This window comes from Nuphar pumila, chromosome 8 (assembly GCF_984573655.1).
Source record: "Nuphar pumila chromosome 8, dmNupPumi1.hap1.1, whole genome shotgun sequence".
Taxonomy (NCBI): domain Eukaryota; kingdom Viridiplantae; phylum Streptophyta; class Magnoliopsida; order Nymphaeales; family Nymphaeaceae; genus Nuphar; species Nuphar pumila.
In genome coordinates this window covers 102,021,594-102,093,682 of record NC_143256.1, presented here as the reverse complement: position 1 = coordinate 102,093,682, position 72,089 = coordinate 102,021,594, and the positions used below count along the sequence as shown (strand labels likewise).

Genomic DNA, 72,089 nt, shown 5'->3' with positions numbered 1-72,089 from the left:
GTGGGATGGATCAAGTACGTAATTCTGCAACATAGACATGTGGAAGATGTTGTGTATCTGTGAATACTAGAAAGGTAATATGACTTTGTATGCTGTCTCATCAATACGTTTCTATACCAAGAATGGCAAGACACATTTGAGACTTAACTTTCATTTCTTTTTTAATCGAAAAACACTTTTGGTAGGAGATACCCTAACAAAGATGGAATCTCCCACTTCAAAAGTGAGTTTCCTATGTCACTTGCCCGCTGAGCTATTCTGTCTACTCTAAGTGACATGCAGTCTATCTCTGATCATTTGCACCTACTGTGTGTAGTGTTGCAGCACCATCAATGACTCCAATGTTCTCTCACCAACCTCATCCCAGTAAACTGGGGATCGGCAAGGTCGTTCATAAAGGGCTTCATAAGGTGTCATCCCGATACTCACATGATATCTATTGTTGTAAGCAAACTTTGCCAATGCTACGTGTATCTCAATCACCCTTCTAGTCAAGAACGCAAGCTCGCAACATATCCTCAAGCATTTGAATTATTCTTTTTGACTGCTCATCCGTTTAGGGAAGAAAGGTTGTACTGAATTTTAGTTTTGTGCCCAATGATTTTTGTAGCTGCCCCCAAAATCGTGATGTGAAGCAAGGATCATGATCTGATATAATCGAAATGGGTACCCTGTGCAACCTTATAATCTCCTTAATATATAATTCTATGAGACTTTTCAGGGGTTGATTAACTCAAATAGTTAGAAAATATGCCAATTTGGTGAGTGTGTTGACAATCACCCAAATCATATCATGTTGTTGTCGGGTCATGGGCAATCCTTATACGAAATCTATCATAATGTCTTCCCATTTCTACTGTAGAATATCCATTTGTTGCATTATACCCCTGGCCTTTGATACTCAATTTTACTCAAAAACTTATAGAAATCTTTTTTTTTAAATCACAACGAAATTGCTTATAAAAAAATTGGTTAAATATATGAGGTGAGTTACAGGAGATTAATAGAAGCTTCCATACCATTAGGCAAAATAATTAAAGCACTGTCTGGAATTATTACATGCCATGTAAAATCATGCATAATAAAAAGACTAAAATTGAATCAGAATTCCATAGGACATCAACAAAATGATATGGTCTCATAGCGCCATCCACAGCGATGCCTGCAAATTCTTCATGATTTTCATTCGCTATCTGAAATATAAATTTTTTAGAAGGGGTCAAACTACACCTAGTTTGAGTAAGGAACATAATATCAATATGAGTGTGCATAGTTTCACGTGTACAAGTATACGTGCAAAAGCATCTGAACTTTGGTGTATGAAATACCAAAACTCATATAAGTCAAATGAAATCCACTCAATGCACACAACTTATTGTCTAGCAAATAAAAACATCACTTAGAGCTATGCACCATATAATTGAATCATAATCATATTACCACAATCACAATATCAAACCCAACACGTATCTCCAAAAACATAAAAGGAAAAATTTAGGTTTCGCTTGTTAACTTGCTTTGTGGGTACGCACAGGCTTTGATATTATAGCAGACCAAGATCACATAAGGGTTTGTTATGCTTTCATTAAATAACCCGAGTGACTAGCCATACGAATACCTAGAGGGGATGGTTCGTGACTGAGAGAGTAATTCTCAATGGCAAAACTAGAATATGATGCATCCCAAGACTTCTGCAGATGCTATTGATCTACCACCTAGGACATATTGATAGTCCTGCCCCCCAAACTCCATGGACTAGGAACCGGGTGAGACGCCTAGCTTTCACAAGAACAAAAATGTTCCATGGTGCTTGTACCATCTACCCTCTCCAAGGTAGACCACGGGTCTGATAACATACACCATCTTTCACGTATATCGAGAACCCAGAAAAATCGATAACATATATTGTCTTCCAGGTATACCTAGAATCCTGTAACTTATGTTATATGTGCATGTATTAATTTATTTATTTCTTGGTGCTAGTAATAACACCTCAAGGGATTATTATAACCTCAAACCCACACTCGGGGTGATCTAAGTGTATACATATCAAACCTAGTGCACATAGGACTCTATGACATTTTTTTTCCATAGAATCATAGGCTTATATACAAGCCGAGCACTTGTGCATTCAATATTTAATTTTATAAGTTTAGGTGTATGTATTGTACCCTATTAGTCATTTTCAACCACATGCCCAATTTCAAGTAAAACACATAGGTATGTGCATCACAATGCAATCATGGCATGTCATACAAAATTTCATAAGTGTTCATAGTGGAACCACAAACTCAGTTTTTAGTTTTTGCATAATCATGACATGAAAATTTCATAATTATGTAATTATCAAGAATATGCATTTAAAAACATGCGATTCATACATTGAGCATGGTCATGACATTCATATGAGAATCATATAGTAAATTTACATATAAAGAAAATAGCATTCTTGATATCTCATTCTTTCGCAAAGCTCAGTAATAGCATAACATTCTTTTCATGTGCATGCGATAGAGACTGCATTTTTGTGAAAACATACATATGCACACTCATTCCAATAACATAATGGTTAGAACAATAAAATAAACATTCCTTTATCATTTTACAAGGTTTCCAAATGGAACAACCATCTTGGATCAGTATACAATGATACATTTTTCAAGATTGGGACATGCAACACCCCAATGCTAAGTGATGATCATTAATTATTAACAGAACTTTGTTGCAGCATACCCGATACACATATACAAATTATATACCTATATATATAGGTCAGCTGGACTGCGGCAGACCATTACCAGTCATATTGCAAATCCATTTGGGGTTTAGACTTTCAAGGTTCCGACATATGGCAGTGTGCATAACCTATTTATTTACATACAATTTTTTTGAAAAGCAAGCTAGGCTATGGCAGCCAGTGCCAGACTTCCTGCCGCTACAACCACGAAATCGGTGTACCAATAGGGTGGTTCACCTTGCTGGTTGTCTGGGTACAAGACAAGGAGAGCTGGGCTCGGGTTAACCCCATCAACTGCTGCCCCTTCTTTAAAACAACAAACCATATCTGCTGTGACCAACAGGGTACGATAGTAGCTACTCGACAATATAGGCAGCCGACTAGGTGTTGATAGGCCCAGCTAGTCTGCTATATATATGTGTATTTTTTTTTTCAGCTAAGGTTAGGTAGACCCCTACCAGTATACCATTGGGTTTTGAAACTACATGTCTCACACCAAGTGATGTGCACTAGCTGCTCCCATCGGCCACATGATGTTAGGCCTTATTTGGGGACAAACTAACCCCCAGCCGACCATGCCTAGCAAGGTGTTGGGCACCCAGCTGTGCATGATGGTCGTTCAAAAAAAAAAGACCCACCTAACAAGGGCAGCAAATTGAGGTGTTGCAGACCCTGGTTTGCTGAGTCCCAAAGGAGCGGAAGGCTGCAGCAGTGCCAGTAGGGTGTGGCGCACCCTACCGCGTCAGCTGCGCCTAGACCGAGGTTGGTAAACCCTGGTCAAGTTGGGTCAGACCGACCAGATTAGCATGGTCTGTCTGGTGAGGCCACAAGAAAGTTCTCAAGCTAATACAAAAATTTCCAATTTTGGTCATCATGCCAATGATATAATAAAATAATAGGCAAGGAAAATAATATACGTATTTGCTAGGACTAAAAAAGGTTGTAACCAAAGTCTTGCATGACAAAAAAAATCCAAGCTAAGATAGGAAGATGACTTTATGCAAATACTAGAAAATTAAAACAATAGGAAATAACTTTATTGGGTGAGAATATCATACTTTTGTGGTTATCCACCAAACTAAACAAAAAGCAAACTTAATAACAAATCTCCTGGCAGTCACTGTATTCTTTTAACAAATAGATACATTACCGAATCATGTATGGTTACATGTAACAAAGCAAACATAAAAAATATGCAGATCTACTATCATATACATTTTTTTTCTATCTATCTTCAAGTTAAGTAGCAAGATAAGATTGTCTTCTTTTCATAACAGTAAACCAAGGAAATGCACTTTACGTAACAGACTATATGCATAAATTTTCCTGAATCTAAATACAAAAGAACACTAGTAGAATCACGCCCGATTCAATGAACGTACAAGCTGCCTTTAATCAGATTCCAATTCTTGACAAAAAATCACTCATATCTAACGTCATTCATAATTAGGTTTTCAGAATCTAATTGTAAGAAAATAAAACAAACTAATGCATGCTTATATACGATTAATCCATGGAACAAAATATAAACATGGCCCCTATACGATACACTATTTTTTTTATATTTGCTTCAACTCAACATAACAGAAAATAAATGAGCGTAAAGTCCTAGAATATATATATTGTTCTAACTCACTACTGGTATGATATAAATTTTCATGATCTAATACAAGTATCCATTCTCTGTCAGAAATCTATCTAAAACAAGCATGCACGATTCATGAATGAACATAATAGCATGCATCAATGTATGTATGATACACTAATATCTATACGTATGTTTCCTTTATTTATTTGTTTAATATTACCCGCATATTTGCATGAACCAGCCACATGTGTTACACTATTGATCTCGCCATTTAAGGCGGATTGACACACATAATGATATGTGTTCCAATATAGTCGTATGTGCTGGTCATTATTCACAAACCAAGATCTAATTGAATCCTTGTCAGCCATGGCTAAAATGCATGGTTGAATATATGTATTTTCATACATATGTTCAGATGATGTACAACATATGTGTACTCCATGGCACCATATACACACATAGAGACACTATGCCCTTAGCTCTATTGACAAACCGAATTTCCAAACAAGACTGGGGGTATGGATGGATCGATTGACTGTCATCCTCCTCTTAGCTGCCTATTGTCCAGCACCTCCAAAAGTGTGCGGAGGAAAGGGAAGAATGAAAAGGAAAAGAAGAGAGATGAGAGATATAAGAGGGTTGTTCTTCACATGAACTCTAAAAGGGTCTAAGGCAAGGGGGCGTCTGTTTTGGAGAGAGAAAAGGAAAGATTGAAAAAAAATTAAAAACCAAGTGAGAAGAAAGAAATTACCAAGGAAAGGTTAGGATTTCTTTCCAAGTTCTCTCTCTCCAAAACGTGTGGGAGAGAGATAAGATTCTTTGGTTTATTTTTAACTTTTTATTTCCTATATAGCTTTCCAAAATGCTGCACTTATATCTAAGGTAGGTTTGAGTGGGTGGGTGTGGTCCTTCCCTTGAGGACCACCCAAGAAAAAAATGGAAATAGAGGGGCATCACCCCCTTTCCATTCCAGTATTTTCACACACTCAAGGTAACTCCTTGAATCTTTACTTTCTGTATTTCTTTATTTCCCTCTTCTTATTGTTGATTACCTTTCTATATTTTTTATTCTCTAACTCTCTTATTTTATTTTTCAAACACGTCATAGAGAGAGGGGGTTGGCCCTCCCCTCTTAGGTAGTTGGGTCCCACTAGGGGCATGTCACCCTATTCTCTTTAATATTAAAATATATATATATTTTAAATCTCATCTTGTTTCCTATTAAATTTTGGATCATGTTTGGATCCCTTTCTACTTGGATCAACTAAGAATCCAACTCCAATACCCAACTAGATTTCGAATCTTCAGAGATCCAAATCCAATTACCATATGCTACATCCACATTATTTTAATTGGATCAAAAAACAAATTGGATTAAATTCCCATTTACCTTAAGAATCAAATTCCTCTTGGTTTCTCTATGCCTAACCGGTGTCCTCTATGTTTTAAACATGAGGAATCTAATTCCCACCTGTTCTTCTGTAGCTCGGTTTCTCAAAAAATTTAGAAATATATTCGCTTAGTGTTTCAGAAAAAAAGTTGTGTATTCTTATTTTATTACGAAACTCAAATGGTGGATGTCGATCCAGTTTCATACCCCTTAGCTTAAATCTTGTTAGGATATGGTATTCTATATAGTTTATTGGAAGATTTGGTGATTACGTAATACTTTGTATCATTAAGGAGAACTCACTGAGAGGGGAATCAGTGCTAATTTAGTTTAAGCAGCTTGTTCATAGAATTTGCTGCATTGACTTGACGACAGACTTTCAAAAGCCGCTACAACTTTTAATGAGAAATGGTCGTATTGTGGATCAGTTTTGGATGGGTGACATTAGTTTTATAATCAGATTTGCTTTATGTTCATTTAGAGAATATGATTTAGTCATTTATGTTACCTATGTTCAAGACAAGTTTCTTTTTGTTGGGGGTATAAAAAGGCTTTAGAAACTCTAGGCTTATTGAAGAAGACTGCTGCAACGCTTTCTCAAAAATTCAGTCGTGTTGTCTTGTGTTGATGATATCTGATAATGCATGAAATGTATATCATATTATCATAAATTTGTCCATTTATATGAACTTGTATAGCTTAAGTACCTGTGTTTATGTTGTTTTAGGTGCGAAGGAACTTTGGTTCGAATTTCATCAGAATTTGAGTTAGAACAAGAAAATTGAGTATTTTCTTAGAAATCAGATCTGTATCGATGCGAAGTGGATCTAGACCCAATCCAAAACCATATAAAATAGAGTCAAATCCGACCCACATTCCACCTAAACTCAGCTCCAAAGATCCATATTAGAAAAATATCCAAAAAGCCTCTTTGAAAGTGACATAGGTATTTTTTAGGAATTTTAGAAAATTATAGGTGGTTTTTAGAAATAGGCTTAAGTAGGCCTTCTTTAGAAATTTTTTTATAATATTTTTTTATAAATAGGGGATGTCCAACACTATTTCATTGTCTTTGCATAGGGTTTCATGCCACTCTCTCCAAACCCTTGTTTCCCTCTTCTTTCTATATTTCTTATTCTCCCCCCTTTATTTTTTCTTGCTTGCGAATTCTAGATTTATTCTTTTTCATCATATTTTTGTGTATTCTTTTCATTTTTTGGATTTATTTTTGCTATAGGTACCCACAGGCTAGAAACTTTACCTTCGAATTTGGTGCAAACCACCATCTACCTTCACGATCGGCAGTCGAGAACTCTCCTTTTACAACCGACCAATCTCTTTTCTTCCAACACTATTCTTCCCCTTTGTTAACTCGGTTTCCAAGCGTGCTACAACAAAAATGCAACTCCAACAGCAAAAAGATGTTTGTGGTGTGAGATCTGAGGTATAAGTTTGCTCTTTTTCTACCCCCAAACTCATCGGGAAGCCCTTGAGGTGTTCCTTCCTCCCCCTCCACTTTTTTATATTTATTTTTACTATTTTTAGAAAAAAAATAAAGAAAATAAATCTTGGCCATTTTTCTTTTTCGTTTCATTTTTGGGTTTTTGATATGTCATGTTATTTGTTATCTAGAGTCAATTTACAAGGTCGGATCATTTTTTTGCCAGAGTTTTTGTCAAGTCTTGAGTTGTCCGGGTCGAGAAACTTAACCGAAAAGGCTCATCGGGTAAGTTTGGAATTGTAAAAACTGTATGCATTAGTTTGTTTAATAGTTTGTTTTTATATTTTCATTGATTAGATTAGTTTTAGGTTACTTTTATATTAGATTAGATTTTATTTTATTTTATTTCAGATTTATGGTTTGTATAAAATAAAAATAGATTAAATTAGATTTTATCAATTTTTAGTTTTTTCAAGCATAGTTTTCTCTTTTAATAAAAATTGTTTGGTATAGATTAGTTTTCTTTTATTATTTGTATGATTTTTAGTCCAGATTAGGATCGAATTTAGTTTAGATTAATTTAGGTTAGATTTTAATATTCAATATTTGCTTAGATTTAATTATTTATATTTCTTTACATTAGTCGATTAGGGTTTTTATGGTCTTTTTAATTCTTTTTAATTCTTTTTAATTCTTTTTAATTCTTGATAATTAGATCTAGTTTTTTTTTGACTATTTTTATTAATAGGTTAGTTCCTTTATTGACTAAATCATGTTCTTGTTATTTTTCATAAGTTAATTCATTTTAATTAATTTTAATTACTTATAACAATTATTTCATTAATAATTAGATAACCATTAATTAAATAGATAGAATAATTGTTTCTTTTTTTTATTTAGCCAAATAGATTAGAGTTAATTATTTTCTTTATCAATTAGTTAATTGTTGATATTTAATTTCAAACTTGAATTTTCAGTAGTTAGATTAGAAATTAGTTGTTTATTTAGTAATTATCATTTTAATTAGATTATTAATTTTTAGCCGAATCAGATAGACAACAATTTTGTTTTTAATTCATAGTTCAATTTCATGTTAGTTCTTGTTTTTATTTGGATTAGATTAGTATTGTATTTAACTTAATGTCATTAGATTAGTTTAATTAAACATTAGTTTAGATTAAAAATAAGTTTAGCTGAATTATTCCTTCTAGTCGATTATCATTTTTTTTCTGTTGAATAGTTTAGATAATATTATTTTTTTCCTTTTCATGCAATCGTGATTAGTTGTAGATTAAGGTTAGTTTTTAATTCAGTTAGATAGCTTTAGTTTTGTTTAATTCATGTCAATTTTAGTTTTAATCTCAATCTGGTAGTTAAAATAGATTTAGATTAGTTAAATTTATTAATTACTGATTTCTTGTCTTTAGTCTTAATTCATTAATTAAGATAGTTATTCTAGATATTTTAAAGTAGTTTAATTTCTATTATTCCAGACTAGTTCATAAGCTAGATTGAATTTGTTAATGTCCAACATGTTTTATTATTTGTATATTAGAATAGTTACTTAAATAATTAAGTAACCGATTCTTGTTTTTTATTTTTAATTCATTAATAAATAGTAGATTAGATCTTTTATTTAGTTAATTATGGTTTCAAACTTGTTATAGTTAGTTTTAAACTTCCGTACAACATTTAGTTAGTTGTTAGATCCTTATTTTGTTATTTAGCTATTCTTGTTTTTTAGTTAGTTATAAATTTTGGAATTCTTAAATTCGGTTAGTTATTGCTTTCTAGTTTTCTAGATTAGTTAGAGTTTGTTAATTAGTTTAGATTAATTTATTGATTTTTTGTCGGTTCATGTTAGATTAGTTGTTTTAGTTATTGATAATTAATTGCATTAGTTAATCTCTATTAGTTTAGTTTATTTCTTTATTAGCCGATAGTGTAGCTTTTAGAATAGTTGATATTTCTTCTTAGTGAATAATTGCCCTTTTAATTTTTAGTTTAGTATAATTTGTTAATTCATTAATTCTTTATTGTTCTTTTTAATTTAACCCTTTTAATTGTTAGTTAATTTAGTTCCTTAATTGATATTTCTTTGCTTAACTATTTAGAATAGGGTAGTATAGTTTTCTTTATTTTATTTTACAACTCCCTATTTGAGCCATGAATAAGGAGGAGGGTGGGCTGAGGTGGATGTAAAAGAATATAGTCATAAACCTCCCTGGATTTTGTTAAAAGGCCTGAGCTTAGTTTAAAATTTTTATTATTTTTGTCATTTTTTATTTTCAAATAGCATTGTAATTAAAAGATAGTGTAATTATTCTTTTCTTTTTCAGTTATTAATAAAGTAAGATTTCAGTAAATTGTTTTGCCTAAGTTCCATTCCCTAAGGCAATGATCCGACTTTCTACTCTGCAATGAGTGCAAGAATTGGTTTTAAAATTATCATTTGGTGTGCAATTCTTGTTTTAAAAATATTATTTTTAAATTGTATCAATATCCAACAACTCGAGGTGGTGTAGGTGGGATTCTACTACTTGTTTTGGTCACAACTCACTTTCTCCAGCCCTTTCCTCATATCTATTTTATATTGCTAGGGTGAGAGCCCCTTGCTGGCTATGGGTTTTGTTCGTTTTATGTTGTGCTCATGTAACAATTTATTTTACAAGGACAAGTCAACAGATTGTCTACCCTATATTGGCTGATTGTTTATAATTTTCTTATTTAATCAATAGAATTTTAAGGTAACCCTTAGCATCCTTTATAAAACCCATAAAACTAACATCTCAAGCATAAATTACAAAGTCCAACAACTTGTACCTAGTTGTATCATCTACCTTGAAAGGTCAGATGTTATATAAATGATTGTGGTGAAGATCAATAGCATTGGTTTGCTAACATAGTTTTATATCCTCTTTCGTGATCATTAGGTCATGCACAACATTAATTGTTCGTGAAAGTTCTTCATTGTCTGCACATCGAATATTTACATCCTTATTTGGTTCGGGCAACCGTATGACCTTTGCCTGCATATTAAGAACATCAATATCACATGTTGTTTGGGATAGTTGGATGTTTGCCAAATGAATAAGCTTAATAGATGGTGCTTTTGATAGATGCACATTCTCCACAAGATTCATATCATTTCCTTCATCTACTTCTTCTTGTACATCACTTCTAACTGTATATTGTTCAAATTCAAAAGCAATTGCTCATTGTTTAACTTTGTGAACATCCAAGTACACACCACCAATAAATAATATTGATTCTATATCATCACTGTCCAAAACATCTATCCATATTTGTTTTCTATGCACGTTTGGAGAATAACTATACTCGAGGTTCAATAACTCTTCTAGCATGTCTAGTTTTATAAGACATCAAAGCTATAAATTCTTTAAAGCTACTATTTTTGGAAACCAATATAAATATCTAATTAGGGTAATAGGTGTTACGGTAGTGTACTTTAACCTTTTTAGAGGTCATCATTAAATGCATACAACAATCACACAATATATCATTCATCTAATAAAAATATCATGTGACAAAAATGTCATCCATATATCTTTCATATATTCAATTAACAAATCGATCTACAACAACCACTCTGAAAACCACTACCTACAAAAACTCTAACTTCTACTAAATGTTTGTGCACAGTCAACTCACATTAATTGAATGCTAGTGCATAGTCAACTCTAACCTCATTGCGCTAAGACAAAACCACCAAACATCAAATAAAGTACAAGAAAATAAATAAAAGTCATCACCAATATAATAAATATATTTATCTATTTAAAAATCCCTAAACATAGAAACCCTAAATAAAAAATCTTGTTTCAAATATTAAATAAAGCATAGACAAACATACATAAATCTTCCACAACAACAACCAAATACAAATATTAAAAGGTCGTATTAAGTATATATCTATAAAAAAATAAGTTAACAATGTAAGAATAGCTTTTAGAATAGTTGATATTTCTTCTTAGTGAATAATTGCCCTTTTAATTTTTAGTTTAGTATAATTTGTTAATTCATTAATTTTTTATTGTTCTTTTTAATTTAACCCTTTTAATTGTTAGTTAATTTAGTTCCTTAATTGATATTTCTTTGCTTAACTATTTAGAATAGGGTAGTATAGTTTTCTTTATTTTATTTTACAACTCCCTATTTGAGCCATGAATAAGGAGGAGGGTGGGCTGAGGTGGATGTAAAAGAATATAGTCATAAACCTCCCTGGATTTTGTTAAAAGGCCTGAGCTTAGTTTAAAATTTTTATTATTTTTGTCATTTTTTATTTTCAAATAGCATTGTAATTAAAAGATAGTGTAATTATTCTTTTCTTTTTCAGTTATTAATAAAGTAAGATTTCAGTAAATTGTTTTGCCTAAGTTCCATTCCCTAAGGCAATGATCCGACTTTCTACTCTGCAATGAGTGCAAGAATTGGTTTTAAAATTATCATTTGGTGTGCAATTCTTGTTTTAAAAATATTATTTTTAAATTGTATCAATATCCAACAACTCGAGGTGGTGTAGGTGGGATTCTACTACTTGTTTTGGTCACAACTCACTTTCTCCAGCCCTTTCCTCATATCTATTTTATATTGCTAGGGTGAGAGCCCCTTGCTGGCTATGGGTTTTGTTCTCTTTATGTTGTGCTCATGTAACAATTTATTTTACAAGGACAAGTCAACAGATTGTCTACCCTATATTGGCTGATTGTTTATAATTTTCTTATTTAATCAATAGAATTTTAAGGTAACCCTTAGTATCCTTTATAAAACCCATAAAAATAACATCTCAAGCATAAATTACAAAGTCCAACAACTTGTACCTAGTTGTATCATCTACCTTGAAAGGTCAGATGTTATATAAATGATTGTGGTGAAGATCAATAGCATTGGTTTGCTAACATAGTTTTATATCCTCTTTCGTGATCATTAGGTCATGCACAACATTAATTGTTCGTGAAAGTTCTTCATTGTCTGCACATCGAATATTTACATCCTTATTTGGTTCGGGTAACCGTATGACCTTTGCTTGCATATTAAGAACATCAATATCACATGTTGTTTGGGATAGTTGGATGTTTGCCAAATGAATAAGCTTAATAGACGGTGCTTTTGATAGATGCACATTCTCCACAAGATTCATATCATTTCCTTCATCTACTTCTTCTTGTACATCACTTCTAACTGTATATTGTTCAAATTCAAAAGCAATTGCTCATTGTTTAACTTTGTGAACATCCAAGTACACACCACCAATAAATAATATTGATTCTATATCATCACTGTCCAAAACATCTATCCATATTTGTTTTCTATCCACGTTTGAAGAATAACTATACTCGAGGTTCAATAACTCTTCTAGCATGTCTAGTTTTATAAGACATCAAAGCTATAAATTCTTTAAAGCTACTATTTTTGGAAACCAATATAAATATCTAATTAGGGTAATAGGTGTTACGGTAGTGTACTTTAACCTTTTTAGAGGTCATCATTAAATGCATACACCAATCACACAATATATCATTCATCTAATAAAAATATCATGTGACAAAAATGTCATCCATATATCTTTCATATATTCAATTAACAAATCGATCTACAACAACCACTCTGAAAACCACTGCCTACAAAAACTCTAACTTCTACTAAATGTTTGTGCACAGTCAACTCACATTAATTGAATGCTAGTGCATAGTCAACTCTAACCTCATTGCGCTAAGACAAAACCACCAAACATCAAATAAAGTACAAGAAAATAAATAAAAGTCATCACCAATATAATAAATATATTTATCTATTTAAAAATCCCTAAACATAGAAACCCTAAATAAAAAATCTTGTTTCAAATATTAAATAAAGCATAGACAAACATACATAAATCATCCACAACAACAACCAAATACAAATATTAAAAGGTCGTATTAAGTATATATCTATAAAAAAATAAGTTAACAATGTAAGAAACAATATATATTTATATATATATATATATATATATATATATATATATATATATATATATATATATATATATATGGAACTCACTTTAATATCTAATCAGAAGACGGAAAAGTTGACCGAAAGGATGTTGCAACCTCGTTAGAATGCTGCAAGATGATTTCATAGGAATAACCACAAAAAGGAGAGGAAAAAGGGTTAGGGTTTTATAGGGAAAAGGGTCCGGATTCTAGCGAGAAACAAATCAAAAAATGACAAAAAAAGACTGCAATAACTTTATATATGTATCGGCAAGCAAGTGAAGGTATAGACATTCACAACAGGTATTTGTGAATGTCATGATATATTTACGGATGTACATGAGGAGTATTTTGTTAAAGGTGGTTCGTAGGTTTTCTTTGCGCAGGTCATACTATATTTGTGAAGGTCATAATGTATTAGCAGATCTCAAATTAGAGTGAAAACATTTGAGACATTCACAATGGGTGACTGTGAATTTTAGCACACATTTGTGGACCTCCTTGAAAAGTATTTACTTAAGGAAGGTTCATAGGATATCTTCATGAAAATTATACTATATTTGTGAAGCTTCTCTAGCTTTCAATTCAAAGAAGAATGCATGACATACATGAAAATTTTGAGATAGCCACAAATACATGAGGCGAACCTACTGAGTTAGAACCTTTCAATTAGAGAAGGTTCACATAGGAATTATGAATCATAAGAGACACACGTGTTTGATATAAAAATATTCTTTATTGGGATGAAAGTTAATTAGTTTCACAATTTTATTTATGCAAAATTCATGAGGTTTCACTACAAGAAAAATGTTAATTAGCGACAGAAATTGGCGATGGATTATTTCCGTCGCAAAGTTGTGATGGCTTAGCGAGAGAAAAGTAGTCACCGCTAAAATTGAAATTTGTTGCAGATTTAGCGACGAAAATATTCCATCTCATATTCCGTCGCTAATTAGCGACAGAAAAGTTCTGTGTCAGACTCCATCGCAACGTAGTGATAGATTAATGTCATAAGTTTTTCGTCTCTACTTAGCGACAGAGTTTGAGACAAAATGTTTCCATCGTTAATCTGTCACTATTTTTTGATATTAGCCCATCTAAGTCGCAACAATCTCTCTCCTCTCTCTCTGATTTCTCCCAAATTTAACCCTAACTCTCCTGTCTCCACTGCGCGTCTCCGCCAATCCTCCTATCCGACCACTGCCACCCCTTTTCCGGCAGCTCCATCGGTGCCTCCTCGTCGGGCGACCGACCCCGTCCGGTCACCCCCCTCCTCCTTCTTGGTTTCTCTCCCTCTCGAGCCTCCTCAGTCGTTGGAGTTCTCCGTCCACGCTCCCCCTCCTTGTCGGAGCCCCCCGTTCGTGCTCCCTCTCCTCGTTGGAGCCCCCCGTCTGTGCTCCCTCTCATCGTCATCCATGCTCCCTCTACCTCAAGTGATCCCTCTCTCCCTCTGCATCGTCTCCTTAGGGTTCTTTTTTTTTTTGTCTTGGTTCGGCAGGGGCCATTGACTCCTGCCTCCTCCTTTTTAAGAGTCGCAGGGGCCTTTGGCCCTTGCGCCCCCCATCCCTTTTTTTGTCTTGGTCTGACAGGGGCCATCGGCCCCTGCCTTTTCATTTTCAAGAGCCGCAAGGACCTTTTGGCCCCTGCACTCCCTTTTTTTTTTCTTGGTCATATATAATTGTGCTTTGCAGGTGTGTAGCTGAGTTAATTGCATGATGCTTAGTGCTAAGCATCGCATGTGGCTAAAAATGAAATGCAAAAAGAAATAAAAATAAAATGTAAAGGCAATAGCATGCAAATCGGGTAAATACCCGTGGTGAGTAAGTGATACAAGCGCATCACAAGTTATTTAATTTCTTGGATGCAATAATTTTTTGTCCACACACTCAATAGTTGTGGATATCTAGGATTGCTTTGATGGAGTTCGGAGATCATGCTGAGCATGATTTTAATGTATGAAAATAGAAATGCTCTCATTTTTGGTGTTTGGATTCCATGATAGTAGTTAGTGGGATATTAGAGTGTATTTGCTGCATGTATATGTTTGACATTGTTTTGATATGATTGATTTGAATGTATTGTAATGTTTGATGTAATTGTATTCATGCTTGCATATTGTTATTTTCAATTTGATTATGCCTTTCATGTGAAATTATATCATGAAAACATGTTTCAAATGAATGTATCATGTTATGAATGAGTTTGCATATGACAATGAATGATAAGTTATCAATGCTTAAAATATGCTTCAAATGAATGGTTTTTCACATGAAAATATTAAATTATCAATGCATGCATCATTGTTCTTGGGATTGAATGACATCATTGTGGTAGATGTAATGATTTGATATATATATATATATATATATATATATATATATATATATATATATATATATATATATATATATATATATATATATATATATATATATATGTGTGTGTGTGTGTGTGTGTGTGTGTGTGTTATATTAATATCAAATCATTACATCTACCATGAATGCATGATAAATTTGATATTTTCTTCATCATGGCATTCTTATGATTCTCTTTTAACTGGTTAGGATAATATCTGTAACATCATACGACAAAATGACTACAAATCGTGAATGGATGTATCGTAGGATAGTTGACAATTAGGTATCGCTTGAATATATGGATGATGTTGACAATTTTATTGAATTTGCAATGGCAAGTGTCAGTACAGTGGATCCCATAGGTCAGATCAGGTGCCCCTATATGATGTGTAAGAACAATCGATTTGTAGAACCTCATGGCGTTAGACATCACCTATACAAGAATGATTTTATGAGTAATTATCAGAATTGAATGATTCATGGTGAAGAATTTAAAAACCATTTTGACACACCGGTGGATGTGGTGCACGATAATTCATATGTGGATTTGATATTTGATGTTGCAAGACCAAAACTGGGTTCTGCTATGGATCCTATTGATGTACCAATTGGAGTAGAGGAAGAATCAACAAACGATGCAGCTAGTAGGTTTTATGATTTACTTAAAGATACTGATGAGTCACTTTGAAATGGTTGCGAGAGTCACACTATCTTGTCTGCAGTTCTTCAACCATTGAATTTGAAGTCCGAGTTTAATTTGAGTCAATCATATTTTGACTGTTTGTGCTCCATTGTGAAGAGTATGTTGCTCAAAGATGAGAATTTGCCACAAATTTTCTATCATGCAAAGTTTATGGTTAACGCTCTAGGTATGGGGTATCAAAAGATAGATGCTTGTCCAAATCACTACATGTTGTATTTCAAAGATTAGGAAAATAGCAGATCATGTTCGTCATGTGCGCATTCTCGGTTCAAGCTAAATACAAGAGGCAATGGTATCACGAGGTCAAAAGAAGTGTTATACAAGTCGCTTCGCTACTTTCCTTCCACCCTTAGATTGCAACAATTGTATATGTCTTTAAGGACAACTAAACACATGAGATGACATGCAAATAAAGTTTGACATGATGAACACAAAATCACGCATCATGTTGACGCGAAAGCTTGAAAACACTTTGATCGTACTCATCAGACCTTTGCAATGGAAGTGAAAAATGTTAGGCTCAGTTTATGTACAGATGAATTTAATCCATTTGGAGGTAGATCAACTTCATTCTCGTATTGGCTAGTATTTGTCACCCCATACAACCTTCCTCTAAGCTTGTGTATGAAGCGTTCAAATCTTTTCTTGTCTCTATTGATCCCTAGTTCGACCTCAGCTGGCCAAAATCTTGATGTATATTTAAGGTCATTGATTGATGAACTGAAAATACTGTGGGATGATGGTATTCTCACGTACGATGCCCACAAAAAATAAAATTTCAATATAAAGGTTGTTGTTCTATGGACAATCAGTGATTTCCCTGCATATGGTATGTTATCTGGTTGGATCACAGATGGGAGGTTGGCATGTTCGTACTGCATGAAAGATACAAAATCTTTTAGATTGACACATGGAAGGAAGTCGTGCTGGTTTGATTGTCATCGTCGATTTCTACCTAGCGACTTTTCGTTCCGATGACAAAGGAATGTGTTTTAAGCAGGCACAACTGAAATGGAAGGTCCACCTACACGGTTGTCTGGCATAAAGATTTTAAGAAAGTTGCGATACATTCCATATGGACTGACAGATGCCCGTAGCCCGACGCCCTTCCGTGAATTTGGGAAGGATCACAATTGGAAAAAGAAATCTATATTTTGGGAACTATCCTATTGGTCGACCTTATTGATACGATATAATTTGAATGTAATGCATGTGGAGAAAAATGTGTTTGATAATGTGTTTAATACAGTAATGAATATAAAAAAAAAACAAAAGATAATCCGAAGGCCCATATGGATTTAAAAGTAATATGTAAAAGACCAGAATTGAAACTCAAAGAGTACAATGGAAAAATACTAAAACTTAAGGTAAGGTACATGCTTAGACCAAATCAAATAAAGGAGGTATGTCAATGGTTGAGATAGTTGAGATTTCTAGATGGATACGTCTCTAACATTGCTCGGGCTGTGAAGATAGATGAGGGACAATTATATGGGTTGAAGAGCCATGATTGTCATGTTATTATGCAATGGTTGATTTCTCTAGCATTCCACGATATGTTAGACAAACCTATATGGGGGTATTATCCGAGTTGAGTAGATTTTTTAGAACATTGTGCGCATAGGAAGTCGTACTATCTGAGATAAAGAATCTTGAGGATTCTGTCGTCACTACTATTTGTCAGTTAGAAAAGATATTTTTTGATGTTATGGAACATATGATCATACATTTGCCATATGAACTAAGAGTTGGTGGTCCTGTGCAATATCGGTGGATGTACCCATTTGAAAGGTATATTTTTTTATATATTTTTCTCTTCAATGCTATTGAAAAATTTATTGTATTACGTGATGTATATTATTGACAGATGCATCTTTGACTTCAAGAAAAAGGTTCAGAATAAAGCAAGAGTAGAGGGTTCTATTTGTGAGGTATACACTTTAGAAGAAATTTCAAAATTTTCATCTATGTACTTTGAACCTCGCATTCCAACACATTACACTTTCCCACCTCGTAATGATGATGGAGAACAATTTACTGTAATTGACAAACTGTCGATATTTCAACCACTTGGGCATGCCTTTGGTAGTTGTCGGTCAAGACTCTTGGAAGATTGAAAGCAAGACGCAACACAAATCTATATCCTTTTTAATTCCTTAGAGATCGACCCCTACATTGAGTAAGTATGCATAATTTGTTACACTAAGTTCTCTACGTACATGGTTCGGTAATATAATTATTTGTTAAGTGCAGACGATTTGATCTAGAATTGCGAAGAGAACTTCCACTTCTCACTGATGCAGAAGTACAGAAAGAACGTGAAAATAAGTTTGTGGCATGATTGAAAAAGTTGGTAAGGATGATGACATACATTATTTTCGTGTAAACAATAATAAGTTACTTAATTGGTCATGATAACATTCATTGTTTATGCTTGTAGGTCCGCCATGGTGATGTTAATGATCAAGAAATATGTGATTTATAAAATGGTTCGACCAAAGTTGTGCAATATTATAACAGGTACATTGTAAATGGTTATCGATTCCATACAAAAGACTACGGTGTAAACAAGTCAGTGATGAATAGTGGTGTGTGTGTCAAGGATAGCAGCTACAGTGAAAATAAATATGACTACTACAGTGTTATAAAAGAAATAATGGAGTTGATTTACTTAGGCATAAATAATAGGGTAATTTTATATAAGTGTCATTGGTTTGATCCCACAACAACAAGAGTCGACAAAGCCTCAGGCATTATGGAGGTGAATTATAAATCAAAGTTTGGAACGTATGAACCATTCATATTAGCCTCGCAAACTCAACAAGTTTACTATACTTCATATCTGAATAGAAGGAAGTTAGATAGAAATGAATGGTGGGCAGTTTGCAAGGTGAAGTCTAAACTATACCCCGAGTATGATCAGTTACAGGAAGACAAGATTGCTGAAGAGGGTGATTATTATCAATCAGATGATATGTATGACTTATCTTATGGTCACGATGTCGCACATGGTATGTATGTCATATCTCTATTGTTCGATGGCACGCATATGAAAGAATGTGATCCAAATGATATACCAAGTAGATGAACGCCCAATGAAGAAGAAGAAGAAGAAGAGGACGAAGAGGAAGAAGAAGAACATGAAAGTCAAACAAATGATGATGAAGCATACTCGAGCTAGTGAAATATATCTTGTAGTACATACCTTATATTTTAATGTATTGCAATGTTTGATGTGAATGATTTGAATATATTGAAATGTATTGTAATGATTTGAATGTATTGCAATATTTGAATGTATTGCATGAAGTTATTTTTTATTTGATTATGTATCCATGAAGATATACAGTTGTGTAACTGATCCAATTATATTGCAAGGATAAGTTATCCATGGTTAGCAAGTGATGTCATATCTTATGTTTCAATGTATTGCAATATTTGATCTGAATTATTTGAATGTATTGAAATGTATTGTAATGATTTGAATGTATTGAAATGTTTGAATGCAATGCATGAAGTTATTTTTTATTTGATTATGTATCCATGAAGATATAGAGTTGTGTAACTGATCCAATTATATTGCAAGTTAAGGATAAGTTATCCATGATTAGCAAGTGATGTCATATCGTATGTTTTAATGTATTGCAATGTTTGATGAGAATGATATGAATGTATTGCAATGATTTAAATGATTTGAATGTATTGCATGGAGTTATTTTTTATTTGATTATGTATCTTCGATAGGTATCGAGTTATGATTTGAATGTATTGCAATATATTACAATAATTTGAATGTATTGCGATATTTGAATGCATTGTATGAAGTTATTTTTGATTTGATTATGTATCTATGATGATATAGAGTTGTGTAACTGATCCAAATAAAATTTTTATTTGTTAGAATATGGTCCGTAGAGGTCACAGTGGTCGAGCATTCAGTGGTAGCCAGTCCCAGCCTTCATCTTCACAGGCTGCTTCGATAGGTATATCTTTTAACTAATTATATACTTGATTAGTTTAAATACGCATTGTGTGAATTTCTAACTCATTTTTCTACAGATGATATTTCGCCTGCACATGACCCACCTACACCAGTTGTTCATACAAGTCATGAGACAACACTGGATGTAGGGTATTTTCAGTCTGACACACGATGACTCATTCAAATAGTGTATATCGATAATCGACCGTAAGTATTTTATTTTCACTTATCCAATACTTATCTTATAAATAGTGTATAACGATAGTTAATGTGCACCAATTTATGTGTAGATCGAGGTTTGAGCCAGAAGAAATAATATGAGAGATTAGGCAGTCACTAATTCAACATCTACCAAGACCGATCCCTCAATGGAAAGAGTACCCGAAAGAGGTGTTGGACAAATTATGATCCTCATTCATGGTATATAATCGTTTCTCATAGCTAATGTGTTTCATATTTAATTTTTTGTTATAGTCATGCCTACTAACTTTCTGAAATTATTTATAGGCTTCAAATCGCTTTGTGACTGCAATGGAGGAGCAAAACACGAGGCAAGTGTGGCAGAAGGTGACTGTCAGTCGATTTGCAGACATGCTGCATAATATGAAGACTGAAACAAAAAAAATATCTGGTGGGATAGATGATCCACTGCAGTGGAAGGGCCATGACCCTTCTACTATCAGGTCAGTTTTTTGGGATGCAATGTGTGACAAGTGGGCGAGGCATGAAATTCAAAACCACTCAACGAAGGTTGCATAAAATCAAGCAAAGATGCTTGATGCTCATCTACACACAGGTGGATCTAGGACATTTGAGAGCCACCTGAAGAAAACGGTAACTCATCAATATATATATATTGTCAAATTTATAAGTATTGTTGCATACCTTTTAAATAATTTTTTTATCATTTAACTTTGCAGGAAGCAGAAAAAGGAGGCATTGTGCCTTACAAGGATGTGTTTGTTGAAACACATAAACGTAAGAGCACGGAAGAGTTTGTATCAGAGAAGGCGAGAACGACAATGGTATGTATTTATTGCATTAATAAACATTGTAATATACAAGTTATCATAAATATTCTAATTCTTAATTATTATTCTATACTATAATCATTACTTTATAGGAGTCACATAAGCAACAAATGGTAGAGCGATATGGCAATGACTCCACTCAGCATCCGTCTTTTGATCCTACAGCATGGGTGACTGCAATAGGTGAAACAAAAAAGGGTCATGTGTTCGGGTTTGGGAGTAATATGAACACCTCACCAGTCGTTACCTCCTCCAGTCACGACTCTCAGAGTTCTCCTACCAGCATCAACTCCAAGCGTCCGACTGACCCACCTAATTCGTGGGATGGTGTCCGCCAGCTTGTTAAGGACACAATGCGTGACTATTTACATGAAGCAATTTCTGACGTTGTCCGTAATGAGTTGTGCAGTTTTTTTCGGGACAGGGGATCTTCATCTGCTGGTGCCTCTCAGGTATGAAAGTTTCATGTCATTTGTTTCATGTTGTTAGATTTTAAGCTAGTATATGCATTATTTCATCACATATGAGCATGATTTCATCACTATGAAAGTTTTTTACTGCCTTATAACACATATATGCATAAATTCATCACTATTAAAGTTTTTTTACTACATTAGAACACATATAAGCATGATTCCATCACTATGATAGTTTTTTCACTACCTTAGAACACATATATGCATGATTGAATCACTATGAGAGTTTTTGACAACCTTAGAACACATATTTGCATGATTGAATCACTATGAATTTTTTTCTGTGAGCCTTAGAACACATATCTGAATTCTGTTAATATCATTCACTTTATTGCTAGCTAGTCTATGTGTAATTCACTCATGTTACTTTGATTGCCTTAGATTAGGTGCATTGCATATAATTTATTTCATTATATTTTGTTTAACAATACTAACATTTTTTCTCTTGTAAGATGCTGGAGAAGCGTAGAGGAGTTGATGGAGGCATGGATGAAGGGGCAGATCGAGACAATGAAGAAGATGATGCACAAAATCTTGGTGATGATTAGATTATGTGGTGAATTTGTTGTACTTTCTTGTTGTTTCAAAAGAAACTCTTTGTAAATGTTAACTTGTAAATAATTAGAACTTGACGAGGATTATAGTGGATCGATAAATTATTGCAGCTGCTTTGTATATGTATTTTTTATACACAATATATATAAATTGTATCACGAGAATTTTTTTCTTGATATTTATATTTTAAACAAATTTTTTTATTTATTTTTATTATTTATAATAGATTAGTGACAAATATTATCCGTCGCTAATTAGTATCGGTCTCTAATTTCGTGACGAATTAGGGACGGATATTTATCCATCGCAAAAATGAATCGGCCGATGTTTTGCGATGGATTTCAATCTCTCGCAATTTCGTCGCTACAATAGCGACGGATTCGTATCTGTCACAAAACCAAATATATGTAGATTAATGGCGGCCTTGCAATGAATCATGGCATTCGTTAATTCATCGTAAATTAGCGACGAAACTAGCAATAAAAAGTTTTCGTCGCTAATTAGTGACTAAGAAATTACGATGAAAGTTATCCATCGCTAATCAGTTGTTAACCCGTCGCTAAATTTTACAGCGACGGATTGCAACCATCGCTAATCTACAGATTTCTTGTAGTGTTTACGAAATGATTATGCGAATCTCTTTTTTATTGAAAGGTTGCAAACTTCTTACAACATATATATCGAACCTCAATAAGTTCTAGGGGCACAAATGTTATAAAAAAATCAAGAATTAGAGATTTTGGATATGCACACACTTGGGCAAATTGTTAAGCATTTCGGGAAGCACACCATTTTCCAACCCCTACTGGCCAATAAGTCCCCATCTTTTCATTAACCCTCTTTAAAAGACCCTAAAGGCTAAGGGTGGCAAAGTAACAATTCTTCCTTCATTCCATAGGCTCTTCTTTTAGTAAAAAAACGGGGATAATTTTTGCAAAAAGAGGCTAAAAAGTATCACCATGTTGAAGTTATCACTGCGTGTCACGGCATCAGTGGTGATTAGGACAGCACTCGCAAGTGTGCCTAGACCAAGAGGACTCTGTTTTTGTCTTGTTATGTGTCGAGCGTATGATGGTCATTTAGTATGGCCATCTACCGTGGTCAATATGTGTCCCTCATCATTGGAGACCATTTATTTTGTCCTAATGGCAGAAAAGGTGGTCCATTTTGCAAAAAGGGCATAAAGCATGGGCATTATTTTATCAAAGCATAATAAGGCTATCGAAGATAATTTTGCAGAATACCTTTAATTTATAATTTTTTTTTAATTATAAAGGTTTTCAGGTACTTTACATAAAACTAGATCTCTTAAAACCTTGCAAATTTTTGTCCTTTGAGAATGTCATGCCTTAAAGAAATATGGTGTGTAGATGTTATTTGGGAGTCATTCTTATCCTCTCTCAAAAAGTGAGATATTATAACAATAACATTATTTGACTCCATACATACTTAACCATGACATCCCCATCCTCATCCTTATTGGGCATATACTTAAAATGCAGCCATCTATTGTACGTCCTTGCCATTGTTCTCCAATGACCATGACTCTGAAATTGAAGCTGAGACCGCAGCATCTGAGGTGAGGTTTGCTAGTTGCAAGATGTTGAAGGGATAAACATCACTTGTGAGGTTTGAGAAAATTGCCTTCAAAGTGATTCTCTCGTACACTCTCTCTGTGGGATGCACGCCATCGAAGAATACGTAATCAGATCTGTTAGAGCACACGCTGCTCTCTTTCAAGCATGCAATGTAATAACTCTCGGCGGACGTTGCGCAGCAGGATGCATTGTCCACCGTATATCCTATTAACATCAAACATCATTATGAAACTCACTAAACCAATTTATGCACAAACTGCTTCATCAAATTACTATATGGTTGCCACAAGGGTTCTGCTCATCTGGTAAGAACAGTTTGTAAAATTACCAAGTTGAGAAAGTGTAGGGCATTACCAAAAGCAGCAGGATCCTCGAGAATTTCATTGAGTAAACCATAGGTATTGACATAGACCACATGTGATCCTGGCATTGCTTGTGTTATACTGTCTATGTTGGCGAGCATGCGATCGTTGAACAACCGAGCTGCATAATTGAAGTCTCCCATGCATCCTGATATTGCCTTCGTTCGGGCTAAGGGGCTGCAGCCGATCACTTGGATACCGAACAGCGCAAACTTTCGAGCGCCCAAATTATAGACCCTCTAAAAACAGTATTGCAACCAATAGAGCCAGCAGTTAGCACTTAATACAACAATTTTTTAAATTATGCCAAAAGGACAGGTTCCGTTTCTAAACTTTTCCAATAAAAAATATTAATCAAAATAAAGATACAACGTAAAGAAATAAAAAGCTGCCAATTTTGAAATAAAACAAAAAACTACTAAAATTGCAATATAATGCTTTTTTTTTTACGTATTGTGATTTACACATAATTATTTCAATAAGGTTGCAAATAAGGTCAGGCCTCACCTGGCCCGATTAGCTAAAGTGTGTGAATCTGTTCTTTTCGTACAATATATAAAAGCAGAAGCAGAGGAATTCGATGCAAAAATTTTGATTCTTTATGATCTTTTTTAAATGACTGTCATACCATGTTCTTTTAATATGTAATTATGAAATTTGTCAAGACATTTGCATTTTTTCACAAAAAACCAAGTGTCACATAGCACTTGTGTAATTTTTTCAAACGATAGTAGTGTCGTTTAAGCAGGTAAAAATAAATTTACATTTTCAAACAATAGAAGTGCCATTTAAGTATGTAAAAATAAAGTTACAGTCTCTCTCTCTCTCATCCTTTTCCTAATAGGTAGCTTGGGTAAATCTTCTAGATTCAAATGATGCCAGTTCTAATGATAGGTTATTAGTTATGACCCTTCTGTTTCTTGGGTTCTCATCACCTTCCCTCTTGAATTGAGATTATGCTTTTAACTAATCCAGGTTATAAAATATGTAGCTATATTTATGTCTATGTGATATTTGTGTCTGTTGTAGAGCTGTTCAGTGGAATTTGTTTAATAGGAAATACACATTGTTGAGTTGCTTTGTTCAAAACCCGATTTTTTTTTCTTTTATCATAAAGTTTTGGCACATTGTACATAACTGTGTGGGGCATGGCCTGTAGGCTTCTTTGGAATCATATAATGAGCTAACTATGCAAGACTGTAAAGTGGTTGATAGGGGTTTGACAAGATCTGTACAAGTTTTGTTAGACCTGTTTTTGAATCAGGTTAAAAATTAGACCTCAAACCTAAATGAGTTTAGTTTGGGCCCAGATCTTATTAAATGTTTAGACCCATATATGTAAAGGGGTTTGAGCATACATTTTTGGGTTTTAAACAAACCTTTTATTATTGGGTATAAAAATTAGATTCCAACTGGAGGTCGCCAGTGTGGCCAGCTGGTGGTTGTGAAATAGTTGAGTTGAAGACGCAGGAACAAAGCCTAGTCTTCCCTTCAAAATCTCTATGTTAGATATGGTTTTTTGGCAATCTTACTGTATGGATGTGATTGGTTCAAAACATATGAATAGACTCTTCGATCAAACTTTTTTGATATGTAAGTATGATTTTATAACATGAAAATTTTCAAAAAATTCACAACCGTTGATTTTTTAACCTTGTAAAATCCTATGTATACATCAACGAAGTTCAATATAATATGTTTTCAACCATGGAGATCACATCTATATGAAATGATTTGCCAAAAACATGTTTAACATTGAGACTTTGAAGGGTGGATCATTTATGAGGGGGACCATCCTCTTCTCGATACATATACAGAAAAACACGTATGATCGAATGCCCAGTCCTCGGAGGCAAGATCAGATGCACGCTACAAGTCCGATTCTGCATTTTTTTATATTTTTTAATTTTTTTGGTCTTTAGTGGTGGGCAGAAAACGCCCTTCAGCGCTAAAGGGCTTTTCCACTGATGGTTTCGCCTGCCGCTAAAGACCTTTTTTGATAAAAAAAATGATGTTTTTTTCACCGCTGATCATGCAGATCATATATATACAGTAGACCGTATCATCAAACACGTGAAGTGTTTGATGATGGTCAGATGACTATCCACCGCTGATCTGCATGATCAGCGGTGGAAAAAACATTGTTTTATAAATAAAATGTCTTTAGCGACAGGCAGAACCGGCACTAAATACACTAGGTGGAAACACCCTTTTAGCGTTGAAGGATGTTTTTTGCCCAGGGTCTTTAGCAGTTGTTGCGCCCGTCACTAACCATTCTACCAGTCTAATATAGAAGTACTTATAGGCCCAACCTGATTAGATAACAGGCAGGACTTAAAAGGTAGAGCAGATCGGGTGTTCTGTCAAATCACTTTAAGAAAGTGATTGGACATCTTCACCATCCATTGCTTGGGCAGTGAGGATTCCCGATCACTTTTCTAAAAACTGATTTGGCAGATCACTTGATCTGCTCTCCCTGAAAGGCGCAGCCTGTTTGCGACGAGAACCCGCCCATATCTGTAGTATAGACTAGTTGGTGCTGGTGATGACAGTTAGGAACAATGAGATTCACAAACATTATCATGAAAAGAGGCAAAAGTAATACTGATTGTGTACCTTGAGCTGTCTGATAAAAACTCCTGTGAGGTATTCGGTGAAGTCTGTCAAAGAGCATTCTATCTCTGAAGGACTTCCATCAAAACACGACTGTTCGTAATCGTTAGCTCCTGAGTTGAAGAAAAACATGGCTTCCGATAGATAGGAAGATAGTTGACTCTCATTCATCTGGGACCTCAGATCAGGCAGTGTGGTATTTTCAAAGTAATTGATTTGTGTGTTCAATGGGATGCTACTCTGCCAAAAGTAATTAAAAAGAAAAAACAAAATTATTAGAAGATGAATATTGTAGGCGGCATTAATTAATCCCCAAAGTTCCTGGCTATAATTTGATCTTTTTTATATGTTCTACTTGTTCAAAGGTGCATAGACAATGTGGTATTATCCACAGAAATGAATATACAAACCTACACAAAAGAAAACAGTTCAGATTTAACTGAAAAAAAAAAACAAAGGCTGTTAGCAATCTATACTTGGTTTTAAGACAAAGATGAGAGAGAGTGAGAGTTTTTATTGCGGTAAACTTTTGGCTATGGTAGGTAAACAAGAATATATATATATATATATATATATATATATATATATATATATATATATATATATATATATATATATATATATATATTGCCACTTACAGTGCTCAAGGTGGTGTCAAGGATCCCGGAACCAGCAGAGCCATAGCAAACACCATGGAGAATCCCTTTGCCCGTTGCATTTGGAGACAAGAAGGGAGGAACAAATTGGGGGAGGCCTAGAAACTGCCCCACGATGTCAGCAGGGTTCCTTGCATTGGTGAACCTGCCGTTGGGACCTCCCATGTCCAATCCGTAAGGGAAATAATCCGCTTTCGATAACGAAGTGGTCAGGTAGATATTATTCCCATTGTCGACAACAGAGTCCCCGAAAACAAACATGGCCTTGAGTTGCTCGTCTGCTCCATGGGATGCCAGAGAGCAACAAGGAAGGAAGGGCAAGAGGAAAGCGACCAAGACAGAGAAGAGCTTCGGCATTTTTGAAGGAGATAGCACTGAACTTTGGATCTCCTGCCCAGTCTTGCAGACCCTTTATAATTTATGCAGGTGAGGAATGAAAGGTAAATGTGGACTATCGTCCTAATAAGACTGTATAGTAAGCAAGCAGTCCACTCCCCCAGTCTTTGGGAGGAGGAAGGATGGGTGGCCAAAATCTTGTGGGTCTCACTTTGTCGAGGAATGAGTGGGAGCGAGTGATGGTTACATTAATGCTCACTTGACAGTTCCACTAAGAGACGGGCTCATGGACTTCGAACCTAACAGTCCTCAGTAGGCACAAAAGGATCTACTACTCGTGCTACAGAATCCATCCGAAGGTCAAGGTGCTGCGCTCTTCTTGTCAAAGGAGAGATAGAGAGAGTTTGTGTCATATCTAACCACCCAAAATTTTTGAGTTGTCATATATACCTAATCCCAAAGATTATGTGCAATCACAATGCACCTGATCTTCCCTCCTAGATAGTTAGGTCGCATTATCCTGATCGAGGTGTCTTGGGTTTGAACCTGACAAGTCATATTAACAAATGCTGCCACGCATCCTTATCACGATTTTTACACTTTTAACGCTACGATTGAATACCATTCTCTCCACCTCATCGATGAGTGTGTAATTTTTGTGATGTCTGATCATAGCTATATTTTTAGAAAAAGATGCATGAAAAAATTTGATGAGTGTGTAATTTTTGTGATGTCTGATCACTTGAATTATCACGATTTTTACACTTTCAACGCTACGATTGAATACCATTCTCTCCACCCCATCGATGAGTGTAATTTTTGTGATGTCTGATCATAGCTATAATTTTAGAAAAAGATGCATGAAAAAAATTTGAAAACCTCACAAGAAATTAAAAGTTGAGAAAGTACAGTTTTGTTTTTGGCTATGCCAAGACCCACCCCCATCACTAATCACATATTGACTGGCATCCGATTGATAAAAACCTTCATGTCATCCCCCTTACCTACTAGAGTACACCCAACTTCGACCTTGCGGCAAAGAACGCCCCTGTGGGTTTCCAACTTGTGACGTCTCATCATCTTGGTGACATTCACTAGTTGCTCCTACCCAATGAGCAAGGCCCTTGTAGGCTGTAAAAATTAAATCCCATTTTAAACTTTTGAAACAATACCCACTCGCACTATCCCCCAGCTTGCCTATCAGAAAGCCCCAAGGGTAGTTCGTGTAGTGGGGTGGAGCCTTGGCTGCTAGACAGGCTGTCAAAGTTTGATTCTAATGGGTTGATTCCCTCTGTGCCCAGCATAGGCCCTGGGAGTGGGGGTCCTAGCCTCAAAGTTTTACGTTGTTGGCACAACGACCACTTGTATGGCAGGCTAGGCCTGTGTGATCATGTCTTTGTCTTGGGTGCACTTTCTTTGGGTTATAACTACAAAAAATCAACTTGCCTATAAAAAAACAAAGTAATATTTTGTTGAATAATTTTTCAAATTGTGACTAAGTTTTCGGCATAATCTGAAAAAGCACTTACATTAAGAAGATTTTCAAAAGTGCATGGGAACTTTGTTATGTTTAAAGAAAGACAATAGAAAATTTATTATTAATTTTGTATCAAATCTTTAATTGAAAAATGACATGTTTTCAAAAAATCTCCATAATTTATCAAATCTGCCAAATGAACAATTATGCAGGTTCTCACTTTTTTTAATGTTTTTATCCCTCGCAGCTGCAAATATTCGATTTCGTGGGTCACAACACTAAAAATTGATGGACCCATGAAACTCATCAAAAAATTTGCATATGAGGTTGCAAAAAATACACAAGCTTGCTTTCTTTATAGTGTCTTTTGTTTGTTTGTTTAATTAGTATAATTACTAATAATATTTTGCTAGATTGTTGAGCAATTGGGCCTTGATGTTCAATTTTTCTGGAACACTTATGCTCATGTAATCATGTTATTCATTGTCTTGAATGAATCTTAAGGTCTATTTTTCTGATAGAATTTCTCCTAATGCCAAACCACCTCCTATCGCTGATGGAACACCAGAGTCAAAGACGTATTTGTTTGCGTTACACAATTAATGTCAATTTTAAAGACCCAGTCGATAGCATTGTCATTGTGTGACCTGATTCAAACAACTTGAGTGTCCTTCATGCTGGTATAGTGGATCTTGATCTTCACAGGTGAGGGCTCTAGTTTTTATTTATTCAATGATGCATAAGCATGAGTGAAATTGCTCAAGTCTTGGCAGGACATAAAACCATTTAAAGTGGATGCACCTTCTTTTACAAAATAAAGTCACTCATACATTTTGCAGTCATTCCATTCTTTTACAAAATGAAGTCACTCATGCATTTTGCGTTCATTTCATTCTTTTACAAAATCAAGTCATTCATTCAATCTGATGCTTTTACCGAAAAAACTCATTGTCGATGAAGTATCATCGATCTTTTTATCGTCGATACTTTTATCGAAAAGAACTCACTGTTGATGAAGTATCGTTGATGTTCTCACCGTCGATGCTTTTATAGAAAAAAACTCACTGTCGATGAAGTGTCATCCATGCTTTTATTGAAAAAACCCTCAGACGCTGAAGTGCCACCTATGCTTTCAAGGTTTATTGCCGTTGGTGAACCGCTGCCAATGAGGAATTGTAGCAAAGCATCAATGTCGTTGGAAGGATTGGGGGACCACCGATTAGGGACCAAAAGAACCCTAGGGTTGCAAAAATATGGCATCAGGATACAAATGAGGGGTTGAAAAATGAAGGATCATATAGAACAAAATTTCACAAGAAAAAGAAATTTCATAGTACATAAAAAATTCACAGTTGCAAGGAGTAAAAGTGTAATGCCCTAGGATTTTCAATCCTTAAAAAATACATAAAAATTTAAAACTTTTTTTTCTTTTTAAATGAACTGCTGAAACCTTTGAAAACTTAGGTTTAAAATCTTGGTCTAGTTAGATTCTTGTATCGACAGTATACAAATCAAAGTATAAAACAAAATCATGCATATTCTATACACGAAGTCCTTTACAAAAATATTCTATTTAATAAACACTTAAGATTTGAAAACAAAAAACCTAAGATTTTTCTGGATCTTGGAAGTTTTGATTAATTGATGTCATTCCTGTACAACATCCACTATGATGCAAGATGTCATGAACTGGAACTTATATTTTTTCATAAAACGAGGTCAAACTTGTGACAGCCTGGTAAGTAAATATCAATTTTATGTGATTTAAAATGTTAAAATATAATTTTGAATATTTAAATTATCACAGATCCATATTTGCATAATGTATTTCAACAGGAAAGCACATGCTTCATGTAAACAATTATGCAAAAAAAATCATAGGTACATGTATTAACAAGACATTTTCATATCAATTTAAATGACAAAGAAGGTTTTTGTTTCGATATTTACCATCCATACGGTTACGTAGGAGATGACATTCACATTCAAACAAATCAATACGAAGGTATATTATTCTAAGGCGGTATGTGACTAAGAAGAATCCTTGCTAAGGTTATGTTAATTTTGTTAAATAATTTGTCATGGATAGGATTAAGTTAGGGATTGTATGGGTTTCTACCCATTTAATGGCATTATGCCTCCTTTCATAGATTTTATGATCTCCCTCCCTTTTTTTTCTTTTGTGGTTTATTGCCCCCAACAATTCTTTTTCCTTTTTCTCGATGAAGTTAGAAAGGATTTTAGGGGTTTGATTCATTTTCGGTTATGGGTTGGGGTTGAAGTTAACTAGGAGCCTTGAGTTTTATTGGGTTGATTTTTTGGTTTATTTATTTATTTATTTTTAGATAACCAGGAAAAAACTGGTGTAGTTATTTATTAGTGGTAACATGGTTGTTTGTTATTTTGTGTTTTCTAGAGAACTAAAATTGAATATTTCTCATAAACCCTTTTTGTCTTACAGATTACTAGTGTGATAGAATTCTGTGAAAAGAAGGAAGACTTGCAACTTCATGTAGTTGTTGAAATCCTTAGTGTGCGCTTTGAGGCATTTTTCTTGTCTTTTTTTTCATCAACATTGTAGTTAAAAGTCTTTGTTCTAACATGCAGATATAATTATCTTTTTTTGGATGGCGTAATGTTATAATATAAACAAAATTCATGCTTGCTGAAGTCTTGATGGATGAGATTGTTGTTGATGATGTGTTTGTGTTTATCGCTTTGTTCAAAGCATTCAATGATTACAACTATTGGAGAAATTTGTTTCTATTCATTTGTTCAGAGCAGGGCAAGTATTCAATTATGTTGAAAGCTATGAAAGTCTTGGGGGGCTTTGGTTCTATCATGTATCATCTTGCTGAGGATGAATCTGGTCCCACATGTCATGTATATTTAATCTGACGAGTCACTTGTGTTGGTTTTCAATTTCTTATGTAAAAACAAGGAAATCAATATCAACCCATTAATCACTCATATTTGTAGACAAGTGCCTTTTTTGGACTTATAGCAGATTGTGTCAAATAATCATCATTATTTGTAGACAATATATTCATGTGCTTGAAGTCACATCATCACTTACCATCCATCTGTTCATCTCATGAATCATCCATATATTCATTGTTCACATTCATACACACATAAGCATTCAAGCATGAAAAAGGAAGCATATCATGACATAGCATATTAGCAAAAATTATGTAATCAAGTTCATCATATACATGTTCTATGCAAGAGAGAAAGCAAAACAAATTGAAACTATAGAGCAGGACGACTTTGGGATGCTTGGCTGTCTCCGACCCCTGGCCTCCTCTAATCCGTTGATAGCATGTGGGTCTCTGCTCGCTGCCATCTAGAACAACTTACATCCCGCAGTGTCCCAGGCCAAAGACGAAATCTATGGCCGCTCTGCTTCACTCTTTATGGTACTGGTGGCTTCCCTCGAGAAGTGGTTGCTCCAAGTGTGAGAAGCTGGATCCCATGAGCCTCTAGCCTCTACTGGTAGAATGCCATTGACACCTTCATCAGTGCATGCAACTCCCCTATCAGTGTCAGCTCTTGTAGGAGAGTTCGCATTTTCTCGCGATGCTCCACTTCTTTGTCTATAAAAGATTTTCATAAAGTCAGTGTCAGAATCTTAAAAAAAATTGTGTTTTGTTCAAAATTTATCTAGCTATAAATAAAAGTGGGTCTATTAGCACAAACAGAGTATGATATTTATATCACTATCCTAAGTGTTAAAGGCCTATATTTTCATTCACAAAGAAAAGAGAGAGAGTTCGCATCCCAAGTTAGCCTGGAGCCATACCAAATCCGCCTGAGAAGTCGCCTGACCCTCATCAAAGGTTGTGTCTCATTCTATTTAAGCCTCCTCTACAGTAGCTCTCAACATTACCACAATGTACCCCAGCTTAATCATTGTCGATGTCAACTTAGCTACAGTACAATGGGGCCTCCTCAAGCTCAGTCTGCATATGCTCCTAGAAGTTGGACCGCTCGAACAAGGTGTCCTCCATACTATTGTTTTGTGCCTGGTACATCTCCCTCTCCTCCTATTAGAAAAAGCAACGTTAAAAGAAAGTTAGCTCAAAGTTGCAAACCTTAAAGAAAATGCAGCAGAAATAAAGGATAATGAGAACACTACCTCAAACTTTTGAGAAGGTTGTTCGGACCATCCATCCTCTGATGCCTGCTCTGGATGAGATACTGGTGGCTCAACCCCTAACTTCTCGTAGGAAACGAAGTTAGTGTCACCCTTTGCTACCTCATCTCCCTCTGTCTGGAACTCATCAAAAGCATCTGATGCCGCTTGCTCTGGGACTAACTCTCCTCATCCTACCTAAGCTTCCTCTAAAACCAATATGCTGCAGAGTGGGCCCATCCACACTAAAGAGTATCAATTCAAATAATTCAAGTCATCCTTAGGCTGCTCCCACAGTACCCCTGAAAGCACCTGATCTCTCTAAGCCTCCCAAGCAAGCTCTACAGACCACATCTTCTCAGCCCTTGTCTCAACCCAAGCAGTAATGAACAATCTCTGCTACCCCAATCGGGATAATAAGACTCTCTGATTCTGTCGAAGAGAAATACACATAAGCCATGGTCTAGAACTATAGCAACCCCAAGGACTACTCTTTATCCCAAGTGTAGGGCCTCCATATCACCTTAATGCAAGAAGATAAGTCAAGGGCAGAAGAAAATAAAAACAGAGTCCAAAAGAAAGAAAGGAAAACAAAATTTTCATGCATGGGAATGGTCCAAGGAATCAAGTGCTTGCCTAAGGGCCGACTGACTATGCTCAACCCTCTTATGTCACAATTGTGGGTTGAATTTTATTAGATTTTTTATTTGAATTTGAATTTGAATTTAAATGTGAATCTCAAGTTAATTTAAATTTTATTTGAAATTTAATTTCAATTTGAAGGGAATTTCATTTGAGATTTAATTTCAATTTGAATTTGAGTTTCAATTTGATTTGAATTAAAAGTGAATTTGAATTTAGATTTAATTACATATCAATTTGGATTTAGAAATTTATTTAGATTTGGATTGGATGTGGATTTAACTTAAATAAAATTTGGATTTAATTGAGATTTGAAATTCAATTTAAGAATTTAATTGGAATTAGAATTTAGTAATTAAATAAGAAAGTTAGTCCAAGAGGGTGGGACACCCCTCTATGTGGGCCTTCCTACTTAACCAATATCCCCTATGTGGTTCTCTAGATCAATGGTTTTAGTTTTTGGTTTTCAGCTTTTGAGGTAGGTGCACTCTTACTATGGGTATATGTATGATGCTACAGAGCTTGATCATGCTAGGATATGATTCTCAGATGCATATATATATATATGCTATGATTAATGTTAGGATTGATGTTATACAGTCCATGGAATATTAAGATCTGCAAAACTATTTTTGCAAAAATCATTTTTAGAAGTTGCAGTACAAATCAAGTGTTCTTTTAAAAAATCATTTTAGATGAATCTTGATCTATGTTTTGTATTAGATTTAATCATGTATAGCATGTATTAGATTAGGTTTATGTTAGATCTAATATTGGTTGTTCATAACCGATTTAAAATCCAAGAATAAGATCTATCTTTATGAAACCGATTCTTTTTTAGAGAAATCATGTTTTCCTACAAAATTACATTGGATCCTGCAGTTGATTTATATTATCAATTTGATCTTTGTGATTCTGTTATGCTTAGAAGTCTATATATGTATATGATGTATTTTAGTTTAACTAAAATTATGATATGCATGTTTATGGTGTTTTCTTTATGAAAAGTATGAAATTCTTTTTTTGTTTATTGAAAATGCATGTTCTGTTATTTCTATTTTGACCAGTGTTAAAGAAATTTATTGTTTTCCAAAATGAAAAACCCAAATTTTTTTAAATTTTAGAGAGATGTTTCAGATATGCAGGAGAAGTCTATAAAAAAATTGGGTTGGTTTGGAGTACGAGTTGAGAGCTTTGACTTCTACAAGATAGCATAAAATTTCTATCCTGACAGAAATTTTATGGAAGCTGCATGTTTTTGTTGATTTTACTGATCTCAAACTATTTAAGATTTAAGGCCAATATTTTTATGTGTTTATACATTAAAAACACACGATAAAAATCTTGTGCATTGATTCATTATTGTTTCATAATTAAAAATCATGAAATTCTGTTATAAAACCTAAAATTTATAGAATACACCTAGTTTAAGAACAAAAATAGACTGAAGTGGGTGAATTTTAATTCTCTGCTATGATGAAGTTTAAACCTAATTTTTCTTGGAGATTATGTCTGACATAATAAGCTAACTACATTAAAAATTATAGAATTTATTTTATTCTGTAAATTTATTGTCTGATGATTCTTCGGACAGACCGAACCGGACAGGTCTGTTTTGTCAACATGTTATACTGAATTATGAGTTGGACTTAGACCCAAGTTTTAAAATAAGAATTGGATCCAGTCCCATACTGTGATAACATACCTGTAACCCGCCTACAATTTCTAACCAAAAACTAAAATGATTGTTTCTATTGTATTTTGACTTTTTTTAATAAAAGGTTCTTGTCGTTGGTTGTCTCTTTTTGGAACTTAGTTCTAATATGCTAATATATGCTCGTGCTTGCGCTCAGGCAAGCCTCCTAGTGCTCAATCTAGTTAGAGCAATGACATCGATAAGGATCGTCTGACTAAATATGCTCATTTTCTATCGATTGAGATCAATCAGAGTTTGGAGAGCATGTCAGAGTTGTATATCAACGAAATAGTCAGATTATATAGTGTAAGATGTTCGATCGAGTTTGATCGAGTTCCATATTTTATGTGACAAATTTAGAATCAGTTACAGTGAGCCTTGGGTACCAGATTGAAGTTCAACACAATATTTCATCCATAGACCAATTAAAAAATTGAGAGAACGATTCAGACTCTCTAGGATATACTCAGAGCATGCGCGTTGGAGTGATAAAGATATTGGGATAGGCATGTGAAGCATGCAGAGTTCTTATATAATAATAGTTATCATGTCAGTATCGATATGATCCCTTACGAAGCTCTATGTAGTAGGTTGTGTAGATATTCTGTGTATTGGGATAACATTGGTGCTAGGATAATTGAATCCATGGAGGTTATTAAAAACATCATAGACCAGGTTTATTTGATTCGCCAAAAGTTGCTAGCAGCACAGAGCTGACAAAAGAGTTATGTTGATCAAAGGCATAGAGATCTGAGTTTTGCCATCATCTTTATTCGGATATTGCCTTCGAAGAGTGTTTTCAAGTTCGGAAATAAGAAAAAACTGAGTCCTTGGTACTTTGGACTTTTTGAGATCCTTTAGTAGATTGGTAAGTCGGCGTATCGAGTGACACTACTGTCCCAATACTCTCACATCCATAATGTCTTTCATGTCTCAATATTGAGAAAGTATATACTAGATGCCTCGCATGTTATTCAGTACTAGGAGGTTAATGTAAGAGGACCTGTTGATAGAGGAGATTGTGGACCGTCGAGAAAAGGTGCTTCAGGGTAAGACAATTTCATTAGTGAAAGTGTGTTGGCAACATCACAAATTAAAGGAGTGTACCTAAGAACCTAAGAATGACAATCGCAAGCAATATCTATATTTATTCGGTACATTTTAATTTTGTGGATGAAATTCTTTTAAGGGGCTAGGAATATAATACTTAAATTTTTTTGGTATTTTTAAAAATTAATTTAATTAAATAAATAACAAATTTTAATGTTAATAATTTAATAATATATTTAATTCATAACATTTAAATAATTAATAGAATAGATTATCATGTTAGATTGGTGGAGAGAACCCTAGTTTATGTAACGCCTCAAGATTTTAAACCCAAAAAATATGAAAAATTTAAAACTTTTGTTTAGAAAGGATCAACGAAAACTTTCTTAAATTTTTGGTCAAAACCTTGGTTGGGTTACAGAACGATCAATCTCAATAATGCTGAATTTAAGGCAAATAACATTTAGCAAAATAATTTTATTCTATAGATAGTAATTTACAAAAATCTGAAATAATAGTAATGTTTTCCAAAACAACTAGTGAAGTGTATCTAAAAACTCAGTTCCTAGAAAAGAAAAATGATCGCCTTTATATATGACGCCGCCTCAGCTGCCGGCAACCACTCCGTATCAGCTACTCAGTACCGAAAATAGGTTTAGTAGAGGATCAGAACAACCCCTAGTAGGAATACAATAACAAAACATACTTGCATAGAAACATGTATACATGAAATGACAGTCTTCTCATGTAAACAAGCAATTAACAGTGCAAATAAATAACAGTTCAATATCTTATGCAATAATCTTTCTTATGCATGACTTACCAATGTACGCGAAACAATCATCATAGGCATGGATAACTTATAATTTTTTTTATTATATTTTCTTTCTTATATGGTACATGTCATGCTTCATTATATGCACAATACATTTTTTGTTCCTCTTTAATAACTCTTTGTGGGTACAATATAGATATACATATTAGAGAATTGGCCCAAGAGTATATTCAGTCAACTTGTATTTTATTGTCCTTGCCTTGCACTTGTCCCGTAATTTTTTAGTTAATATTTTAATAAATAAAGATAATTTTTTATGTCTTAAAGATTTTTAGGTATTCAAATTTGTATTGACAGTAAAGTTGATTATGTTTATTCACTCTGAAATTAATCACAAATAAGTTGAAATTTTAACTAAAAGTTAAAATGAAATTTGAATTTAATTCAGGGTCAATTTCATATAAATTAGAATTTAAATAAAATTTGAATTTAAATAAAATTTGAATTTAGATTTGAAAATGATTACAAGTGAATTTAGATATGGTATGTGGAGTTGGATCCATATTGGGTTTGAAAATTTATGAGATTTGGAATTGGTAAGAAATATAAGGTTCAAAATTTTAAATTAAGAATTCAAGATTTTAGCTAAATAAATAAAGCTTAATTAAATATCAACTAAATCAAACCAAAAGGGTGGGCCCACACCCCCTTGGCTGGACATTCTTTCCAAAACTTTAATTTTTTTTTAATCTCATAAGAAGAAAAAACAAGAAAAAATTTAGGTTTTGCTTGTTAACTTGCTTTGTGGGTACGCACACGCTTCGATATTGTAGCAGACCGAGATCACATAAGGGTTTGTTATGCTTTCATTAAATAACCTGAGTGACTAGCTATATGAATACTTAGAGATGATGGTTCGTGACTGAGAGAGTAATCCTCAATGACAAAAATTAGAATATGATGTATCCCAAGACTTTTGCAGATGATATTGATCTACCACCTAGGATACATTTATAGTCTTGCCCCCCTAACTCCATGGACTAGGAACCGGGTGAGACGCTTAGCTTTCACAAGAACAAAAATGTTCCACGGTGCTTATACCATCTACCCTCTCCAAGGTAGACCACGGGTCTGATAACATACATCATCTTTCACGTATACCGAGAACCCAAAAAAACCAATAACATATATTGTCTTCTAGGTATACCTAGAATCATGTAACTTATGTTATGTGTGCATGTATTAATTTATTTATTTCTTGGTGCGAGTAATAGCACCTCAAGGGATTATTATAACCTCAAACCCACACTCGGGGTGATCTAAGTGTATACATATCAAACCTAGTGCACATAAGACTCTGTGATATTTTTTTTACACAAAATCATAGGCTTATATACGAGCCGAGCACTTGTGCATTCAATATTTAATTTTATAAGTTTAGGTGTACGTATTGTACCCCATTGGTCATTTTCAACCACATGACCAATTTCAAGTAAAACACATAGGTATATGCATCACAATGCAATCATGGCATGTCATACAAAATTTCATAAGTGTTCATAATGGAACCACATACTCAGTTTTTAGTTTTTGCATAATCATGACCTGAAATTTTCATAATTATGTAATTATCAAGAATATGCATTTAACAACATGCAGTCCATACACTGAGCATGGTCATGACATTCATATGAGAATCACATACTAAATTTACATATGAAGAAAATAGCATTCTTGATATCTCATTCTTTTGCAAAGCTCAGTAATAGTATAACATTCTTTTCATGTGCATGCGATAGAGATTGCATTTTTGTGAAAACATACACATGCACACTCATTCCAATAACATAATGGTTAGAACAATAAAATAAACATTCATTTATCATTTTACAAGGTTTCCAAATGGAACAACCATCTCTGATCAATATACAATGATACATTTTTGAGGATCAGGACATGCAACACCCCAATACTAAGCGATGATCATTAATTATTAACAGAACTTTGTTCCAGCATACCTGATACACATATACAGATTACATACCTATATATATATATATATATATATATATATATATATATATATATATATATATATATATATACATATATATATATATATATAAATATAGGTTAGTTGGACTACGGCAGACTGTTACCACTCATATCGCAAATCCATTGGGGTTTAGACTTTCAAGGTTCTGACATATGACAATGTGCATAACCTGTTTATTTACATACATTTTTTTTTGAAAAGCAAGCTAGGCTATGGCAGCCAGTGCCAGGCTTCCAGCCGCCGCAACCACAAAATCAGTGTACCAACAGGGTGGTTCACCCTACTGGTTGTCTGGGTACAAGACAAGGGGAGCTGGGCTCGGGTTAACTCCAACAGTTGTTGCCCCTTGTTTAAAACAACAGACCATATCTGTTGTGATCAATAGAGCATGATAGTAGCTACTCGACAATATAGGCAGCACACTAGGTGTTGATAGGCCCAGCCAGTCTGCTATATATATATATATATATATGTATATGTGTGTGTGTATTTTTTTTTTCAGCTAAGGTTAGGTAGACCCCTACCAGTATACCATTGGGTTTTGAAACTGCATGTCTCACACCAAGTGACGTGCACTAGCTGCTCCCATCGACCACATGATGTTAGGCCTCAGTTGGGGACAAACTAACCCCAGCTGACAATGCCCAGCAAGGTGTTGGGCACCCAACTGTGCATGACGGCCGTTCCAGAAAAAAAGACCCACCTAACCAGGGCAGCAAATCGGGGTGTTGCAGACCCCGGTTTTTTGAGTCCTAGAGGTGCAGAAGGCTGCAACAACGCCAGTAGGGTGTGGCACACCCTGCAGCGTCAGCTGCGACTAGACTGAGGTTGGCAGACTCTGGTCAAGCCGGGTCAGACCGACCAGATTGGCATGGTCTGTCTGGTGAGGCCACAAAGAGGTTCTCAAGCTAATACATAAATTTCCAATTATGGTCATCCTACCAATGATATAATAAAATAATAGGTAGAAAAAATAATATACGTATTTGCTAGGACTAAAAAAGGTTATAACCAAAGTCTTGCACTGCAAAAAAAAATCTAAGCTAAGATATGAAGATGACTTTATGCAAATATTAGAAAGTTAAAACAATAGGAAATAGCTTTATTGGGTGAGAATATCATACTTTTGAGGTTATCCACCAAACTAAACAAAAAGCAAACTTAATAACAAATCTCCTGGTAGTCACTGTATTCTTTTAACAAATAGATACATTATCAAATCATGCATGGTTACATGTAACAAAGCAAACATAAGAGATATGTAGATCTACTATCATATACATTTTTTTCTATCTACCTTCAAGTTAAGTAGCAAGATAAGATTGTCTTCTTTTCATAACATTAAACCAAGGAAATGCACTTCACGTAACAGACTGTATGCATAAATTTTCCCGAATCTAAATACAAAATAACACTAGGATTTTCAGAATCTAATTGTAAGAAAAACAAAACAAAACAAAACAAACTAATGCATGCTTATATATGATTAATCCATGGAACAAAATATAAACATGGCCCCTATACGATACACTATTTTTTTTTATTTGCTTCTACTCAACATAATAGAAAATAAATGAGCGTAAAGTCCTAGAATATATATATTGTTCTAACTCACTACTAGTATGACATGGTTTTTTATGATCTAATACAGGTATCCTTTCTCTTTTAGAAATCTATTAAAAACAAGCATGCACGATTCATGAATGAACATAATCGCATGCATCAATGTATGTATGATACACTAATGTCTATACGTATGTTTCCTTTATTTATTTGTTTAATATTACTTGCATATTTGCTTGAACCATCCACATGTGTTACGTTGTTGATCTCACAATTTAAGGTGGATGGACACACATAATGATATGTGTTCCAATATAGTCGTATGTGCTGGTCATTATTCAAAAACCAAGATCTAATTAAATCCTTGTCAGCCATGGCTAAAATGCATGGCTGAATATATGTATTTTCATACATATGTTCAGATGATGTACAACATATGTGTACTCCATGGCACCATGTACACACATAGAGCCACTATGCTCTTAGCTCTATTGACAAATCGAATTTCCAAACAAGACAGGGGGTATGGATGGATCGATTGACTGTCATCCTCCTCTAAGTTGCCCATTGTCCAGCACCTCCAAAAATGTGCGGAGGAAAGGGAAGAATGAAGAGGAAGAGAAGAGAGATGAGAGAGATATAAGAGGGATGTTCTTCACATGAACTCTAAAAGGGTCCAAGGCAAGGGGGCGTCTGTTTTGGAGTGAGAAAAGGAAAGATTGAAAAAAAATTAAAAACCAAGTGAGAAGAAAGAAATTACCAAGGAAAGGTTAGGATTTCTTTCCAAGTTCTCTCTCTCCAAAACAAGTGGGAGAGAGATAAGATTCTTTGGTTTATTTTTATTTTTTTATTTCCTATATAGCTTTCCAAAATGCTACACTTACATTTAAGGTAGGTTTGATTGGGTGGGTGTGGTCCTTCTCTTGAGGACCACCCAAGAAAAAAATGGAAATAGAGGGGCGTCACCCCCTTTCCATTCCAGTATTTTCACACACTCAAGGTAACTCCTTGAATCTTTACTTTCTATATTTCTTTATTTCTCTCTTCTTATTGTTGATTACCTTTCTATATTTTTTTATTCTCTAACTCTCTTATTTTATTTTTCAAACACATGTCATAGAGAGAGGGGGTTGGCCCTCCCCTCTTAGGTAGTTGGGTCCCACTAGGGGCATGTCACCCTATTCTCTTTAATATTAAAAATATATATATATATATATATATATTTAAATCTCATCTTGTTTCCTATTAAATTTTGGATCTTGTTTGGATCCCTTTCTACTTGGATCAACTAAGAATCCAACTCCAATACCCAACTGGATTTCAAATCTAATAGAGATCCAAATCCAATTACCATATGCTACATCCACATTATTTTAATTGGATCAAAAATTAAATTGGATTAAATTCCCATTTACCTTAAGAATCTAATTTCTCTTGGTTTTTCTATGCCTAACCGGTGTCTTCTATGTTTTAAACATGAGGAATCTAATTCCCACCTGTTCTTCTGTAGCTCGGTTTCTCAAAAAAATTAGAAATATATTCGCTGAGTGTTTCAGAAAAAAGTTTTGTATTCTTATTTTATTACGAAACTCAAATGGTGGATGTCAATCCAGTTTCATACCCCTTAGCTTAAATCTTGTTAGGATATGGTATTCTATATAGTTTATTGGAAGATTTGGTGATTACGTAATACTTTGTATCTTTAAGGAGAACTCACTAGGAGGGCAATCAGTGCTAATTTAGTTTGAGCAGCTTGTTCATAAAATTTGTTGCATTGACTTGACGATAGACTTTGAAAAGCCGCTACAACTTTTTATGAGAAATGGTCTTATTGTGGATCAGTTTTGGATGGGTGACATTAATCTTATAATCAGATTTGCTTCGTGTTCATTTAGAGAATATGATTTAGTTGTTTATGTTACCTATGTTCAAGACAGGTTTATTTTTGTTGGGGGTATAAAAATGCTTTAGAAACTCTAGACTTATTGAAGAAGACTGCTACAACGCTTTCTTGAAAATTCATTTGGGTTATCTTGTGTTGATGATATCTGATAATGCATGAAATGTATATCATATTATCATAAATTTATGCATTTATATGAACCTGTATAGCTTAAGTACCAGTGTTTATGTTGTTTTAGGTGCGAAGGAACTTCGGTTCGAATTTCATCAGAATTTGAGTTAAAACGAGGAAATTGAGTATTTTCTAGAAAATCAGATCTGTACTGATGTGAAGTGGATCAGACCCGATCCAAAACCATATAAAATGGGGTCAAATCCGATCCACATTCCACCTAAACCCATCCCCAAAGATCCATATTAGAAAAATATCCAAAAAAGCCTCTTTGAAAGTGACATAGGTGCTTTTTAGGAATTTTAGGAAATTATAGGTGGTTTTTAGAAAAAGTCTTAAGTAGGCCTTCTTTAACAATTTTTTATAATATTTTTTTATAAATAAGGGATGTCCAACACTATTTTATTGTCTTTGCCAAGGGTTTTACGCCACTCTATCCAAACCCTTGTTTCCCTCTTTTTTCTATATTTCTTATTCTTCCCCCTTTCTTTTTCTTGCCTGTGAATTCTAGATTTATTCTTTTTCATCATATTTTTGTGTATTTTTTTCATTGTTTGGATTTATTTTTGCTACAGGTACCCACAGGCTAGAAACTTTACCTTCGAATTTGGTGCAAACCACCATCTACCATCACGATCGGCAGTCGAGAACTCTCCTTTTGCAACCGACCAATCTATTTTCTTCCAACACTGATCTTCCCCTTTGTTAACTCGGTTTTTAGGCATGCTATAGCAAAAATGCAACTCCTACAGCAAAAAGATGTTCATGTTGTGAGATCTAAGGTATAAGTTCGCTCTTTTTCTACCCCCAAACTCATCGGGAAGCCCTTGAGGTCTGCCTTCCTCCCCCTCCACTTTTTGGTTTTTATTTTTACTATTTTTAGAAAATAAATCTTGGCCATTTTTCTTTTTCGTTTCATTTTGGGTTTTTGATATGTCATGTTATTTATTGTCTAGAGTTAATTTACATGGTCTGATAATTTTTTTTCCAAAGTTTTTGTCGAGTCTTGAGTTGTCTGGATGAAGAAACTTAACTGAAAAGGCCCGTCGGGTAAGTTTGGAATTGTAAAAACGGTATGTATTAGTTTGTTTAATAGTTTATTTTTATATTTTCATTGATTAGATTAGTTTTAGGTTACTTTTATATTATATTTGATTTCATTTTATTTCAGATTTATGGTTTGTATAAAATAAAAATAGATTAAATTAGATTTTATCAATTTTTAGTGTTTTCAAGCATAGTTTTTTGTTTTAATAAAAATTGTTAGGTATAGATTAGTTTTCTTTTATTATTTGCATGATTTTTAGTCCAGATTAGGTTCAAAATTAGTTTAGATTAATTTAGGTTAGGTTTTAATATTCAATATTTGCTTAGATTTAATTATTTATATTTCTTTACATTAGCCGATTAGGGTTTTTATAGTCCTTTTAATTCTTTTTAATTTTTGATAATTAGATCTAGTTTTTGTTTGATTATTTTTATTAATAGGTTAGTTCCTTTATTGACTAAATCATGTTCTTGTTATTTTTTAGCAAGTTAATTCATTTTAATTAATTTTAATTGCTTATAATAGTTATTTCATTAATAATTAGATAATCATTAGTTAAATAGATAGAATAATTTTTTCTTTTTTTTATTCAGCCAAATAGATTAGATTTAATTATTGTCTTTATCAATTAGTTAATTGTTGATATTTAATTTTAGATTTGATTTTTTAGTAGTTAGATTAGAAATTAGTTGTTTATTTAGTAATTATCATTTTAATTAGATTATTAATTTTTAGCCGAATCAGATAGACAACGATTTTGTTTTTAATTCATAGTTTAATTTCACATTAGTTCTTGTTTTTACATGGATTAGATTAGTATTGTATTTAACTTAATGTCATTAGATTAGTTTAATTAAACATTAGTTTAGATTAAAAATAAGTTTAGCCGAATTATTCCTTCTAGTCGATTATCATTTTTTTTTTCTGTTGAATAGTTTAGATAATATTATTTTTTCTTTTCATGCAATCGTGATTAGCTGTAGATTAAGGTTAGTTTTTAATTCAGTTAGTTAGATTTAGTTTTGTTTAATTCATGTCAATTTTAGTTTTAATCTCAATCTGGTAGTTAAAATAGATTTAAATTAGTTAAATTTATTAATTACTGATTTCTTTTCTTTAGTCTTAATTCATTAATTAAGCTAATTATTCTAGATATTTTAAAGTAGTTTAATTTCTGTTATTCCAGACTAGTTCATAAGCTAGATTTAATTTGTTAATGTCTAGCATGTTTTATTATTTGTATATTAGAATAGTTAGTTAAATAATTAAGTAGTTGATTCTTGCTTTTTATTTTTAATTCATCAATAAACAGTAGATCAGATCTTTTATTTAGTTAATTATGGTTTCAAATTTGTTATAGTTAGTTTTAAACTTCTGTACAAGATTTAGTTAGTTGTTAGATCCTTAGTTTGTTATTTAGCTATTCTTGTTTGTTAGTTAGTTATAAATTTTGGAATTCTTGAATTCGATTAGTTATTGCTTTGTAGTTTTCTAGATTGGTTAGAGTTTGTTAATTAGTTTAGATTAATTTATCGATTTTTGTTTGGTTCATGTTAGATTAGTTGTTTTAGTTATTGATAATTAATTGCATTAGTTAATCTCCATTAGTTTAGTTTATTTCTTTATTAGCCGTTAGTGTAGCTTTTAGAATAATTGATATTTCTTCTTAGTGAATAATTGCCCTTTTAATTTTTAGTTTAGTATAATTTGTTAATTCATTAATTCTTTATTGTTCTTTTTAATTTAACCCTTTTAATTGTTAGTTAATTTAGTTCTTTAATTGATATTTCTTTGCTTAACTATTTAGAATAGGGTAGTATAGTTTTCTTTATTTTATTTTACAACTCCCTATTTGAGCCATGAATAAGGAGGAGGGTGGGCTTAGGTGGATGTAAAAGAACATAGTCATAAAGCTCCCTGGATTTTGTTAGAAGGCCCAAGCTTAGTTTAAAATTTTTATTATTTTTATCCTTTTTTATTTTCAAATAGCATTGTAATTAAAAGATAGTGTAATTATTCTTTTCTTTTTTAGTTATTAATAAAGTGAGATTTCAGTAAATTATTTTGCCTAAGTTTCGTTCCCTAAGGCGACGATCTGACATGCTACTCTGCAATGAGTGCAAGAACTGGTTTTAAAATTATCATTTGGTGTGCAGTTCTTGTTTTAAAAATATTATTTTCAAATTGCATCAATATCCAACAACTCTAGGTGGTGTAGGTGGGATTCTACTACTTGTTTTGGTCACAACTCACTTTCTCCAGCCCTCTCCTTCTCATATCTTTTTTATGTTGATAGGGTGTTGCACAAGGAGCTGCTGCTGGCTATGGGTTTTTTTCTCTTTATGTTGCATTCATGTAACAATTTATTTTACAAGGACAAGTCAACAGATTGTCTACCCTCTATTGGCTGATTGTTTGTAATTTTCTTATTTAATCAATAGAATTTTAAGGTAACCCTTAGCATCCTTTAAAAAAACCATAAAAATAATGCATACATATCAAGCATAAATTACAAAGTCCAACAACTTGTACCTAGTTGTATCATCTACCTTGAAAGGTCGGATAAAGGTCAGATGTTATATAAATTATTGTGGTGAAGATCAATAGCATTGGTTTGCTAACATAGTTTCATATCATCTTCCGTGATTAGGTCATGCACAACATTAATTGTTCATGAAAGTTCTTCATTGCCTGCACGTCAAATATTTACATCCTTAATTGGTTCAGGCAACTGTATGACCTTCGCGTGCATATTAAGAACATCAATATCACATGTTGTTTGGGATAGTTGGATGTTTGCCAAATGAATAAGCTTAATAGATGGTGCTTTTGATAGATGCACATTCTCCACAAGATTCATATCATTTCCTTCATCTACTTCTTCTTGTATATCACTTCTAACTGTATATTGTTTAAATTCAAAAGCAATTGCTCATTGTTTAACTTTGTGAACATCCAAGTACACATCACCAATAAATAATATTGATTTTACATCATCACTGTCCAAAACATCTATCCATATTTGTTGTCTATCTACGTTTGGAGATTAACTATACTCGAGGTTCAATAACTCTTCTAGCATGTCTAGTTTTATAAGACATCAAAGTTATAAATTCTTTAAAGCTACTATTTTTGGAAACCAATATAGATATCTAATTAAGGTAATAGGTGTTACGGTAGTGTACTTTAACCTTTTCAGAGGTCATCATTAAATGCTTACACCAATCACACAATATATCATTCATCTAATAAAAATAGCATGTGACAAAAATGTCATCCATATATCTTTTATACATTCAATTAACAAAATTATCTACAACAACCACTCTGAAAACCACTGCCTACAAAAACTCTAACTCCTACTGAATGTTTGTCCACAGTCAACTAACATTAATTGAATGGTAGTGCATAGTCAACTCTAACCTCATTGCACTAAGACAAAACCACCAATCATTAAATAAAGTATAAGAAAATAAATAAAAGTCATCGTCAATATAATAAATATATTTATCTATTTAAAAATCCCTAAACATAGAAACCCTAAATAAAAAATCTTGTTTCAAATATTAAATAAAGCACAGGCAAACATACATAAATCATCCACGACAACAACCAAATACAAATATTAAAAGGTCGTATTAAGTATATATCTACAAAAAAATAAGTTAAGAATGTAAGAAAATAATATATATATATATATATATATATATATATATATATATATATATATATATATATATATATATATGGAACTCACTTTAATATCTAATCAGAAGACAGAAAAGTTGACCGAAAGGATGTTGCAACCTCGTTAGAATGCTGCAAGATGATTTCATAGGAATAACCACAAAAAGGAGAGGAAAAAAGGTTAGGGTTTTATAGGGAAAAGGGTCTGGATTCTAACGAGAAACAAATCAAAAAATGACAAAAAAAGACTGAAATAACTTTATATATGTATCGGCAAGCAAGCGAAGGTATAGACATTCACAACAAGTATTTGTGAATGTCATGATATATTTGCGGATGTACATGAGGAGTATTTTGTTAAAGGTGGTTCATAGGTTTTCTTTGCGAAGGTCATACTATATTTGTGAAGGTCATAATGTATTAGCGGATCTCAAATTAGATTGAAAACATTTGAGACATTCACAATGGGTGACTGTGAATTTTAGCACACATTTGCGGACCTCCTTGAGAAGTATTTACTTAAGGAAGGTTCATAGGATATCTTCACAAAAATTGTACTATATGTGTGAAGCTTCTCTAGCTTTCAATTCAAAGAAGAATGCATGACATACACACAAATTTTGAGATAGCAACAAATACATAAGGCGAACCTACTGAGTTAGAACCTTTCAATTTGAGAAGGTTCACATAGGAATTATGAATCTTAAGAGACACACGTGTTTGATATGAAAATCTTCTTTATTGGGATGAAAGTTAATTAGTTTCACAATTTTATTTATGCAAAATTCATGAGGTTTCACTACAAGAAAAACGTTAATTAGCGACAGAAATTGGCGATGGATTATTTATGTCGCAAAGTTGTGATGGCTTAGTGAGAGAAAAGTAGTCACTGCTTAAATTGAAATTTGTTGCAGATTTAGCGACGAAAACATTCCATCTCATACTCCTTCGCTAATTAATTAGTGACGGAAAAGTTCTGTGTCAGACTCCATCGCAACGTAGCGATAGATTAGCGTAATAAGTTTTCCGTCGCTACGAAAGTCGCTACTTAGCGACAGAGTTTGAGACAAAATGTTTCCATCGCTAATCCGTCACTATTTTTTGATATAAGCCCATCTAAGCCGCAACATTTTCTCTCGTCTCTCTCTGTTTTCTCCCAAATTGAACCCTAACTCTCCTGTCTCCACTGCCCGTCTCTGCCAATCCTCCTGTCCGACCACCGCCGCCCCTTTCCGGCAGCTCTATCGGTGCCTCCTCGTCGGGTGACCGACCCCGTCCGGTCACCCCCCCTCCTCCTTCTTGGTTTCTCTCCCTCTCGAGCCTCCTCAGTCGTCGGAGCCCTCTGTCCACGCTCCCCCTCCTCGTCGGAGCCCCCTGTCCGTGCTCCCTTTCCTCGTTGGAGCCCCCCCCCCGTCTGTGCTCCCTCTCATCGTCATCCATGCTCCCTCTCCCTCAGGTGATCCCTCTCTCCCCCCGCGTCGTCTTCTTAGGGTTCTTTTTTTTTTGTCTTGGTCCGGCAGGGTCCATCGGCTCCTGCCTCCTCCTTTTCAAGAGCCGCAGGGACCTTTGGCCCCTGCGCCCTCCACCCTTTTTTTTTGTCTTGGTCCGACAGGGGCCATCGAAGATAATTTTGCAGAATACCTTTAATTTATATATATATATATATATTAATTAATTATAAAGGTTTTAAGGTACTTTTACTTAAAACTAGATCTCTTAAAACCTTGCATATGTTTGTCCTTTTTCTTTGACAATGTCATGCCTTAAAGAAATATGGTGTGTAGATGTTATTTGGGAGTCATTCTTATCCTCTCTCAAAAAGTGAGCTATTATAACACTAACTTTATTTGAATCCATACATACTTAACCATGACATCCCCATCCTCATCCTTATTGGGCATATACTTAAAATGCAGCCATCTATTGTACGTCCTTGCCATTGTTCTCCAATGACCATGACTCTGAAATTGAAGCTGCGACCGCAGCATCTGAGGTGAGGTTTGCTAGTTGCAAGATGTTGAAGGGATAGACATCACTTGTGAGGTTTGAGAAAATTGCCTTCAAAGTGATTCTCTCGTACACTCTCTCTGTGGGATGCGCGCCATCGAAGAAGACGTAATCAGATCTGTTAGAGCACACGCTGCCCTCTTTCATGCATGAAGTGTAACAACTCTAGGCCGAGGCCGACGTTGCGCAGCAGGATGCATTGTCCACCGTATATCCTATTAACATCAAACATCATTATGAAACTCACTAAACCAATTTATGCACAACTGCTCCATCAAATTACTATATGGATGCCACAAGGGTTCTGCTCATCTGGTAAGAACTGTTTGTAAAATTACCAACTTGTGAAAGTGTAGGACATTACCAAAAGCAGCAGGATCCTCGAGAATTTCATTGAGTAAACCATAGGTATTGACATAGACCACATGTGATCCTGGCATTGCTTGTGTTATACTGTCTATGTTGGCGAGCATGCGATCGTTGAACAACTGAGCTGCATAATTCATGTCTCCCACGCATCCTGATATTGCCTTCCTTCGGGCTAAGGGACTGCAGCCCATCACATGGATACCGAACAGCGCAAACTTTCGAGCGCCCAAATTATAGACACTCTAAAAAAAAGTATTGCAACCAATAGAGCCAGCAGTTGGCACTTAATACAACAATTTTTTAAATTATGCCAAAAGGACAGGTTCCGTTTCTAAACTTTTCCTCCTTCAGAAAAAGTTTTTTTAAACTTTTCCAATAAAAAATATTAATCAAAATAAAGATACAACGTAAAGAAATAAAAAGCTGCCAATTTTGAAATAAAACAAAAAACTACTAAAATTGCAATATAATGCTTTTTTTTTTTACTTATTGAATAAAGTTACAGTCTCTCTCTCTCTCTCTCATCCTTTTCCTAATAGGTAGCTTGGGTAAATCTTCTAGATTCAAATGATGCCAGTTCTAATGATAGGTTATTAGTTATGACCCTTCTGTTTCTTAGGTTCTCATCACCTTCCCTCTTGAATTGAGATTATGCTTTTAACTAATCCAAGTTATAAAATATGTAGCTATATTTATGTCTATGTGATATTTGTGTCTGTTGTAGAGCTGTTCAGTGGATTTTGTTTAATAGGAAATAAACATTGTTGAGTTGCTTTGTTTAAAACCCGATTTTTTTTTTCTTTTATCATAAAGTTTTGGCACATTGTGCATAACTGTGTGGGGCATGGCCTGTAGGCTTCTTTGGAGTCATATAATGAGCTAACTATGCAAGACTGTAAGGTGGTTGATAGGGGTTTGACAAGATCTGTAAAAGTTTTGTTAGACCTGTTTTTGAATCAGGTTAAAAATTAGACCTCAAACATAAATGAGTTTAGTTTGGATCCTGCTCTTATTAAATGTTTAGACCCATGTATGTATAGGGGTTTGAGCATACATTTTTGGGTTTTGAACAAACCTTTTATTATTGGGTATAAAAATTAGATTCCAACTGGAGGTCGCCCGTGTGGCCAGCTGGTGGTTGTGAAATAGTTGAGTTGAAGACGCAGGAACAAAGCCTAGTCTTCCCTTCAAAATCTCTATGTTAGATATGTTTTTTTTTGGCAATCTTACTGTGTGGATGTGATTGGTTCAAAACATATGAATAGACTCTTCCATCAAACTTTTTTTATATGTAAGTATGATTTTATAACATGAAAATTTTCAAAAATTTCAGAACCGCTGATTTTTTAACCTTGTAAAATCCTATGTATACAACAAAGTTCAATATAATATGTTTTCAACCATGGAGATCACATCTATATGTACTGATTTGCCAAAAACATGTTTAACATTGAGACTTTGAAGGGGTGGATCATTTATGGGGCGGACCATCCTCTTCTCGATACATATACAGAAAAACACGTATGATCGAATGCCCAGTCCTCGGAGGCAAGATCAGATGCACGCTACAAGTCCGATTCTGCATTTTTTTGCTTTTTTTTATATTTTTTTATTTTTTTGGTCTTTAGTGGTGGGCAGAAAACGCCCTTCAGCGCCAAAGGGCTTTTCCACTGAGGGTCTTTAGCGGTGGTTTCGCCTTCCGCTAAAGAACTTTTTTGATAAAAAAAATGATGTTTTTTTCCACCGTTGATCATGCAGATCATATATATAAAGTAGACCGTATCATCAAACACGTAAAGTGTTTGATGTACGTGTTTGATGACGGTCAGATGACTATCCACATCTGCATGATCAGCAGTGGAAAAAACATTGTTTTTATAAAGAAAATGTCTTTAGCGACAGGCAGAACCGGCATTAAATACACTGGGTGGAAACACCCTTTAGCATTGAAGGATGTTTTTTGACCAGGGTCTTAAGCAGCGGTTGCGCCTGTAAAGACCAAAAAATAAAATAAAATAAAGCAAAAAATTCTAAATCAGATGTGCATGTTCGACGACTTGATTTTATAGGAATAGACTCTTGGATCATACGATTCCAGGTAGGTTTTTATAAGGTTTAAAAAATCGATGGTCTAGGATTTTCCTAAATATTCAAGAGATAAAAACATGTTTTTGATCCAAAAACATGATTCAAGTATCATTTCCTAGTAAATCGATCAAGGGGAACACATCTGTACGGTCAGATTTAGGTATTATATGTGAAAAGCCCTTCAAAAGCACTAACTATAAAAGTGGTTAGCCATCCTCTCTCTCTCTCTCTCTCTCTCTCTCTCTCTCTATATATATATATATATATATATATATATATATATATATATATATATATATATATATATATATATGCACACTTTCTTGTTATTGCCCATCGAAACCATTCTACTGGTCTAATATAGAAGCACATATAGGCCCAACCTGATTAGATAACAGGACTTGAAAGGAGAGCAGATCGGGTGTTCTGTCAAATGGCTTTAATAAAGTGATTGGACATCTTCACCGTCCATTGCTTCATGCCTCAAGGACCTCATGGTCCTTGTGTATATTGTGGACGGTGAGGATGCCCAATCACTTTTCTAAAAAGTGATTTGGCAGATCAGTTGATCTTCTCTCCGTAAAAGGCCCACCTGTTTGCGATGAGAACCCGCCCATATCTGTAGTACAGACTAGTTGGTGCTGGTGATGACAGTTAGCAACAATGAGATTCACAAACATTACCATGAAAAGAGGCAAAAGGAATACTGATTGTGTACCTTGATCTGGCTGATAAAAACTCCTGTGAGGTATTCGGTGAAGTCTGTCAAAGAGCATTCTATCTCTGAAGGACTTCCATTAAAACACGACTGTTCGTAATCGTTACCTCCTGAGTTGAAGAAAAATATGGCTTCCGATAGATAGGAAGATAGTTGACTCTCATTCATCTGGGACCTCAGATCAGGCAGTGTGGTATTTTCAAAGTAATTGATTTGTGTGTTCAATGGGATGCTACTCTGCCAAAAGTAATTAAAAAGAAAAAAACAAAATTGTTATAAGATGAATATTGTAGGAGGCATTAATTAATTCCAAAAGTTCTTGGCTATAATTTGATCTTTTTTATATGTTCTACTTGTTCAAAGGTGCATAGACAATGTGGTATTATCCGCATAAATGAATATACAAACCTACACAAAAAAAAAAGCAGCTCAGATTTAACTGAAAAAAAACAAAGGCTGTTAGCAATCTATACTTGGTTTTAAGACAAAGATGAGAGAGAGAGAGTTTTTATTGCGGTAAACTTTTGGCTATGGTAGTTAAACAATAATATATATATTGCCACTTACAATGCTCCTGGTGGTGTCAAGGATGCCGGAACCAGCAGAGCCATAGCAAACACCATGGAGAATCCCTTTGCCCGTTGCATTAGGAGACAAGAAGGGAGGAACAAATTGGGGGAGGCCTAGAAACTGCCCCATGATGTCAGCAGGGTTCTTTGCATTGGTGAACCTGCCGTTGGGACCTCCCATGTCCAATCCGTAAGGGAAATAATCCGCTTTTGATAACGAAGTGGTCAGGTAGATATTATTCCCATTGTCGACAACAGAGTCCCCGAAAACAAACATGGCCTTGAGTTGCTCGTCTGCTCCATGGGATGCCAGAGAGCAACAAGGAAGGAAGGGCAAGAGGAAAGCGACCAAGACAGAGAAGAGCTTCGGCATTTTTGAAGGAGATAGCACTGACCGTTGGATCTCCTGCCCAGTCTTACAGACCCTTTATAGTTTATGCAGGTGAGGAATGAAAGGTAAATGTGAACTATCGTCCTAATAAGACTGCATAGTAAGCAAGCAGTCCACTCCCCCAGTCTTGGGAGGAGGAAGGATGGGTGGCCCCCATTCTCAGTGGCCAAATCTATAAAAAGATCTTGCCAAGCTCATTTCAGAATCAATAAGGCTAGGCCACTTTATGGCCTCATACTTGTTGGCCAAGATTTTTTAAAATCCAAGAATTTTATATAAATTTTCTATGATTATTAATAAATAAAAGTAAAATTTTTCCCATATATGGTTTATAATTTTAATTGATATTTAAATTGTATTTAAATTTTTATTTGGCATTTAATTATTGATTCAAATTAAATTGGTATTAACATGTAGTTGAATTATATTTAAATTGTCAATTAATTTGGAATTTTGAAGGCATTTAAATAATAATTTATATTTTTAAAATTTAATTAAGGTTTTCAAAACCATTAAAAATATTAAATTTGGTCTAAGTAATATTAGATCTTGATGGGGACCCAAGTGTGGCTTGACCCATGTGAATGTGGATTTAGATCCACTTGAGAAGAGACCCAAGAGGAAGGGGGCGTATATGCCTAGTGGGGCAAGTAGTGAAGTTAGTGGAGGAAACCACCTAGGGCAAGTGGAAAAGAATGACAAGCTTGGATAAGATTCTTATCCTCTCCACTCCCTCTAGTCGACATCCCCTAGTGGGGATAGTGGTGGTGGGGACCACCAAGGCAACCCATGGTGGGAGAGAGGATAAGCTTATGGAAGCTTCTCCCACTCTCCACTCTTCCTAGCCATCACCTCTACTCCACTCTCAAACCCTCTTTTTCTCAAAAGTCAACACTCGCTCTATCATTTGCATAAGCAAACCCTAACCCTAATCCCTATCTATTTCTATCCGCTCATCTCATCCCTCAATTTTATCTCAATCTCATCATCTCAAGGCCTATCCCCTATTCACGATTTTGGAGCTCTCTCATTTCTCTTTCTCACTCACATTTTGGAAGGAGGCACTCTTCATCAATCTCATCTGCGATTTTTTGAGAAATCATTCTCTCATTAGTGTTTTGGAGAAGAAGCTCTCTTCCTCTCATCTCTCACTCCCACTATTTTGGAGAAGGAGCTCTCTCACTCTCATTTTAAGTTTTGGAGAAGGTGGTTCTCACACTCTCATCCCTTTCACTCACACAGTTCTTGGAAGAGCTCATTCTCTTTCAACTCACGTTTTGGAGGAGACTCTCTTTTAAACAATTTGTAGAGTTATAAAGCATGCTAAATCAGAATTTTAATGCATGTTAGAATTAGCTTTTTGTGTAAATCTAAGTTTAAATGCATGTTAGAATGATAATTCATGAAAATTATAATTAATTTATGTGTGGAAATTGAGGATTTTTTCAAATTTGAATTCTATATACATGATAGAATTAGGAATTATGTTAATCTGAATTTTCATGCATATTAGGATGATGTTTCATAAAAATTATAATTAATTTATGTGTTAAGAATTGAGTTTTTTCCCAAATTCAAATTTTATATGCATGTTAGAATTAGAGATTATGTTAATTCAAATTTTTAATGCATGTTAGAATGATGTTTCATGAAAACTAAAATTAATTCATGTGTTAAAATTATGGTTTTCCTAAATTTGAATTGTATATGCATGTTAGAGCAATGTTCTATGCAAATTTAAATTCATTCATTTGTTAAAATCATGGTTAGATGCAAATCTGAAATTATACATAAATTAGAGAGATATTTCAATGAAAATTTGAATTTGTATATATATTAGAAATGTGTTTTTATACAAATATGAATTTATATATGCATTATAAATATATTTTTATGTAAATTTAAATTTATACATGCATTAAAAATGGGTTATGTACACTAAAAAATTTATATTTAAGAGTGTGTTTGTAGGCACTGAAATTTCAAATTTGATAGAATGCATATGAACAATTAAAATTTACTTTCAAGTATGTTGTCATATAAAATATGATATTAATTAAGCATTGAAAAGATGTTTCTTGCAAATCTGAAATTAATTATGTTTGAATTTATAATTCATGTAAATCTGAAATTAACAAGGTGTTTAATTTTTTTAGAAAAAGATGCATGAAAAAATTTAAAAACCTCACAAGAAATTAAAAGTTGAGAAAGTAAAGTTTTGTTTTTGGCTATGCCAAGCCCCACCCCATCACTAATCACATATTGACTGGCATCCGGTGGATGAAAACCTTCATGTCCCCCTTAATTACCTACTAGAGTACACCCAACTTCGACCTTGCGGCAAGGAGTGTCCCCTATGGGTTTCAAACTTGTGATGTCTCCTCATCTTGGTGACATTCACTAGTTGCTCCTACCCAATGAGCAAGGCCCTTGTAGGTTGTAAAAAATCCCATTTTAACCTTTTGAAACAATACCCACTCGCACTATCCCCTAGCTTGCCTATGAGAAAGCCCCAAGGGTAGTTTGTGTAGTGGGGTGGAGCCTTGGCTGCTAGACAGGCTGTCAAAGTTTGATTCTAATGGGTTGATTACCTCTGCACCCAGCATAGGCCCTAGGGGTGGGGGTCCTAGCCTTAAAGTTTTACGATGTTGGCACAACGACCACTTGTATGGCAGGCTAGGCCTGTGTGATCATGTCTTTGTCTTGGGTGCACTTTCTTTGGGTTATAACTAAAAAATATCAACTTACCTATAAAAAACAAAGTAATATTTTGTTGGATAATTTTTCAAATTGTGACTAAGTTTTCGGCATAATCTGAAAAAGCACTTACATTAAGAAGAATTTCAAAAGTGCATGGGAACTTTGTTATGTTTAAAGAAAGACAATGGAAAATTTATTATTAAATTTGTATCAAATCTTTAATTGAAAAATGAGGAAAAATGACATGTTTTCAAAAAATCTCCAGAATTTACCAAATCTGCCAAATGAACAATTATGCAGGTTCTCACTTTTTTTAATGCTTTTATCCCTCGCAGCTGCGAATATTTGATTCCGTGGGTCACAATGCTAAAAATTGCTGGACCCATGAAACTCGACAAAAAAATTGCATATGAGGTTGCAAAAAATACACAAGCTTGCTTTCTTTATAGTGTTTTTTGTTTATTTAATTAGTATTACTAATAATATTTTGCTAGATTGTTGAGCAATTGGGTTTTGATGTTCAATTTCTCTGGAACACTTATGCTCATGTAATCATATTATTCATTGTCTTGAATGAATCTTAAGGTCTATGTTTCTGATAGAATTTCTCCTAATGCCAAACCATATCCTATCGCTGATGGAACACCAGAGTCAAAGATGTATTTGTTTGTGTTACACAATTAATATCAATTTTAAAGACCCAGTCGATAGCATTGTCATTGTGTGACCTGATTCAAACAACTTGAGTGTCCTTCATGCTGGTATAGTGGATCTTGATCTTCACAGGTAAGGGCTCTAGTTTTTATTTATTCAGTGATGCATAAGCACGAGTGAAATTGCTCGTCTTGGCAGGACATAAAATCGTTTAAAGTGGATGCACTTTCTTTTAAAAAATAAAGTCACTCATATATTTTGCATTCATTCCATTCTTTCACAAAATGAAGTCACTCATACATTTTGCATTCATTCCATTCTTTTACAAAATCAAGTAGCTCATTCAATCTTATGCTTTTACCGAAAAAACTCATTGTCGATGAAGTATCATCAATCTTTTTATCGTTGATACTTTTATCAAAAAGAACTCACTGTTGATGAAGTATCATCGATCTTCTTACCGTCAATGCTTTTATAGAAAAAACTCATGGTCAATGAAGTGTCATCCATGCTTTTATTAAAAAAACTCTCAGACGATAAAGTGTCACCTATGCTTTCAGGGTTTATCACCATTGGTGAACCGCTGCCGATGAGGGATTGTAGCAAAGCATCAATGTCATTGGAAGGATTGGGGACCACCAGTTAGGGAGCAAAAGAACCCTAGGGTTGCAAAAATATGGCATCAGGATACAAATAAGGGGTTGAAAAATGATGCGTCATATAGAACAAAATTTCACAAGAAAAAGAAATTTCATAATACATAAAAAATTCACAGTTGCGTAGAGTAAAAGTGTAATGCCCTAGGATTTTCAATCCTTAAAAAATACATAAAAATTTAAAACTTTTGTTTTCTTTTTAAATGAACCGCGGAAACCTTTTTAAACTTAGGTTTAAAATCTCGGTCTAGTTAGATTCTTGTATCGACAATATACAAATCAAAGTATAAAACAAAATCATGCCTATTATATACAAGAAGTCCTTTACAAAAATATTCTATTTAATAAACACTTAAGATTTGAAAACTAAAATCCTAAGATTTTCCTGGATCTTGGAAGTTTTGATCCATTGATGTTGTTCCTGTACAACATCCACTATGGTGCAAGATGTCATGAACTGGAACCTATATTTTTTTTTAAAATGAGATCAAACTTGTGATAGCCTGGTAAGTAAATACCAATTTTATGTGATTTAAAATGTTAAAACATAATTTTGAATATTTAAATTATCACAAATCAATTAAACATATTTGCATAATGTATTTCAGCAGGAAAACACATGCTTCATGTAAACAATTATGCAAAAAAAATCATAGGTACATGTATTAACAAGACATTTTCATATCAATTTAAATGAGAAAGAAGTTTTTTGTTTTGATATTTACCATCCATCCTGTTATGTAAGGGACGACATTCGCATTCAAACAAATCAATACGAAGGTATATTATTCTAATGTATTTTATCCAGGTGCCTGACTCAACCAACACAGGTGGTATGTGGCTGAGAAGAATCCTTGCTAAGGTTATGTTAATTTTGTCAAATAATTTGTCATGGATAGAATTAAGTTAGGGATTGTATGGGTTTCTACCCATTTAATGGCATTATGCCTGCTTTCATAGTTTTTATGATCTCCCTCCCTTTTTTTTCTTATGTGGTTTATTGGCCCCAACAATTCTTTTTCCTTTTTCTCGATGAAGTTAGAAAGAAGTTTAGGGGTTTGATTCATTTTCGGTTATGGGTTGGGGGTGAAGTTAACTAGGAGCCTTGAGTTTTATTGGGTTGATTTTTTGGTTTATTTATTTATTTATTTTTAGATAACCAAGAAAAAACTGGTGTAGTTATTTATTAGTGGTTACATGGTTGTTTGTTATTTTGTGTTTTCTAGAGAACTAAAATTGAATATTTCTCATAAACCCTTTCTGTCTTACAGATTACTAGTGTGATAGAATTCTGTGAAAAGAAGGAAGACTTGCAACTTCATGTAGTTGTTGAAATCCTTAGTGTGCTCTTTAAGGCATTTTTCTTGCATTTTTTTTCATCAACATTGTAGTTAAAAGTCTTTGTTCTAACATGTTGATATAATTATCTTTTTTTGGAAGGCATAACGTTATAATATAAACAAAATTCATGCTTGCTGAAGTCTTGATGGATGAGATTGTTGTTGATGATGTGTTGTGTTTATCACTTTGTTCAAAGCATTCAATGATTACAACTATTGAAGAAATCTGTTTCTATTCATTTGTTCAGAGCAGGGCAAGTATTCAATTATGTTGAAAGTTGTGAAAGTCTGGGGGGGGCTATGGTTCTATCATGTATCATCTTGTTGAGGATGAATCTGGTCCCACATGTCATGTATATTTAATCTGATGAGTCACTTGTGTTGATTTCAATTTCTTATGTAAAAATAAGGAAATCGATATCAACCCATTAATCACTCATATTTGTAGACAAGTGCCTTTTTTGGACTTATAACAGATTGTGTCAAATAATCATCACACTATTTGTAGACAATATATTCATGTGCTTGAAGTCACATATGTTGGGTTTCCCTCCTTATTCTATACAGTTGCACTCCAAGCACCGTTGCAAAATTCCCAAGCATGTCGCCTGATCTTGTTGAGGACGATTTGTCGTATTCGCTGGATAGCAATTTGTAGAAGTCCTCTCAGCTGAATGACGATTCAGTTGTTTAGAAGTTTGTGGATCAGTAATTTGTCGGTGATGATTTATAGTTAGTGCTTGGAGCTGCGTAAATCAATTTCGTATTCGCCGGACATCGATTTATGGTATCACTGGATAGTGATTTGGGTTATCCCTGGATAGCGATTTGTGCTGTTGGCCGGACAGCGATTTATGGTATCACTGGATAGTGATTTGGGTTATCGCTGGATAGCGATTTGTAGGTTCATCTGGAAGTTGGTTTATGGTATCACTGGATAGTGATTTGGAGTATTCGCTGGAATACCAATTTATGATAAGGCGCTTCTGACACTTTGTAAGTTATGCAAGACGTTTAGTCTTTTCGCATTTAATGCGGGTCTCGTCCCCTATATATATAGGATGGATGAGAGAGGTAAAAAAGGAAGATGATGACTTTTTAGTGAGAGCTTTGCAGAGCGCGAAAAGGCAGAAAGTGTGAGAAACACTTTTTAGGGCACCAAAAGGGTGCAGAGAGAACAAGAGCAAGAAGTACTACTACACTTCTTTCAGGACAGCTTCGTCAAGCTGGTTCCTCAGATCAGTCATTCCTGGTTGAGTTTCGTCAAGCTGGTTCCTATATTTATGTGTGTGAAGTCATAGAGAACAATGTTGTTGGTCGTATGATCAGTTTGAATGGCACAAACTGGATGACATGGAAAACTAAGATGGAAGACCTCTTAGTTTGCAATGATTTGGATGGACCCATTGAGAGTGTCAGCAGCAAACAGGAAGAGATAAAAGACGACGAATGGAGAAAGCTAGGCCAAAAGGTAGTCAGTTTCATTAGGCAGTGGATAGATGACAGTGTCTTTCATCACGTATCCACATAAGCTTTAGCGCATGGTCTTTGGACCAAACTAGAAAGCCTTTACGACAGAAAGACGATAGTGAATAAGGCCTTTCTATTTCGAAAGCTTGTGAACCTCAAGTATAAAGAGGGCAGCTCTATTGCAGAGCTTTTGAATGAGATCAAAAGCATTGTAAATCAGTTGGCAATAATGAAGATCACTTTTGATGATGAGCTACAAGCTTTGTTGCTCCTTAGTTCCTTTCTTGAGAATTGAGAAACATTGGTGGTTACAGTTAGTAACTCTGCACCTGATGGAACGATAACTATGAGCCAAGTTACCAACAACCTGCTAAATGAAGAGACCAGAAGAAGGTCATCAGGTGCTGCTTCTACCTCTGAGGCGCTTGTGATTGAAAACAGGGGGAGTGGCAAGAGTAATAGCAAGACTCTGCACTTCCGTGGCAAATCCATAGGCCACTCACACTCGAGCTCGAGGAAAGACGTCGAGTATTACTATTGCTACAAGAAGAGGCATATGAAGTAGGAGTGCAGGAAGCTCAAGTTGTAGGAGCAGAGCAGAGAGAAGAGCTCAGAAGAAAAGCAGGGTGCCACAGCCGCAGTCATAGATGAAGAGCTCATGGTTGTCTGTGATGGTACCAGCATAAATTTGATCGATCAAAAGACTGATTGGGTGATTGATTCTGGAGCTTTGTTTCATGTTACTTCAATGGCTGATTTCTTCATTTCCTATTCGCAAGGTGATTTTGGCAATGTTCGAATGAAAAATGAAGATGTGTCAAAAATTGTTGGCATAGGCGATATTTGCTTGGAAACAAGCATTGGCTGCAAATTGTTGCTGAAAGATTTGAGGCATGTACCAGACATCTGACTGAATCTGATCTCTACCGAAAAGTCAGATGATGAGGGCTACAACAACACCTTCAGTGATGGAAGGTGGAAGTTAACCAAGGGTTCCTTGGTTGTAGCAAAAGAGGGACAAAGGCATGTTCCCTTTACACTTTGCAAGCGAAGATTTGCAAGAGTGTTGTGAATGCTGTGGAGAATGGCTCGTCCATAGAGTTATGGCATAGAAGGCTTGGGCATATGAGCGAGAAAGGACTACAAGTCCTAGTTAAGAAAGAGCTCCTAGCGGGTGCAACAGGTACACCTTTGGAACCTTGTGTTCATTGCTTTCATGGAAAACAGAACAAAGTTTCTTTTCATAGAAGCATTGCATCTAGAAAAACTTATGTTCTAGATCATGTACATTTTAATGTGTGCGGACCATTGAATGTCAAGACACTTGGTAGTGCACTGTACTTTGTGACTTTCATAGATGATCACTCTAGGAAAGTCTGGGCTTATACACTGAGAACTAAAGACCAAGTTCTAAATGTATTCAAGCACTTTCAGGTTATGACTGAAAGAGAAACTGGCAGGCAGTGGAAGTGTGTTCGCTCGGATAATGACGACGAATACCTTGGGCCGTTTGATCAATAATGTATCAATCATGACATTAAGCATGAAAGGACCGTGAGGATGACACCTCAATAGAATGGGGTTGCTAAAAGAATGAATCACATCATTCTTGAGAGAATCAGATGTTTGTTGTCACACTCTAAATTGCCAAGATCTTTCTGGGGTGAGGCAATGAGGACAACAGTTGATCTTTTCAACTTGTCTCATTCTATTCCCTTGAACGAAGATGTTCTAAAAAAAGTTTGGACTAGGAAATAACCTTCTTATGGAGACTTAAGAGTTTTCGACTGCAGATCATTTGTTCATATTCCGAAAGAAGAGAGGTCTAAGCTTGATCCAAAAGCCAAGCAGTGTATATTCCTTGGCTATGGACATGAAGAATTTGGCTACAGACTATATGATCATGTTGATAAGAAGGTGGTCAGAAGTTGAGATGTTGTCTTCTTAGAAGATCAGACCATTGAAGACATTGATAAGCTTGAGCCATCAGAGTTCAGTAAAGGTGATCTTGTTGATTTGGATCCCCTTGATGCATCAGCTGTTTAGGATTTCGTGAAGAAGTTGTCACCTCCTCATAATGATGCAGTGGAAGGAAGTGCTGAGACAGAAATTGAGGGGGAGCCAACACCCCAAGAGCCACTTCCTTAGACTCCAGTAAGGAGGTCTACCAGAGAGAAACAACCATCCAAGAAATACTCATCGAATGAGTATGTGATGATTATAGATCAAGGTGAGCCAGAAACTTTTGAAAAAGTTTTGGAGGATGAAAACAAGTCTGAGTGGCTTAAGGCAATGAAATAGGAAATGAATTCATTGCATGAGAATCACACCTTTGATCTGGTAAAGACACCTAAAGGGAAGAAGGTGTTGAAGAACAAGTGGGCCTTCAAGCAAAAGACTGACGAGAACAACTCTCAACCTAGGTACAAGGCACGACTTGTAGTGAAAGGTTTTGCTCAAAAGAAGGGAGTTGATTTTGATGAGATCTTGTCACCAGTTGTGAAGATGTCCTCCATTCGAACTGTGCTCGGTATAGCTACAAGCATGAACTTAGAAGTTGAGCAGTTTGATGTGATGACTGCATTTCTGCATGGTGACTTGGAAGAAGAAATTTATATGGAGAAACCTGAAGGCTTCATTGATAAGGGTAAAAAGCACCTAGTCTGCAAGCTGAAGAGCTTGTATGGATTGAAGCAAGCACCAAGGCAGTGGTATAAGAAATTTGATTGCTTTATGACTGAGCATGGATACTCAAGAACCTCTACAGACCATTGTGTATTTGTGAAGAAATTTCCATATGGTAATTTTACCATTCTCTTGCTTTACGTGGATGATATGTTGATTGTGGGCTAAGACATCAGCAAGACTAGCAAGTTGAAGCTGGAGCTAAGTGAGACCTTTGCCATGAAGGATTTAGGCCTAGCAAAGCAGATTCTTGGGATAAGAATCATTCGTGACAGATCATATGGGTTGATCTGATTATCGTAAGAGAAGTACATCAGAAAGGTTTTTGAAAGGTTCAACATGGACAAAGCAAAGTCTGTTAATTGTCCACTTGCAGGTCATTTCAAGCTTAGCTCAAGTCAATGTCCTGCAAATAATGAATAAAGAATCGAGATACAGAAAATTTCCTATGCTTCGGTAGTAGGTTCGTTGATGTATGCTATGGTCTATACTCGACTAGACATAGCTTATATTGTTGGAGTTGTTAGTCGATTTCTGTCAAATTCAGGGAAAGAACAATGGGCAACAGTGAAATGGATTTTGAGGTATCTTCAGGGCACTTCGAAGATGAGTCTGTGATTTGGAAAGGATAAACCTATTCTTGAAGGGTTCACAGATTCTGATATGGCTGGTGATGTAGACAATAGAAAGTCTACTTCTGGGTATTTGATTACTTTTGCAGGGGGAGCAGTTGCATGGCAGTCGAACTTACAGAAATGTGTAGCTCTCTCCTTTACAGAAGTTGAGTTCATCGTCATTACAGAAGCCAGTAAGGAATTATTGTGGGTGAAGAAATTCTTGCAAGAGTTGGGCTTGAAGCAAGAAAGGTATGTTCTTCACTGTGATAGCCAGAGTGTGATTCACTTGAGTAAGAATTCCTCATTTCATTCAAGATCAAAACATATCGATATTCGATATCACCGGATTCAGAATGTCTTGAATGAAAAATTGCTGCAATTGGAGAAAGTGTATACTGATAATAATACATCAGATATACTGACCAAGTCATTGCCCAAGGACAAGCATGAAAAGTGTCGATTCCTGGCAGGAATGGAAGAAGCTTCCTCATAGGTCAAGAAGGGGGAGAAATGTTGGGTTTTCCTCCTTATTCTATACCGCTGCACTCCAAGCATCGCTGCAAAATTCTCAAGCATGTCGCCTGATCTTGTTGAGGATGATTTGTCGTATTCGCTGGATAGCGATTTGTAGAAGTCCTCTCAGCTGAATGATGATTCAGCTGTTCAGAAGTTTATGGATCAGCGATTTGTCGATGACGATTTATGGTTAGTGCTTGGAGTTGCGTAAGTCAATTTTGTATTCGCCGGACAGCGATTTATGGTATCACTGGATAGTGATTTGGGTTATCACTGGATAGCGATTTGTGTTGTTAGCCAGACAACGATTTGTGGTATCACTGGATAGTGATTTGGGTTATCGCTGGATAGCAATTTGTGAATTCAGCTGGAAGTCGATTTGTGGTATCACTGGATAGTGATTTGGAGTATTCGCTGGAATAGCGATTTGTGATAAGGCGCTTCTGATGCTTCATAAGTTGTGCAAGATGTTTAGTCTTTTCACATTTAATGCGGGTCTCGTCTCCTATATATATATATATATATATATATATATATATATATATATATATATATATATATATATATATATATATATATATATATAGGATGGATAAGAGAGGTAAAAAAGGAAGATGATGACTTTTCAGTGAGAGCTTTGCAGAGCGCAAAAAGGCAAAAAGTGTGAGAAACACTTTTTAGGGCACCAAAAGGGTGCGGAGAGAACAAGAGCAAGAAGTACTGCTACACTTCTTTCAGGACAGCTTCGTCAAGCTGGTTCCTCAGATCATTCGTTCTTTGTTCTTCAGTGAGGTATATCCTCTTGTTCATTTGTTACACCTTGTGTGTTTGTAAGGCTTATGCCTTTTGGTCACTTTGTAATCTTTGTTTGAAGACAGTAGAAGGTGCTAACCTATCGGTCGCCGTGGACATACCTCAGTTGAGAGGGAACCACGTAAATCGTTGTGTTGTTTTTGTTTCCACTGTTGGTTTCATTTTTATTTCTTCCACTATCATCGTTGCATTGTTTTCATCGATTCACATTTGGGGGGAAGACTCGATTCGTTCGTTTGTTTCCGCAAGTCTTTGTTCTATCCCCAACAACATCATCACTTACCATCCACCCATCATCCATTTGTTCATCTCATGAATCATCCATATATTCATTGTTCATATTCATACACACATAAGCATTCAAGCATGAAAAAAAAAGCATATCATGACATAGCATATTAGCAAAAATTATGTACAGTCATCATCAAGTTCATCATATACATGTTCTATGCAAGAGAGAAAGCAAAACAAATTAAAACTATAGAGTAGGTCGCCTATGGGATGCTTGGTTGTCTCCGACCCCCTCCTCTAATTTGTTGATGGCATGTGGGTCTCTACTCGCTGACATCTAGAACAACTTACATCCCGCAGTGTCCGAGGTCAAAGACCAAATCTATGGTCGCTCTGCTTCACTTTGTGATGATACTGGTGGCTTCCCTCGAGAAGTGGTTGTTCCAAGTGTGGGAAGCTGGATCCCATGAGCCTCTAGCCTCTCATGGTAGAATGCCATTGACACCTTCATCAGTGCATGCAACTCCTCTATCAATGTCAGCTCCCATAGGAGAGTTCGCATTTTCTTGCGATACTCCACATACTTCTTTGTCTACAAAAGATTTTCATAAAGTCTGTGTCAGAATATTAAAAAAAAATGTGTTTTGTTCAAAATTTATCTATCTATAAATAAAATTAGGTCTATTAGCACAAACAAGGTATGATATTTATATCACTATCTTAAGTGTTAAAGGCCTATATTTTTATTCACAAAGACAAGAGAGAGAGAGAGTAAGAAGGACAAGATGTACCTCGCATGCCAGGTTAGCCTAGAGCCATACCAAATTTGCTTGAGAAGTTGCCTGACCCTCATCAAAGGTTATGTCTTATGCTATCTAAACCTCCTCTACAGTAGAGCTCAACATTACCACAATGTACCCTGTTATCATCGCAAATTTTTTTCCTCCCACTGCGAGAGAGAGAAACGATTCTGTGAGTCAAACTCGATCAAAGTTTTGAAAATGGTTTTGAAAATTACTCGCCTCAATTTTGAAAATTTGCGAAAAAAATCTATGGAATGGGATCCGCCTGTCGGTACGAGGTTCAACCGTTTCTGTCGCCTTTACCAGGGGTAATTGAACCAAGGATCAATGTGTGGTTTGACTAAGTTAAATTATCTGAATTATGCTTTTTTTCCTAAAATGCATAAAGAATCAGGCATGTGCTATGAAATTTTGAAAAGAATGCAAGTTTGAGAAATATGATGTTTGCTTGGAAAATTGAAATGTGCTTGGAAAATGCTTGAGAAATACTTGAGAAAAGTGATGATTCTGGAAAAATCATGAATTTCATTGGAAAATGACTTTTGAATGGAAAATGGATTCTCAGGAAAACTTAAACTTTGAGAAAATCAATTTTTGAAATTTGAACTATTTTCCTAGGAAAATCGATTTCTAACATGGATTTGAGAATTCTGAGAAAACCCAGTTTCAGAGATAATTCAGAAATTTTGAGGAAATCAATTTTGTGAACTTTGAAAATGGAATTAAGAATGTTAAAACCTTGGAAAAGCATGATTTGAACTTCGAAATACTTGAGATATCATTGGAAAACTTAGAGTTTTTGGGAAAATCAATTCCTGAGAAAGACTTATAAGATTTTTGAGAAAATCAATTTCTCTGAAATGGAATTGGGAAATGAGTTTGAAAATGATGCAAATTGAATGAATGAATATGAATTTAAAGATATTTCTTTGAGGAATTGGGAAAATCATTTTGATTTTTTGAGAAATGCAGTGCATTTTTATGAAATTCAACTAGAGGGGAGGGGGGGGGGGGTGAATAGTGAAATATGATGCAGATCGATAAAATAAAAAATAAGGCAATAAGGCACAACACAATAAACACATGATTTATACTGGTTCGGCCGAGTTACTGACCTACATCTAGTCCCCAAGTAAAACACTTGAGCCTTTCACTATAAAATCCGTGTTACGAGATAAATAGTACAACACCCTCTTCCTCAGAGGTCTACTTCTCTCAATAGAGAAGGGAAACACCCTTTTCCTCAGAGGTCTACTTCTCTCAACAGAGAAGGGATACAACAGTAAACAGAAAGTTACAATACTTTTCTATAGAACCTTCAGAATGATATGCAGAGTATGAATGCACGTATGAAGATTCTCAGAATGTTCTCTCTTTTGAAAATAGGCAGAATAATCTCTCAAGAGAACATAATATTCTTTTTCTTTTTCTTCACACACTTGATTCTTTTGTCAGAGAGCTTTTCTTGTCTTTTTCTCTTTCTTTTTCTAAGCTCTTTTTCAGTGTGTCGAGTAGGAATTTTTCTCTTTGAAAGCTCACTTGTGTATCTTTTATTAAAATATTGTTTGTCTGTATATATAGGTCTCAAAAAAGTAGTCATTGCTTTTTTGAAATGCTTTGAAATATTTGTCCTTTTGTGATGTGAGATATAAGGTCATCTCAAAAAAAACTTTTATGGAAAAAAGGTGTGAAATGATGTGTACTATATGTTGCTTTTTCAAAAAGTCAACATTCCATAAATTAAAGAATTGTTAAGTAATAAATGTTTGGTGTATTAAATAATGATACTTTCTTCAAGTCGTTTTTTCTAAATTTAAATATTTGAGGTACACTATACGTTGGTGTAATTAGAAATGAAATTAAATTTATAATGTATCTTTCTCAAATAAATGTTTTGTAGTACATTTGAATGTTGAAGTATTTTGAAATATAATTTATATTGTAATTTGTCTTTACTCAATTAAATGATTTGTAGTAGATTTGATCGTTGAAGTATTTGGAAATATAATTTATATTGTAATTTGTCTTTACTCAATTAAATGAGTTGTAGTACATTAATTATTTTATTACAAATCGTCACTTCTTTGTTTAAATGTATGTAAGTACAATAAGTGCTTGTTTAGTACTTTATTTTACAAATGGTCATTTCTTGAGTAAATGCTTTTGAAGTACCATTAATGCTTACTAAAAGAATGATGACTTCAAATATAAGGCGTCACTTTTTGAGTGAGAATTTTTGAATTTATATTTAAAGCTTAAAATAAAATAAAATAAATACAAATGGTCATTTCGTAAATTAATAAAATGATATTTATTTTCTCAAATCATCATTTTTAAAATAAATGATTTGAAGTTCAATAAATGCTTGAGTAATACTTATATTACAAATAGTCATTTCTCAAATAAATGCTTGCGTATTATGAACCAATATATCTTTTCACAATTTGTCTTTTCTTATATAAATGTTTATGTATTATGAACCAAAATTTCTTACGTAAATGTTTGTGTATTATGAACCAATGCATTTTGTCTTTTTCTTACATAAATGCTTTTGAAATCATGAGCTTTTATATCTTTTCGAGTTGTCTTTTTTATAAATACTTGTATGAAGTACAATTAATGCTTTTGAAATCATGAGCTATTATATCTTGTCAAAATGTCTTTTTCATAAATGCTTGTAAGAAGTACAATGATTTGTTTCAAAAAGGTGTTTTTGAAATACTACAATATATATAACATATCTTTTTATGAAAGCTTGACTTTTTGTAAATAAATGACTTGTATGATTTCAAAGCATATAGTCTAATATGAAATATGCATGCTTCTGAAGGTTCTATTACATATGACTCTAAAGAAGAAAAAATCTTCATCTTGAAGTAGCCGATCTTCTTGGATAATCTTTAATGCATCTCTTTGGCTCATCAAGCTTTTTCTTCAGAGTAGTATGATTGCATCAAATGGTTGCACTTGATCAAGTTGTCTTCACTCTTATTAAGTGAAATAACCTTGCATCAAATACACGTTAAATACATAGCACATCATATCCAGTCATAATATAACATATCCAGTTTCAAATATGAAAGCATATCATATTTATCATATCTCATGAAAGCATATCATATATTTATCATGTATCATATATATACATCAGGAAAGCATATCATATTTATCATGTATCATCAAAACATAGTTTCTCAACATTCTTCCCCTTTTTTATGATGACAATATATGCACCCTCTGTCAATAAGCCATATGTATAATGGTAATTTAAATATGATATCATACATGAAAAATGCATAAGAAGATAGTATTAAAAAACATAATTAATAAAAAGTTTAAGTTTAGAAAATCATTTTTCTCCTACATAGGAGAGGTAGGTTTTTCTCCCCCTTTGTCATTGACAAAAAGGAGGGATCAGAGTAGGAAGGTTAATATTACAGACAAAAAAAATAAATCATTCAGAATTGGACGAGAAATGAAGTTGTCGAAGGAGAGCATCTTGGCAAATCTTCAGAGAGTGAAAGGCTTGCTGCAGAGAGGCTTGAGTCTTCAACAGAAGATCCTGTGTGTTTTGGACATCCACTAGAGCAGAGAATATATCAAATTCAGATGTCTGAGCAGGATCTGCCTCACTAGAGCCTTTGTCGTCAGTATGTTGTGGGGATGACCCTTCTTCGGAGAAGTAGGTATCATTAAAGACATGTGTAGAATAGCAGACAACCTCATTATGAAGTGACATATTGAAACATTTAAGAATGAGAGTTATAAAATACCCAAATGGAAGTAAACGAAAAACTCAAAAATTTATCATGTTGTTAAAGATGATGCTCGACAAGTTGATGGGAAAAGAATAGAAAATCGCATAGATTAAGAGAGAGATCTCGTTTGGCACGAATCTCTTAGAAAGTGGCTTGGGAAAGACATTATGCGATATGATTTGTGACATAAGTTGAGCATGTGGTTTCAAATTGCTCATGTGCCTTGGAAAGTGGGTAGATCTTGTAGAGTGAAGCACCTTTTTAAACATAGTACGATCGATAGGTACTATGTTGGGTAGATCAATGGCATTAAAAGGAAGGTTCAGAATGCGTCCTAAAGTAGAAGCATCAAACAAGATGATTTTTTCACGAATCATGATAGAAACAGTGGTTTGGTCATGATCAGTAGTTAGGTTGGTATAGAACAGTCGGATAAGATCTGGATGGTAGGAGGCTTGGTTTGATGACCCTAGAATGTGAATAAAGTCAGAAAGAGGGGTCTCAAGGTCGAACACGATGAAGTCCTCGAAGTGTACTAACCTACCTGGTTGGATGGGAAGTGAACTTACGTAGTTGTAGTGGTGAATTAGATCTGGATATCACAGATCTGAAGATTCAATCATGTCGGAGTCAGTAGAGAAGGAGTTAGAAGCGGAGGCCAAGGAGAGTAACTAAGAAGATAAAGAATAAACTTGGAGAGGATGCAAGGAGATAGAAACTTTCGAATGTGTGATGGATAAGTGATGAATGCACGAGTTCATTAAATAGAAGGAGGATGTATATTTTAATAACAACTTGATGTTTTATGAATGACAAGTGAAATGAATAAGATTTGAATACATTATTCGTGAATGTCTATTCATGAAGAGTGAATTATATATTTTAAGATACTCGTGAATGTATGATCAAGTCACTCTTTGGAAGAGAGTGTAGATATTGACATAAGGATGAGTCATGTTATCATGTCATGTTAGATATGAGACATAAAGAGTGGTTTGAATTCTTGTGTGAGAATATAATAAAAAACATAGTTTCAAACATTACTTTTTATCATAAAGGAAATTCGATATGGGAGAGTCCATTGTATTTAGAGAGAAGACATGGTTTGAGAATAGGGTCCAATTTAGGATAAGCCTTTTATGAGTGATTGTAAAGACAAACAAGATATAAAGGAAGAATGAATAGAGACAAAAAAATGTACAGCATGAAGTTACAAGACAATTAACCAAATGTTGAGACATAATAAGTTTTGAAATGAGGAAGAGCAAAAAAAAATGGTGTGAAGAGAAATGAATGTACGAATGATATAATGTGATATGATAGTGTGAATAAAAAAGTTCAATAATGGCCTAATAAAACAAATAATAAGTTGGTATACAATTCATGGGTCAATATATTTAATTAGAGGTAGCATAAAGGAGATAGACTCAATTTTCGTAGGGAAGGTTTTGAGAAAAAGACAAAAGTAATTGAAGAGGGTTATGAGATGAATGATAAGAAGGAATGATAGCTTATTTTATGTAAATAGTTTTTTTTTTTGTGGATAGGCGTGAAAGAAGATAGGTCATAGGGTAATCATGTGATGTGTACTTTGAAATATATGACATTTTTGAAAGAAATGAGTGACATAAAGAATGTGTCATGATTAATGTGTTTTCATATTTGTAATTTTTATGA

The 72,089-nt window shown here is 34.4% G+C and overlaps 3 protein-coding genes across 4 annotated transcripts; all 3 read right to left on the bottom strand.

Moving 5' to 3' along the window:
* Positions 1–23,765: 23,765 nt before the first annotated feature.
* LOC149830083 (GDSL esterase/lipase At4g16230-like) lies at positions 23,766–27,845 on the bottom strand. The gene is made up of 4 exons (XM_090015373.1): positions 27,471–27,845; positions 26,836–27,072; positions 24,212–24,458; positions 23,766–24,061 (listed from the first exon to the last, which is right to left on the bottom strand). The coding sequence occupies exons 1-4, from the start codon at positions 27,843–27,845 to the stop codon at positions 23,766–23,768; spliced, it is 1,155 nt and encodes a 384-aa protein (XP_089871499.1).
* Positions 27,846–33,224: 5,379 nt separating this feature from the next.
* On the bottom strand, positions 33,225–33,896 carry LOC149830082 (uncharacterized). Its single transcript, XM_090015372.1, has 3 exons — positions 33,812–33,896; positions 33,440–33,624; positions 33,225–33,347 (listed from the first exon to the last, which is right to left on the bottom strand). Exons 1-3 carry the CDS (start codon positions 33,894–33,896, stop codon positions 33,276–33,278), a joined length of 342 nt encoding a protein of 113 aa, XP_089871498.1. The 3' UTR covers positions 33,225–33,275.
* A 15,935-nt stretch (positions 33,897–49,831) lies between these two features.
* On the bottom strand, positions 49,832–54,287 carry LOC149830081 (GDSL esterase/lipase At1g29670-like). 2 transcript variants are annotated; one of them, XM_090015696.1, is made up of 4 exons: positions 53,777–54,287; positions 53,210–53,446; positions 50,399–50,645; positions 49,832–50,249 (listed from the first exon to the last, which is right to left on the bottom strand). In XM_090015696.1, exons 1-4 carry the CDS (start codon positions 54,149–54,151, stop codon positions 50,200–50,202), a joined length of 909 nt encoding a protein of 302 aa, XP_089871822.1. In that variant the 5' UTR covers positions 54,152–54,287; the 3' UTR covers positions 49,832–50,199. The 2 variants fall into 2 exon arrangements, with proteins under 2 accessions (XP_089871822.1, XP_089871821.1); XM_090015695.1 differs by having other exon boundaries at positions 49,832–50,645.
* Positions 54,288–72,089: the final 17,802 nt, after the last annotated feature.

Excerpts from the sequence above, each read along its gene's own strand:
- LOC149830083 (XM_090015373.1), bottom strand. The coding sequence starts at position 27,845 with ATGCCGAAGCTCTTCTCTGTCTTGGTCGCTTTCCTCTTGCCCTTCCTT. Across the intron at positions 27,073-27,470 it reads TTGACACCACCTTGAGCACT|AGTAGCATCCCATTGAACAC; the intron begins GTAAGTGGCAAT and ends TACTTTTGGCAG. Across the intron at positions 24,459-26,835 it reads TTTTTATCAGACAGCTCAAG|AGGGTCTATAATTTGGGCGC; the intron begins GTACACAATCAG and ends TACTGTTTTTAG.
- LOC149830082 (XM_090015372.1), bottom strand. The coding sequence starts at position 33,896 with ATGGCTTATGTGTATTTCTCTTCGACAGAATCAGAGAGTCTTATTATC. Across the intron at positions 33,625-33,811 it reads GATTGTTCATTACTGCTTGG|GAGAGTTAGTCCCAGAGCAA; the intron begins GTTGAGACAAGG and ends AGGTAGGATGAG. Across the intron at positions 33,348-33,439 it reads AACCTTCTCAAAAGTTTGAG|GAGGAGAGGGAGATGTACCA; the intron begins GTAGTGTTCTCA and ends TTTTTCTAATAG.
- LOC149830081 (XM_090015695.1), bottom strand. The coding sequence starts at position 54,151 with ATGCCGAAGCTCTTCTCTGTCTTGGTCGCTTTCCTCTTGCCCTTCCTT. Across the intron at positions 53,447-53,776 it reads TTGACACCACCAGGAGCATT|AGTAGCATCCCATTGAACAC; the intron begins GTAAGTGGCAAT and ends TACTTTTGGCAG. Across the intron at positions 50,646-53,209 it reads TTTTTATCAGCCAGATCAAG|AGTGTCTATAATTTGGGCGC; the intron begins GTACACAATCAG and ends ACTTTTTTTTAG.